Source organism: Lactuca saligna, chromosome 5, assembly GCF_052625555.1.
Source record: "Lactuca saligna cultivar CGN05327 chromosome 5, ASM5262555v1, whole genome shotgun sequence".
NCBI classification, from domain to species: Eukaryota; Viridiplantae; Streptophyta; class Magnoliopsida; order Asterales; family Asteraceae; genus Lactuca; species Lactuca saligna.
This window is the reverse complement of record NC_136421.1, coordinates 222,099,277-222,171,365: the sequence shown is the minus strand read 5'-3', so window position 1 is coordinate 222,171,365 and position 72,089 is coordinate 222,099,277. Positions and strand designations below refer to the sequence as shown.

The following is a 72,089-nucleotide window of genomic DNA, read 5'->3' as shown; positions in this document are numbered from 1 at the left end:
AACCTTTGAAAAGTTCAAAGAGTTTAAACATGAGGTCGAGAACCAATTAGGAAGAAAGATAAAGGTACTTAGATTCGATAGAGGCAGAGAGTATCTTAGTATCGAGTTCAATGACTATCTAAAGGAATGTGTAATAGTTTCACAATTAACTCCTCCTAGGACACCACAGTTAAATGGTGTGGCTGAGAGGCATAATCGAACCTTGTTAGATATAGTTCATTCTATGATGAGTCGTGCTTCGCTTCCTATTCTTTTTTAGGGGTATGCCTTAGAGACAGTCGTACATATCCTCAATCTTGTCCCTACAAAGAAGGTTGCCAAAACACCTCATGAAATGTGGATAGGAAAAGTTCCCTCGTTAGCACATATTAAAGTCTAGGGTTGTGAGGCGTTCGTAGACGCGAGACTCACGACAAGCTAGTAGCTAGATGTGACAAATGTGTTTTCATTGGTTACCCGAAACAGTCTTTTGGATATTTATTCTACAGACCTAGTGAAAACGTGGTCTTTGTAGCACGAAGAGGAGTCTTTCTAGAAAGAGAGCTCATATTCAAATAGGACAGTGGGAGTACCATTGACCTTTAAGAAATTCAAGAGTTAGAAAATGAAGGAACCTTAGATGACACTAACACTCAACCAAAGGAAACAGTTCCTGTTGAACCAATTGATAACTCATTACCTCTTTGAAGATCCACTAGGGTGAGTGTGCCACCTAAGTTATATGGTTTTCATATTACTTCAGGTGGTGACACATTCATCAGTGATAGGACACTGGTAAATTTAGATGAACAAGTTACTTACAAGGAAGCAATGGCAGGCCTAGAGGCCTCCAAGTGGAAAGAGGCAATGGACAGCGAGATAAAGTCCATGTATGGCAACTAAGTTTGGAATTTGGTTGATAATGCACCAGGTCGTAAGACAGTTGGGTGAAAATGGATCTTCAAAAAGAAGACAGATATGGATGGAAATGTTCATACATTCAAGGCTAGACTGGTTACACAAGGTTTCACTCAAATCCCGGGGGTTGACTATGATGAGACCTTCTCACCAGTAGTCAAGATTAAGTCTATTATGATACTGCTTGCCATAGCTGCCTTTCATGACTATGAAATCTGGCAGATGGATGTTAAGACTGCTTTCCTTAATGGGAAGTTGGTTGAGGATGTTTATATGAATCAACTAGAGGGTTTTTTGATGCAAAGTTTCCTAAAAGAGTTTGCAAGCTTAAGAAATCCATTTATGGATTAAAACAATCATCTCGTAGCTAGAATCTTTTCTTCAATGAGAAAGTCAAAGAGTTTGGTTTCTCTAGGAGTGAAGATGAGTTATGTATGTATATCAAGGCTAGTGGGAGTATAGTAACTTTTCTATTGTTATATGTCAATGACATATTATGTATTGGTAACGACGTTCCAACCTTGAAAGATGTTAAGTCTTGGCTTGGAAAGTGTTTTGCCATGAAAGACCTTGCAGAAGCTGTGTATATTCTTGGGTTTAGAATATTGAGAGATAGAAAGAAGAGACTAATCGGACTTAGTCAGAGCACATACTTGGACAAGGTACTAAAGAGGTTTAGTATGGAAAATTCCAAGAAGGGAGAGCTACCAATCCAAAGCAATACCAAATTTAGTAAGACTCAATGCCAGAGTATAGATGAGGAAATAGCTGACATGAGTCATGTACCTTATGCTTCCACTGTAGATCGATCGTGTATGTTATGACATGTACTCGCCATGATGTGGCTTTTTCTTTGAGCATGGTCAGTCGCTATCTGGGAAATCCAGGTAGAGCTCATTGGATAGTAGTTAAGAATATACTCAAGTATTTGTGAAGGACAAAGGATTAGTTCCTTATGCTTGGTGGCAAAGATACTTTGAGAGTAAATGGTTAAAGTGATGACAGCTTTCAAATTGATAGAGATAACTTCCGTTCTCAATATGGCTGAGTATTTCTACTGAACGGAGGAGCAGTTACTTGGAAAAGCTCCAAGCAAGATACGGTGACTTATTCTACTTGTGAATCAGAGTATATAGCAGCGAGTGAAGCATCGAAAGAAGAAACTTGGTTAAGGAACTTCATCGGAGATCTAGGAGCTGTTCTAACCATCCAGAAGGATATGGAACTATTCTACGATAATGATGGAGTGGTTGTGTTGACAAAGGAGCCCAGAGATCATGGTAAAACCAGGAATATCAATAGAAAGTAACATTTCATAAGACATAGAGTAGAAGAAGGCCATCTTGTAGTAAAAAGGGTATGATCTGAGGATAACCCAGTAGACCCCCTTACAAAGGTTCTGAGTAGGGTTAAGCATATTCAGGATGCTCGGAGCATTGGACTGAGAGATAATATTAGTTTTAGTAGTTAGATTAGTTTTATTCTGAAACTTGTAACAAAGTAAATAAAACTTACTTTTTGGTGATTAAATAATAAAGTATTATTTATAAGTTTGTTTACTGCCTTTTGTCAAGTGCTTATTATTGTGTTTCATATTTTTCATGTTTTACTTCCTGCATAAAATGATTATTCAAACTCCACAGTCGTTCGTACTTTTGGAAGTGAGTAATGAATTAAGATTGCCATGAATTGGATTACAAATTGTCTGAGGATAGACATAGCAATAGAATGGCTGCAATATTCATGAGTACCCAAAAATTGAGATTTGAGTATTGGATAAACCCTCGCTTAGAGTATTACTTCATGGAATTCATCACAAGTAATATTGAGATGACAATATCTTATAATCTTGAAACGGAGATATATGAGTTGTAATTTTCAAGTCGGTTATACATTGGTGATACAAAAAAACATCAGTAACTTGGTGTTATAAAACGTATTGTCATGTATAGTTTGATGAGTAAAAGATACAAGCATATGAGTCAACGTTTATTTGTTCCTTTTTCCCTAACGAGAAAAGCAATATATGTGAGCCCCTCGGTGATTTGGTGTTGACTTATGTGTTGGGCCCAACCAGGACTAAATTGATATGTTCAATTAGAATTCCTATATCATCACAAATCAGAAATCGAGAAACATAGATTCTAGAAAAAGAGATTGATTACATATGTCTTATGTCTAGGGATATCTTGTAGAACGAAGGATTATATGATCACTTATCGTAGGACACGTAACTGACTGGGTCAGAGTTCGGTAGCAACTTTTGGAAGCTACAATATGCTGGTGAATTTAGAAGTCACACTAGCAATTATAGTTACAGACTTATCCAAGTGAGAGACTGTTGGATTAGATGTCTAAGCCTATAACTGTAATTGGTATGTACTTGAATTAATAGCAGCACAGTTGTAGCACCTGGTTCTTGGTATGTATTTCTTTTTATTTTTATCTAAGTATTTTGCATTTTTGTCCTTGGACTCGGCGAGTTGAAGGACCAACTCGCCGAGTAGAAGCAGGATGGGATGCGGGGTTTAAGCAGTGAACTCGGTGAGTCGGGTCCTGGACTCGACGAGTAGATCCTGTCTAGACAAAAACCCTAATCCAAGGGTTTTCACCCTATTTAAATAATGTTATGTCGACCACAACGTCCCTTTTGCTCCCAGAACACCTCTCATTGAAACCCTAGCCGTTATTGAAGCTATCTAAGCCTTGTTGGTGGGTTTTGGTGCTTATGATCTTACTAAGGAAGGAGAAAAGCTTGAGCAAGCAAGTAGAGACCAAGGGAACCCGGATTTGTACACCTTCTACATTTCATTGAAGGTAAAAAGCTATAACCTTGCTCTTTCATTTGTTAGATCCCTCTTTTGGGAGATTTAGGGCTTTTATAAGCCATTTTTTATGACCAACTATGATTGCAAACGTGGTTGGGGGTTGGGGCTTCTAAATCAAGTCATTAAGGGAGTCACAAGGTACTTGGGGGTTGCTTTTGCACCCATGAAGGGTCCCATACATCTTAAGAGCTTGTTTTATGTTTTTTTGAGCTCAAAGTACCATGAAAGCATGTAAAGTTTGTAACTTTACGTGCTAGATCAATTGTAGAAGCGTGGATCTATCTTTTGATCAAAGGTTATACATCAGAAATCGAGGATTTAGAGTGTGAACGTGACCGACTCGGTGAGTCTGTTCCTGGACTCGACGATTCCAAGGCTTTGAGTCCCAAATCTGTTGAAGGTCAAAGAACTCAGTTGAGTGTTAGAAGGGTTGTAGTCGGACAGAAAGAGTGACGCAATGCATTGGACATAATTTTAGACCTGGAGTTCATGGGACTCGACGAGTGCTAGAACAAACTCGGCGAGTCCAAGGCATTCTCCTTAAGATTGGAGATGAACTCGATGAGTTGTTCATACAACTCGGTGAGTCGAGGACAGGACTTGTTCATCAGATGAAGGTGGACTCGATGAGTGTTCATACAACTCGACGAGTCGGATGAGGTTCATATGATGTTCATATGACAGAGGAACTCGTCGAGTCGATGCCAAACTCGACGATTCAAGTGATGGATAAGGACGAGTAAAGCGTTGGGGAGTCGACGAGTTGACGGCCCAACTCAGCGAGTCGGGTCAACTTGAAGTTGACTTTGACTGGACTTGGACTAACCCTGTTTAGGGTTGCACGTGTTATGTGTTGACTTGAAGGTTTTTGTGTATCGATTGAGGAGCCGAAGGGAGTCGACTTGTACACCGAGGATAATTCAAATACTGCACATCATTGAGGTGAGTTACCTTCCAGTAGGGATGGGTCTAAGGCCACAATGCCAACCCACCAAAGAGGAGTATTTAGAAGATGATTGTCTTTGTGATAATTATCTTGGTATAGTTATGTGCTTTGGTCATCAGATTTATCTTAATGATATGTTATGAGTACAGTAAGGATTAGTTTCTCTGATAGTGGTCCTTAGGACCAAAGGGTAAGTTAGTACCCCGGATATGCCTGACTGTATGCTTATATCTATTGTTGTATGCTAGTAGCAGGGGGAAATAGTCCCTAGTTATCGGTTGAAAGATATCGATGACGGTTACCGGTTGAAAGATACCGATGATAGTTACCGGTTGAAAGATACTGATGAAGGATACCGGTTGAAAGATACCGATGAAGGTTACCGGTTAAAAGATACCGATGATTTTGTATGGTATGTGGTATGATGGGGGAACTCACTAAGCTTTGTGCTTATAGTTTTGGTTTTGGTTTCAGGTACCTCTTCGTCGAAGGGGAAAGATTCGATGGTGTAGCAGTGCATCACACACACACATGGTTTCCGCATTGAGTTTCTGGGATTGTACTTTGATTTTCATTACTTTTGATGTCATAGTTTAGGACACAACATTATGATTTTGAAACGTGTTTTTATTTGACCATATTTTGGTAAAATGTTTACTAAATTATTAATTCAAAAATGAAATTTTCGGGCTTGAATTTTTGGATGGTACAACAGTACTTTTGGGTTACCCTCAAACCTAGCAACTGGACAAGGAAATTATGAAAGGAGATATATTGATTTATTATAAGATTAATAAATTAATAAAATGATTTATTAATATGTTAAAAGATTAATATATTAATTAGAAATCATAATGTTTAATTAATAGTTAGCCAGAAATTAATTGAAATTGATTTTGCTGTTAATTGTATTAATTATAAAGTACATGGACTAGTTTGCAATTATCAAATAGTTGAGTGGAAGGTTCCAGAACACCCTTGGAAGGGGGTGGACGAAATCTATAGGGGAAACCCTAATGATTTCGTCCAAGGGGCTTGGATAAGGCCTTTGAATAAGCTTAGGCCCTAAGCAAAGGAGCATTAGGGTTTTCCCTAAACCCTAGATACCTCAGCTATATAAGGAGGCCTCTGGCTCCCAAAATCGGTCACTCCTTCTCTTGAGGAAACCCTAGGCTGAAAATTACATACCCTAGCCTCTCTCCTTACAAGTTTCCTACTTGCTAGCTCTTGGGTGTGATTCCATTAGAGGCATTGCATTTGTGGTGCTAAGCTTCCAAGAAGATCAAGATCAAAGGATTACCAATTATTTTCTATAACAATTGAAAGGTATGTAACTCTAAACCCTAATTTTTTATTTTCGAAAATAGCCTCTCTCTTTAGGGTTATTGTTTTTCCAATTCAAAGTTATATGTTAAATAGTTAAAACGTAGATCCAAAGTAGGTTGCATGTGAACTTAGGAATTGTTTTTCTAGTTTAATTGTTTTTCGTAAAACCTACCAGGGTTTTGCGTTGTTCAGGCCCCTGTGGCGATATTGATATGGTTTGAATGGTTCAGATACAGATGACTATGTTGATTGGAAGCCTTGAGGGTTTTGTTTGAGGTCGTGCCTCGAGCCTTGAGGCACGTGGAGGAAGCAGTTGTCGTGATCGGTTTGGAATTGCATCTGGGATTTAAGTTTCGGATTGTCAGTTTGGGTTGTCGTTATCTATGGTAAGGATCTTTCTCTTCAGATTTCCGAGTTCGAATGAGTAAACAGGTTGGTGACCACCCAAGTTAGGTTGGATTCTCAGCTTGAGGTCTGTTGGTCGTGGTGGTTGGCGACAGCATGTCAACGTTGGTGTGCGTAAGTGGTATGATGTGGCACGAGTATCATAGCGATATCAGAAAGGTTCATGGGAAGCCAGGTGCCGAATTATCGTATGGGTTGCATGTAGAGGTGTATGTTTTGATTGTAAACCGGCAGTTGCTTATGCTTTGTAAGTGGTTGTTATGGGAAGATCCAAGGTCTTCAGCTGTATTTCAAGTTCCTCGTGGGGTTTGTTTGATCCATATCTGAAGGACCATTCTGCAGATGATATTCATTTCATGGTCAAGTATGGTTGTACCTGGATGGGTTGCTCAGGTTATGTTTTGGTTTCACCACCAGTAGGAGGTGGTTCAAGATCTAAGTGGGGAGAATTAGGATTCCTAGGTTGAATGTCGGTCATTGAGGATTCTTTCAGTTCGCTGGTTGGTTGCTCCTTTTAGATTTGTTGGGTGGATGTTGGTTGGTGGACCCTTTTCAAATGCATGTATGTTCAACTTCAAGTGGGTTGTGGTTTCTCTTGTTTGTGTGTCAAGGTATTCAAGACCATTGGTCGTTGAGTTCATTATTCTATGGGAATTCTCCGAAGGATTTAAGTGGTGTCGGTTAAAGGTCAAGGAATGCGTCAGCTACCCTCCTGTTTGATATATTCTAAGTCCATTCAGTCCTCAGGTGTGCTTACCCTCAATGATAGATTGGGAGCTTGGTTCATAGTAGACTCAGGTTTTGGTAGCCTTCAGGATCATCTTGAAGGTTTTCTCGAGCCAGTAGGGTAGTGATGGAATCCGTTCAGTCCGGTATGGGGTCTTGTTTTGACCGATCGTGAAGATGTTTTTTGTTTTGATTAAGGTGGCATGTCGATTATCTCTGGTGTTTCTTTTATATTCGGATGATATTTTGGGTCTCTTAAGTATGTGTATGGGGGTGTTCTGTATGAGTTGGGCAAGATGGCTTTGGGGCTCTTGGTTCGAGTTATGTGCATGGTTCTCTTGGGTTTCAGCTTCCGATTTGGATCAAGAGTCTGAGCATTATCCTTTCTATGGATCGTGTGTCACTTTGTTTTCATAAGTATTGTTTGGATAGCAGCTATGTGGTGCTCAGTGGTGCTGTGAGAGCGTCGTCAAGGTCGGTGTGTTAACAGAAACATTCCGATCATAGGCTGTGGGCCTAGAGATCATAATGGTTTATTTCTTCTACTTGTAGTGTTTTTGGGGATGCGTTGATGGGATTCGGGCGAGTCGTAAATCTGTTGGTAGGGTAAGGGAAGTAGTAAGGATTAAGGGAAGTATCAATCAGGTATCAGAAAGTCTCCACAGATTGTATGCAATAATTCTAGTTGTTCGCAAGCGGTTGTTAGATTTGTAATTCTCAAGTTGGAATTTCCTTATGACATCGTAATTCGTGAAGTTATTGGGGATTGTATCGAGTGGGTTCCTAGGTGGGAGTACAACGGAGTCGGTAAGTGTTGGATGTATCACAAAATTTCATGGTTGGATCGTAGTTGCTCGTCAAAGCAGTGGTCGGTAATGGCATAACATAGAGTCAAAGGTGTTAATATTTTGGGTTCTTCATATGGTTTGGTTTTTTTGATAAGTTCGCAGTCAGTGTCTTTTGAGGATTATTCTTTATGGTTTTGGTAATTCTCTAGTTACGGACTGGGGGTAGATTCAAATGGATGGTTATACCATTGTGAAGGTTAGGCTAGTGAGGAGGTTTCAGGCCCCTAGCATCAGTGTTTTGAGCAGTATCAGTGTTTTAGGTTGTATTACTGAAGTTGGATTCCACCTGTGTGTGTGGAGTATCTGGGAGTTTTGGAAATGATAAGTCACTCGCAGCAGGATTAAATAATCTTAGAGTAATTGGTTTGACCCTGTTGTACAGCTCTCGTCTGAATCTAACCGATGCAGGGATGAATCTTCTACTCGAAGTATTATCTGAGCCTGTTGTCGAGTATAAGTGTTATGTCACTATATATGGTCAATTATCTAGTTTCCCTTTGAAGAAGTAATGTGATCAGGGATTGGAAGCATTTTGTTTGGTGTAAGACTTTATGAGGTTGGCTTGGAGATAGTTCAGTAGGGGAGGTCTGAAAGGGGTTAGACCATTGAGACTTTAGGTTTCATATTTTAGGGGAGGTAAGATTGGTTTTATTCAAAAGATTGAGGATTCGTGTTTCATCTCGCTTGAAGAACTATTTTAGGGATGTTTTAGGTAGATCAAGATAGACCGTTGTATGATCAGAGTTGGAAGTGTGATGGTTGGTCTATTATTCGTCAAGAGCTTGGCATGGAGTTGCTTCAGTGGGGGCGGTCTGTTGGGGAGCCAGACCATTATAGATTTCAGGTCTCAGAAGGGTAGACGTGGTTTTCATAGGCTGAGGTTTTGATTGTTGTCTTTAGGATGGAAGTTTCGGTTCGGTTTCAGGTTTCCATGGGAAGACTATCTTAGGCACAGAATTTCCATTTGTGATCATTAGGTTGGTCGTTTTGACATGAGTAATAATAAGGAGCGATTTCGAAGACGAAATCTAATTTAAGTGGGGGAGAGTTGTAACACCTAGAATCTAGAAGGTTAATTGTGGAATTATGCCAATTTCAAGTTGAACTCAACGAGTTGGAGGAGCCTATTGGATAAGGTGTCTAAGTCTATAAGTATATTTGGTATGTACTTGACCCAAGAGTAGCATGGTCCATTTGGGTTCCACTTCACCGGAACAATTTGTAAGGAAGAACTTTTGAGAAGAGGTTATTTATAATTTATTAATATATTATAAGTTCTAATATATTAATACGAAATCATATTATTTAATTAGTATTTATCAAGAATTCATTTGGAATTAATTTTGTGATCAAAAGAGACTAATTAAATATATGGGGATTGATTGTGTAAATCAATCATTCTTATAAAGTAGGCTAATGATCCATGATTACTTATGTTCAGCTAAACCGATGTGGTGACCCATGGATAATCCATGGAGGTTAAACCCATGGATCATGAGGAATGTGGAAATTCATGTACATTAGGGTTTTTATGGTGTAACCCTAATGTAGCCACACGATATAAGAAGCCCTCTATTTCATGAAATCGACTACTAGTGCATGTTCAACAGTGCTAGGCAAAATGTGTGCAAATAACCTCTCTTTAGTTCTTCAAATTGTTGGTGGTGATTTGTGGCTCCATTTGAGGCATTCACAATATTGGTTCTAGGCTCTAAAGCTTCAGGGTTTTTAATTACACTAAAAGGTATGTCATATAACTATAATTTTGTAGTATAGATACTCCATTGTATGCTAGTTAGGATGATGCTTTGGAATTTTGAAAGTTTCCATGTATATTAGAGAAAACATAGATCCAAAGCATATAGGGTTGCATGTACACCATAGGAGTGTTAGAGTGCAAATTTTCGAGTTTTAAGGTTGGAATTAGACTAGGATCATTACCCTAAACTTGTTTTTGATGTGGTAATGATCATACTAATTCAATTTAAAAGATAATTGTCAAAGCTTCATGTTTTGTATTAGTTTATATGGTTAGGCTAATTACATGAAATTTGTTTAATTTAAATTGTCTTGTTCATATGAGTTTCATTGTATCTTTTATGAATTATTTGATTATTGTATTAGTTAAATAATGTTTTAATGTTTTTATTAGACTCCATAACTTGTCCTCAAGTTATGACTGTGAAGTTTAATGAGGCAATTCAGCGAGTTGAGGAGCCTCAACTCGGCGAGTTAGCCACTCGGAAGGAAACCCTAATTTTAGGGTATTGCACTTTATTTAAACAACTTCAGTCCTAGGTGATGGCCTCATTTCCAGCCTCTATAGCCCCTAACCCTAATCTCGAAACCCTAGAGCCTCCTTGTGTGTTGTGAGCTCATTGTGGGTGTGTTTTGGTGTGTTTGAATATCATTGAAGGAATAAAAGCTTGGTGCAAAGTGGTGGTTCATGTAGGAGCTTTCAGATGTGGGTTCTTTGCTTCGTTTCCAATACTTTTTGAGTATAAAGTCCTAACATTGCTTAATATTTGATTAGATCTCCTTATTTTTGGTTTTGTGGTGTTTTAGTCTCGTTTTGGGGATGATGATTGAGTAAAGTCATTTAAGGGGTTGTTCTTTTAGATTTGGGTTGGTTTTGGTACCCTTGAGCTTAAAGGTGCAAGCTTTATGAGGATTTTGGTGTCATGCATGCATTAAGTCAATTATTAAGTCCATTCCAAGCTTAAGAGCTTCATTTAGACATGCATGAACGTAAAGTTGGCAACTTTATGCGGTTTTCCATCTCAAGGAAGTCAGATCTATGTTTTGGAGTCATGTCCTAATGGATTAAGTGCTTAATGTGTTAAGAGGTGGGTTTTTGGCGAACTCGGCGAGTTTCTTGGATAAACTCGGCAAGTTGGCTCGGTTTCCATGATATTTTCAGATTGATAGAGGAAGTCGGCGAGCTGACTTGGTTTTTCCCGATCTATGCAAATTGATGGAGAAACTCGATGAATTATAGGACAACTCGACGAGTTGGGTCAACTTGGACCGTTGAATATGACTTTTGATGTATGTCTTTGACCAAGTTTGTCCTGTGGGGTGTTTATGATAATTGGATTTGGATTTAAGGAAAATATGGTCTTAGGATAACACCCATGTTGGTTTGGGAACAATTCGGAAAAATTGGGCCATTAGCAGGCCTTATGTATCTTTTGGTTTTGGGCCTCAGTTTTGGTATATGTTAGGTCAGGGGTAAAATGGTCATTTTACCCCAAGAATGGATTATGGATTATAGCGTGGGACCCACTTGCTAATTGGGTGTGTTGTTTGTATTGATAGCTCGAGAAGCCGACAGGGCAGCACCTAGGGATTTATTTCGGGGAGCTTCTGCATTTGAGGTAAGTCTTCCTCACTGTGCTTATGGGTCAAAGGCACCACTGTCGAGCCTTTTGGATTGTTATCCTAGTTTATCGTATGCTTGTATACTGTAGCGATCTTTTAGATTGTTATCCTAGTAGATAGGATGTTGCCATGATGTAGTAATTTATTAGATCGGTATCTTGGTAGATAGGATGTGTCCATACTATGGTGATCTGTTAGATCAGTATCTTGGTAGATAGGATGTTGCTTTGTTTTTATAATCTGTTAGATCTGTATCCTGGTAGATATGATGATGTTATGCTTAGTGATCTATATGATCTTTATGTTTGTTTATTGAATGATTATATGTTAATTGTTATGTATATGTCGACATGTCTGTGTGTGGTTGGGTTGAGGTGGTCCTGCTTTGTGCTGAAGGCTAATAGACCCACGACGGTCTGGATAGATTAAAGGTCTGCGAGGCGAACCAGTCAGGTCGAAGGCCCGGAGAATGGTCCGCACAGGCTGTAGGCCCGGTGAGGCGGTACAAACATGCTAAAGGCTTTGTGAGCTGTCCAGACAGGTTGGATGCCCAAAGAGGCGATCTAGATATGTTGAAGGCTTTGTTTACATGCTGTTATTTGTATATGTTATTTGTTTAGGTGTTGGTACTTTTGGGGAACTCACTAAGTTTCGTGCTTATAGTTTTGGTTTATGGTTTCAAGTACTTCAGTGGATTGTGGCAAGGTGAAGGCGTGACCGTACACATCCTCGTGTTTTGAACTCATGATTTTTGGAAAACTTAGATAATGTGAATGTTTTGAAAACCATGTTGAAAGAGATTATGATTTTTAAATAATGTTTTGGGAACATTTTTTGTAAACACTTCTATAGAAAAAAGGATTGTTTTGAAAAATTTAAATTTTATGAAATTTTATGGATGTTACACTTGACCACGACCGTGTTCATGCCAACCATATCGGAAGGTATTATAATTTCTTAAGTTTATGAAAGTAGAGGGAAATCTCCAGGAAAATCCTAAATTTTTTTAAAAAGTTTCAAAAAGGTCATAATTTTTTTAATAAAAGAACCCAAAAAAGCAAGAAAATCCTTCAGTTTAGCTCAGTTTAACCTTTTCAGCCGATCACCATGCCACATGGCATTGCCAGCTCGACATATGTGATGATATGGGGCTGACATGCCACGTCAACATTTCTTTATCAATAAAAAATTGAGTTTTTTATATAAACGAAAGGGCAAAGATTCAAACCCAACGTCTGCTCCTTTCAAATTATGCCAACACCCTGCTAAATAAGCTAGAAGATTCATATGCATTTCATCTAGAGATTGTAAAAATCGATCCAATCTACCAACCCAACCCGAACCCAACCTAAAATTAGCGGGTTGGGTTGACATTTTCAACCCATTAAACTTAAATTGATCAACCTGTGTAACCCATTTAATTAAATAGGTTGGGTTAAGTAAAGATTGTCAATCCATTTTCAACGCGTAACTCATTTAACTTTAATATATATATATATATATATATATATATATATATATATATATATATATATATATATATATATATAATTTAATAATTATTTGAATATTATCATGTAATAATCAACGTATTAAATTATAATGTTGTATTATTATTCTCTATGTTTAATAAAATTCGATCCTAATTTCCATTTTTTTTAGCACCGATGATATTGATCACTCTCCAAAATCAGTGTGAAATTAAACATTTTTAGTATTATTTAAACAATTTATTTGTATTTATGAATTAGGATTGTGCTTTTGTCATAATTATGAAATTTTATTTACGTTTTATAATTCAAGTGGTATAATATTTAATTATATAATTTATTTAATTGATTTTAAATGGGTTAACGCAAGTTTAACCCATTTATTTAATAGGTTGGGTCGAGAACTACATAAACAGGTCAACCAGGTGACAACCCATTTATCTAAAAGGTTGGATTGGGTTGGGTTGGAAATATCAACTCATTTAAATAAACATGTTGAATTAGGTTGAAAATTTCAAACTAATTAGCAAATGGGTTAAACCCGAACCTAACCGAGGTCGACCCATTGCCACCTCTAATTTCATCCTTCCCCTTTATGTATATCTACTATGTGTTAAAGTTTAACTTTTTTTTAGAAAGGATGTTCAAAAGAATCGAATCCGCTAATTCTATAGAAATGCAAGCCTCTTACCAGATCAGTTGAACACCTAAAATGATTTTAATCCACCACATCTTTATATATTTATTATCCTCTAAATTCTTAAATACCATATTTATTATTATTATTATTATTATTATTATTATATACGAAAAATATTACATTATTTTTTAAATTCATTTTTATCAAAATTATTAAACAATTAAATATCAAAATACGATATTTATTTGTAAAAAACATATAAATGTAATAAATACATATAGAAAACGTTCTAGCATCTTACTGGTTTTTTAATAAAATATTCTATTGTTCCAAAAAAACGTATATATATGTTTTTACTTTAAAAAAACATTTTTAATGTTTTTTTATCGAATTAAATGTATTTAAACGTATTTTATTTAATAATACTAATAATAATGCATATTTTGAGAAACTAAGTAAAAATACATTTGGTTGAAAAAAAAAGTATAAAAACGTTTTTTAAATTGTAAAAACATATAAATAATGTATTTATATGTTTAGTAATATTTATAAAACTAATTAAAAAAATAACTCATTGATAATAATAATAATAATAATAATAATAATAATAATAATTAAAGTGTTATATATAGGTGGGAATGGATTAATGACAGTTAAAGTGTACAACTCAAGTGGTAGGTATTGATGTGTACAACTCAAATTAATTTATTAAACCATTGTATAATTTGCAATGGCTGAAGAACAACAAAAAATAGAAAAAAAGTCATCTTGGGCTCTCACCGTTGTGACATTGCGGGGTAGGGGTTAGGTACATTAGTCACATAAAAATCCAGGTATAAATTTAAAAAAAAAAAAAAAAAAAAAAAAAAAAAAAAAAAAACTGCATAAAAAATTGTTAGGTTAATTCAGAAAATTATGGTAAAAGCAATTAGGATTTCATATTAGTATTAAGTTTGATGATGCAATATGGACCTAAATATTTAGTTGAGCCAACATACGTTGTAGTGCATTTGTGGCCTCCTTATCCTAGTGAAATCATGGAAACAAAAAACATAACCTTGCTTAGTTTGGGGGGCACAACATGTTTAGCATCGTGTACTTGAATTTGTATCCAGGAAAGCTTAAGTAGTTATTGCACATGAGACTAATGCCTTTAATCAATAAAGGTTGAAGGTAAAACCCCTTGCGTAAGTATATGTTTTTCTAGAATTTTTAGATTTTAGTGAAAAAAGTTTGTTTGAAAAAAAGAGTGTTGCAATGATTGAAAGAATCCACAAGTTAGGAAGACATGAAGAAGAGCTACAAATTATTAATGATTCAAAGAAAAAGTTGTTTTTATTTTATTTTTAATCTTATTTTCTAGGTTATTTTTTCATATGTATGCTTGGGGTTTAACCAAATATACCTTGAGGTTAAGAAAGTTTTTTGTGGATGGATTCAGAGGGATGCATAAAATGTGCATTGTTCGAAAAAAAAAAGTGGGCAAGTGTTTATGAAGATTATGAGTATTTAGGATTAGGGGGTCCTTAGGAAAAATAAGACAAAATGAATGCGTAGCGGTCTTGGCATAATGGTTGGGTTCAATTTGGATTGTCTTATGCGTACTGTATCCTGTGTTCGATACCTTACTTACCTGCACTAAACTACTATTCGATTAGGAACACTGCATACCGTTTGTTGGTTTTTGTTTAAGTTAGTTAGGATTAAAACTAGTATATTTCACATGTATGACATATCGGTCATTGTTTATGTCAGGTACCTATAATAACTCATTTCTATGTTGAAAATGGTTTAAGGTTATGTTGAAGGGTATATTGGTCATTACTGACAACATGATTCAACTTGTCGAGTAATTACAAGATTAAACAAAGAATTAGACGAAGTCAGAACAATGTTGGAACATTTAGAAAGGCAAGGACCCTTAAGATTATAAAAATAGTTTTAAGATGTTAATATTTAGTTGACTTAGTGTGACTATGGCAGTTTCTGAGAATGATGATTTGGCTCAAGATGGTAAAATAATTCGGTTAGGGATCTCAGTTGGAATTATTGCAGAGTTAGCAGACAACAACGTTGCACTTTCACAACAAAGGGAAAAAAAACATAGGTGCTAGTACTTACTAATCTTTTTGTTGGTTTCTTTTTTCATTAAGGGAAAATTACGTAAAGGCCACTATACTTTGTCCATTTTGGTGGCTTAACCACTATATATTCATCAATGAAAGCCACCCACGGTTAACAAAAATTTCATATGTTGATCGCAACATGTTAAATATGACAAGATTCCTTATTTTAACGCATTTAACTTGTTGTAGTCAGTGAAAGCTGTCACATTAGAAAAAATTCTCAAAGTTTAGTGGCTTTAGTGAAAGTTTTGGCACTAAGTATTCCATTGAAGCCTACGTTTTGACAAATATGACCACTTTAACCTGTTATAGATAACAGGTCAAAGTGGTCGACGTAAAGAGAATTGTCAAACTTAGGTGGCTTTATAGTGGATAAACCACAAGAATGGCTGAAATAACACACTCTATGTATTTTTCACTATATTAAACAATATGTTATATCTACTACACCTTTTAGATTCCATCTTCATTGGATCATGTGGATGTTGTTGAGAGCTATACCCAACTTCTAACACCCAAAATTTTCAAATAATTTTTCACAATTTAAAAACAAACTTTTATTCATAAATATTATAAAAATGTCATTGTATCACAACTCAATTCATAGAAACACAACCCAAGATCATAATGTGTAAAAACCCCTCATGTGTGTACTGATCTTACCGGAGCCTTCCCGTGATCCTCACTGGTACCTGAAACATATAACACAACATTGTAAGCATAAATTCTTAATGAGTTCCCCAAAATACCATATACAACACATATTAGCCACTCGAGGCTATAACTCTATATGACCCTTAGGTCAATGGGTCTAAGTGGGACCCTCCAGTCCCATAACTCCGCGGACCCTTTGGATCCTAACTCTGTGAACTCTGGATCATACATAGCACAAATTAAATAGAAATCACATCATACAAAAGCATACAAGATACTTTGTCACATAACTCTAATTACCATTCTTGGTAAAGTATAGTGAGAAGACTCACCTCGGGTAACTCGGTAATCTTGAACTCGATAAAAATCTGGTCTAGCCTCCGCCTAATCACATGGAATAAACACTCTTAATCAATACAACTCTCAAGGATAGACTACTCCCTATCTTAGCACTCTCGGAAGGGTAAAAGACTATTTTACCCCTCTCATGGATCAAGGACCCTAAAGTTGACCAAACCCTAAAGTCAACAAAAGTCAACCCTCTGGGTTACGCGGCGCGTACCAAACACTACTAGAAAAACAGCCTTTTACGACGCTCATTGCGCGTCGTAAAAGGCTCAGACGACGCGCAAATGCGCGTCAAGGAAGGCCCTGTCATAAAGAGAGATGACGCGCTTTTGCACGTCGTCTATAGACGACGCACATTTACGACGCTCATTTACGACGCGTATTTACGACACGCAATGCGTATCAAGGAAGGTCCTGTCATAAAGAAAGACGACACACATTTGCATGTCGTAACCTTACGACACGCATGTTAATGACACACAATGTGTATCAAGAAAGCCCCTGTCAAGAAAGGCAATGTCATAAATGAAGATGACACACATTTTTGCGTATCATAATTTTAAATGTTTAAAAAAATTATCATTTATAGGTTTACTTATTTTCAAATTAAATTTGTATTTAATGTTTCATAATAGAAAATAAAATATCATATACAAAAAAATAGAATCAATTGCATAAATTTAATGTCATACAAATAATCGTTTTATGGAAAGATAAAACAAATCAATAGAAGTTGTAACAAAAATTTACAAACAAATTAGATACAAAAAAATACAATCCATTGCCCCTTTTCTTATTCAAGATCAACCTGCAAGTAGCTAACTAATGTGTACAAATTCACCCTTGTTTCTAATCATTATCTGAAATACTTTACAAACGTAATTCCTCCATAGTACCTGAACTATAGTTAGTTGCAGCCTTGTTTCTTCTTCTTCTGAACTCATCTCTTGCAACCATTGCTCTAAGCCTACTCTGAATAGATACAACATGTCAAATGAAGATCATAGTACCCCAAACTTTTTACACTTGGACAGGTAAATTCATGAAATAATCACAATATCACATAGATACAGTAGGAAAATTCGTATGATCACATTCCATGGCTGTTGAATTACTTTAATAATAAAAAGCAGTAATAGTTATTTCACCTCCAGGATAGCCAGATCCAAACTCCCTATGAATGTTTCCAGCAGTTTCATCAAAGACCCAATTCCCCAATGCTCGTTCCCTTGTCACCTGTATCATCAAATGGGTGATACTGTAATAACAGTGAGATCTAATTTGAAACACAACAAGTCGTCATTGAGTAATTGGAAATAAAATTCATATACCTTCGCGGCTTATGGGTACAACAACAACCAAGTTCCATAAATTTTTGCAATCTAAGTGGGAGACGTGATACCGAAATAAGGAATTGTCTCAAAGCCATGCACATGCAATCGCTTTTTCCAATACATTGCAAGCTAATCACATTATGTTTTTTTTGGTAATAATATCTTCAAGTTCCAAAATTTTTTGCCCAGGCCCCTTGTATGGTCATCACTTAGACATAATATTTTGATGTCCTTAATTAACGGCTTAAAATATTTTTAATTGATTTTGTGAAAACTAGAAAAACTCTGTATTGTAAAGATCATAATTAAACACCCTGCTCCATAGATGTTAGTATTGCAAAGCTCACAGTATCAGCAGCTACAAGATTCAGCCCATCACCCCCTGCTCTGCTGGAAATCATGAAGACAAATGCAGAGTCGGAATCAGCTTCGGAATTGGAATTTCCAATTCCGGACTTTCGGCTAAAACTCCGTATTGCAGCAAACCGCTCTTCAGCTCTGATGGATCCATCAAGCCGCTCATAAGGGTATTTTCTCAACTCCATATAGTCCTGTATTTCAAAATTTTCCAAAAAGGTTTAAGTTTAAATAATAACAGATGGATATACATAAGCACAGCTGACAGCTGGCAGTTTTTTTATGAAAAGATAAGGAAGTAAACCTGTAAGACATCAAGTGTATGTGTCATCTGTGCAAACAGAAGAACACGGTATCCAGACGTATGTAGCTTCTGAAGTAGCTCGTCTAAGACTACCAGTTTGCCACTTGCCTGAAAGAAATCATAAAGATTTCAAATTTATTACTAGCATTTTGTATGATTTTATAAATAAATAGAGATGATATATTTTTTATACCTGAACCAAGTGTTCACCCTCTTCATATGGTTCTGGCTCTATACCAGTAAAGAGGTGAGGATGACTACCTGCTTTACGTAGTTGTATTACCTGCATTAACACAAGCAATCAAATACTACTTCTCAAGTAATTTATATTTTTGTCCCTGTACTATATTGTGTTCTTTGAATACGGTCCAAAAGGAATCTTTTTTTTCATTTTAAGTCCCTAATGCAATGATTTATAACACTTTTTGTCCAATCATCAAATTTATGAAAAATGACTAATTTACCCTTGTCTAATTTTGGTAAAAAAAACTAACAAACCATGACAAAATGTTTACCTGCTAAATGGTCATGATAGTAAGCATAGAAGGAGAGATGTTGGCTTACAATATTCTCCAAGGATTGATGACTACAAGTTCCAGAAGATAATGCTAGAAGCTTAGGAAGCTCTCTTCTTAGTATTGACATATACACCTTCTTCTGCAAGGTCACCAATGGAGCCATCCTGATAAACAAAATGGAATTTGTTAACAAATTTTTTTATCTAAAGTAATAATAAGGGTATTTCGGTCTTTCAATAAAAAGGAGGAATGGAATTGACAACAAAACAAACACGCACCATAACCGAATTAAAAGGTATATGAGAAAAGGTCGAACAATCCCCTATTGATGGTGGGCTAAACCTTTTTGCAGGTGCACCAAGTTTCCGATCAAATTCAGGCATGCCAGGGACAACAGTGTTCGGAAAATTTAGATCAGGGGTGTTATGGTCATTTACCGGTTTTCCATGTTCAACAACTAAGTCAGCTTCTTCATGGAGATTGCTATCCACCCCTGCAGCAGTACCAACAAAGTAGACCACAATGTCCACAAACATTTGAACCTAAGACCTCATTTAGGTGGTGTCTCGTATATGATGGAATCTGGAAAGTAATGTAATGGTTCGTTAATTTTAATTAAAATTATGTACATAATTAAGTAATTGTATTTACATAAAATATATAAAACTCATTTTATTTCATTCCTTCCTTTTTCCATTCCATGATTCCATTGGTTATTGGTGTTTAGCTGGTGTTCTTGATGGTTGGAATGAAATCCTTTATGCTCAAGTTTTGGCCAAACAATAGCAAAAGCTGTAAAGTACATGTAAATTAAATATGAATTACACTTTTTTTTCATTTTTTACAGAATATAGAAGATAGAAGATAAATAATATTGATATAATTCTTTTTCTTATAATTTTCATTTTTTTTTCATTTTTAGATGATGATTAATCTGTAAAGAAAAAACTTTCCAGTTATACAAAATACGTTTTACCTAGATTTGGGTCCACATCTATATTCCAAGAACTCCACATGTCATAGCTAAAGTAATCTTTCTGAAAAAAAAAATTAACAAAAAGAAAGTGCCACTACCATCATCGCTACCACCACTGGTGTTTTCAAAAAATTTAAACTACAAAAACACAACAATCAAAATTTAACCTGATCCGGAAGAAGATAATGCTTAATAGAACGCAGCTTGCCAATGAGTTCATACTGTCGACATTCAAAAATAATAATTGGTCACAAAATATTGTTAAAATAACTAAAAAGAACAACCATATTTGAAAAGGAAGGAGTCAAAATTGGTTTGTTGGTAATGTAAAGCCATATTGAAGTAAGAAGCACCGTGTTGTTTGGGCCCCATGACTTGCGACTCCCCCCAATACTGATCCAAATCTGTTTTTGAAGTAAGAAGCACTGTGCATAAAGAACATAACCATGCCCATTCCTCATTTCATACTCTTCCAAAAATCAGATATGACAAGGAAAACATAGGCAACTTGATACATCAAAGGTGCATCAAGTATAAAAAAGAACAGGGAAACTGATATTAACATTGTCATATAGTAGTTTGGTGCACTGAACACTGTCACCACATTCTTGTCCTAATATCAATCAGAACATTATTAATAAGCCTAATAATTATCATTAAAGAGGGATAGAGGGATGGAGGGCTAATTAAGTAAATATACATGACACCAGTTGAAACCCTCCATGAAAAGTTGGTGAGCTCTGGAGATGAGAGTAAGCCCATTTGTATAGTTGAAGTGAGACGCGATGTCTTCTCTGAATGTGTACCCAGCCCCATGTGGAGAGAACCCCTACCCGCATCTATTATCTGGATCCGACCTTAACAGATCACACACTGTTCCTTCATGTGGGACCTACAAATTCTTAAACACACCAATTTAAGTATTACAATTTAAGTATCACTGTCATCTAAGATTGTAGAATCCAGTGTTTATGATATGTGTATACTAACTGGATCGTGCTTTTTTATAGCAAACATGGAGTCCCAATGACCTGTTGTATTAGTTCTAAGTGGAAAATCAAAAAGCGAGAAGGAATTTGCAAGGTCTTTAAAAGAAAGTTCATCCCTTAAAATCACAGATGATGTAAACTTCCAGACCTATTTGCATTCTGAGATGGAAAAGCAATCGGAAAAAAATGAATTCAACATTGATACTTACATGGATCCTGAAATCACTAAAGAAGGGCATTGGTCCTTCAGAAAAAGATGAAAAAGCTGACTACTGAAGAAGGGCTTCGTGGAGAAAATTGCAATCAAGCCCTAAATTGAATAGTTCTCCATTTAAAGAAAACACAGTATAGGGCTAGAGTTGATAATTTGGAAGAAAAAAGACGAAGAACAGAAGAATATGAGGTCAAAGTAACATAATGGAATAAATAAAGGAAAATTCTTACCTTTTTCGTCGAACGGAGGGTCAATTGACTTTCAATTTTCGGTGTTAGGGCTTAGCGATTGTAAGAGGAAGAAGACAGATGTACTCTCATAGATGATGGTTGTATGCGCTTGATTTTGCGAAGACGAGTTAAAGGAAAGAACTAGGGTTTTCTTGTTGTAAGTCAGGGGAGAAGCCGAGAAAGTAATTAGAGGAGAAGGGGGGAATCGCTCAAGAAGAAAAATAGGATGTCTTCGTAAGATGGAAGGGAAAATTGGTTTAGAAGCTGGTCAAACGTAATGAAATGTTGAAACGTTTGGAAACAACTTCTCCGAAATGGTTGGAGAAGATGGTCGGAGACAGTTAGCGATGCGAGATCGGAGGTTGGGTGGTGGTGCGATGCTGCTATGAAGACCAACGCCCTAGCGTTTTTTCTTGCTAATCGGAAGAGGCGGGGGGTTTAATTTTTGGGATCCAATATAGGCGGGTGAAATCCCGCTTAAAACGCATGTTTCATTAAAAAATTATAAAGCGACACTCTTAGATGACACACGTTTTATGAAAGGTGCCCTCCGCATTTTTTTTTCTTTTCTGACACTAATTTTAGGGCACGCACAAATGCGGTGCCCTCTATCCTTCATATTTTGCAAAACTGACATTATTTTTTAGGGCACGCACAAATGTGTATCGTCTATCAGCGCGTGTCATTGTTTGCGCGTCATTAAAGGGATTTTTTCTAGTAGTGAAACCTGTACGATGGGCGTACCCGGCGACCTCACAGAAACGGGGAACACGACCCCCTACACCACGCGTACTGGGATTACGCCCCACGTAACTCCCAGTTTCAAACTCCTTAGCTCTTGCGGTCTTAAACAGTTAAGACATACGTCCAACTTCTAGATTTGACCATTTCTAAACCTCTTAATCCATAAATTTTGTGACTTTAAGCGTTTACATGGCTAGAAAACTGACTCACCCCCATAACATTCCATTTCCAACCCTAGAAAAGCTCATAACTCAAGCATGACCCCATAACAACGACCAAGTTGGGATTTTTATGGGTCTATAACACAAATATCACTCAAATGGGACAAATCTAGGTCCATGGAGTCGTTTTCACTCATAAAGTCTCCACCTTTGGGACTTTTAACCCTAGAAATGGTCCATGCAACACCATACCTAATAAAGAGGAAATTTTTGAGCTTTATACCTCTAGATGAAGCTCCTTCCTCTGAAGATCTCAGATCCAAACTTGCACTTCAAGCCCTAGCCTCCACAAGCTCCTCTCCTTCTTCTTCACTAACACACCAAGGCACTTTTATCTCAAAACACTCACACATAAGCTTAAGGATGAAGGGAAGGCTCTCTTAGGGTTTCACTCTCTGATATGGTGGCTGAGGATAAAGCCTTAGCATTCTTATATAGTGCACAAGCCAAATTTTATGGTTTGCATCTGAACCCTCTATGCCCAGGGTACCTAGGCGATTCTGCATCCAAATTAAGCGCATAAGTACGCGCAGCGTACTCTCTAATACGACCAGCGTACTCATTTGCTATAAATTCCACTCAAGGACTAATCTTGATGTAGCACCTGGTTCCTGGTACGTATAATCTATCTAAGTGATTTAAATTTTAGCTTTGGACTCGGCGAGTTGTAGGCCCAAATCGACGAGTAGTGATGCGGCATTGATCACGTTTAAGTTGGCGAATCAGCGAGTCCACATTCTGGACTCAGCGAGTCCCCGCTGTTTGGATGAAACCCTAATCTCAAGGGTGTGCAGCCTATTTAAACCAACCTTATGCGCCCCAAGCCCGACTCCTTCACCCTCAGAGCTCCCTATATCGTCCTAACCCTTTTTCTTGTGAGATTGAAGTGTTTTGGTGTGATTTCTTGAAGATTTTGAGAGAAGAAGAAGACTAGATCAAGAGGAGAAGAAGGAGGTCGAATATCTTGGTGATATTTCAGTGATTCATTGAGGTATAACTCAGTTCCTTCTATTTTTATGCTTAAAGTCCCTTAGAGCACCATTAAAGTCTTTCTTGAACCATTTCCATGCTTGAGTATGGATTAGGGTTTGTAATGAGTTGTGTAACCTCTAGATCTAGGCATGTTTGAGCTCCAGAAGCTCGGATTCAGGGCCTTTATGGAAGCATATTGCTTGAATGTTCTAGATCTACCATTTTAGCCCTTATTTGGCCTTAAATCCCCATTCTATGCCTGTTTACACGTAAAGTTGGAAATTTTACGTGTAAAACCTACCCTAAGAACTCAGATCTATGTATGACATGAGCTGGATTCAAGCAAAATCGAGTATATAGTAATTGCATGTGAATGACTCAGCGAGTCATTCATCGGACTCGGCGAGTCGAGTCGCGAGTCCCCGAGTTTTCCTCATTTTCATGTTTGTTGAGTGGAGTTGTGAGTCATGGGTGGACTCAGTGAGTCGGAAGCCAGAATCATCTATGGAAGGAATCGGTGAGTCAATGCCCTGACTCGGTGAATCCAAGGCAATCATCTTACCTCAAGAACATACTCGACGAGTTGTTCATACAACTCGGCGAGTCACAGGCTAGAGTGTTCTTCGGATGAAGACGAACTCGATGAGTTGTTCATACAACTCGGCGAGTTAGATGAAGGATCATTGGTCATCGGTTAGAAGGATAACTCGTCGAGTCATCGCCTAACTTGACGAGTGGAGTTGTGTATGAGGACAAATAGGAAGGATAGGGACTCGGCTGTAACATCCCGGAATATCAAGAGTAGAGTTGAAGGGCTAAAAGTGTAAATCTGAAGGGCAACTCGGCGAGTCCATGGATGGACTTGGCGAGTAGGGTCGCGACTTTGGTCGCATGTCAAGTGGCCTACTCGGCGAGTCCAAAGATGGACTCGGCGAGTAGGTACTGAGTGGAGAAAACCCAAAATATGGGGGATGAGCCCTATTTAAAGAACATTATATCCTCTCCCTAGCCTCTTTGATCTCCCTTGAAGTCCATAAACCCTAGAAAGCGTGATTGTGGAAGACTGGAGTGCATTTGGAGCTTGGGGAAGTGTTTGTTGAAGAAATCTTGAAGGAGAAGAGGCTTGGATCAAAGGGCTTTGTTTAGATTTGGATCTCTTGCTGTTGGAGGCTTCATTTTGAGGTAATATCTCGTTCTTGGGCTGTGTTCTTCTAGATTCATCATTTTGGGGTTGTGTGGGAAGCTTAGATTTGTGGCATCTTGAGTTTGAAGGATAGATCTGAGGTTGCTACCTCAGATCTGGAGTGGAGAAGGTCTTAAGTGCATTAAAGTCCCTGTTCTTGTGTAATTGATGGAGCTATCTTGTCCCAAACCCCAAACCCTAGAGTAAAATGCCTAGATCTTCATGGATTCACGTAAAGATTGCCACTTTACATGATGGATGGCCTTAGGAGAAGTAGATCTATGGTTTGGATCATTTGCATGGCTTGGAAAGCTTCTGTATGGATTCAGACCCGGTGGTACTCGGCGACTCACATGGGTGAACTCGACGAGTTGCTTGAAGAAAGTCTGGAACTCGGCGAGTTGGATAAAGGTGGTCTGGAACTCGGCGGGTTGGAAGAACAACTTGGCGAGTAGGTTGAAGATAGTCGTAGACTCGGCGAGTCTGGTCGTAGGGTCCAAGTTTCTTTTGGAAGTGTTGTGACTTGGTGAGTCAAGGGATGACTCGGTGAGTTATGTGCGAGTGGGCTCAGAGTTGTTGGACTCGGCGAGTCTCGGGGTGACTCGGCGAGTTGGGTCGCGAAGTGAAGGAGGTTCTGTGTATGAGGACTCGGCGAGTCATTGGGTTGACTCGGCGAGTAGAGTCAGTCAGGGATAGACTTTGACTTTGACTTTGACCAAGGGTTGACCAGTTGATTTCCAGGGGTAATTTGGTAATTATTGGTATTTATTGGATTCAGTCTTTTGGGTATTGACAGTGTTGGAGTTCGGGTCGGAGGTTGCAGCAGCGTGATCTTATCCTTTCAGTCAGCAGTTGCTAGGTGATTTATCCTCACTATATCAACAAGGTCTAAGGCACCAAGGCCGTCCCTTTATCGGATTGAGATCCGGGTATCTGTTGTTATGTTGTTGCTTTGATATGTTGCATCCGAGTAGTTAGGATGGTATTCGTTAGATACCTGGTTAAGGTCGATGTCCTGGTAGATAGGATGATGCTATGCTAGTGACCGGTTAGGTCGGTATCTTGTAGAGTATGTGGTGTTATGTGATCTGCTAGATCGGTTTGCCTGAATATGAATTGTTATGTGATTGTATGTTTATGTGCACATGGTTGTTTGGACTGGAGTTGGGTTGAGGCGGATCCTGCTTCGTGCTGTAGGCCAAGATACCCAGGGTGGACCGGTTGTTCCGAAGGCCCAGCGAGCGGTCCGGATAGGCTGTAGGCCTCACGAGGGCAGACCAGACGTGTCGAGGCTCGGAGAGTGGACCAAGCCAACTGAAGGCCCGATGCCGGCGGACCAGTCATACTGTAGACTCAGAGAATCGACCAGGTGAGTTGAAGGCCCGGTGCGGGCGGACCAACCACACTGCAGACTTGAGGGACATGAATGGACTTGGAGGGTGGACCAGGTGGACTAAAGGCCCGACAAGGCGGACCAGTACCACAGTAGACCCGATATGCATGGTTGTTCTGTGATTCGTTATGATATAGCATGATATGTGTATGGTATATGTGGTTGGTATTTTGGGGGTATCTCACTAAGTTTTCGGGCTTACAGCTGTGGTTTAATGTTTTTCAGGTTCTTTAGGAGGCTGTGGCAAGGCAAAGGCGTGATCGTACTGCTCCTCGTGTTTATGTTTTATGAAATGGACCTGCGAATACTCTGATAATAAATGTATTGAAAACCTTTTTGTAATAACTTAATGAATTGGGTTGTTTTTGAAAAGTTTAAATTTTATTTGAAAATTTGGGTCGTTACAAGTTGGTATCAGAGCCTTGGTTTGAGTGAATTGGAGGGACACTTGTGTGACTCCAGTCTCAAATCGAGGAGGGTTTTCAAAAGAGAATTTAAAATGGTTTTCAAAATAAGTAAAGGAAGACGCGGAGGTATGATCAGCCGGAGCCAGTAAGTAACCCCAAAATACCATACATGATATTTGTTTTATTGAGCTTTGATAGAACAGCATGCTAGAGTTAGGCTAGGGATCTTCAGGATTTCATGATGTGTTGCCTGATTTATGATGCCTGCTAGCCTAGGGTTTCCTTGTGATAGATTTCTAGTGTTCCTCTAGTAGTGAGGATAGAGCGTTGTTATGTATGTTTCGCTAGGGTGTTGTGGAAGTACTTCATACAAATATGGGTAGGTGTGGAAGGTAGTATAGGCCCGTACTAATGAAAGCATAGGACCCATACGCGTATCAGGGAAACCATGACCTCTAGGGTTGGGTTGAGAGTTGGTTCCCGGGATAGTGGGAAGTGTCTGAGGTTTTGTGGTTTATTTCAGTATGGAGATTTCGAGGCATGCTGGGAGTGGATCAGGGTCAGGATCGGGAGCAGGAGAGGGGGTTCCAGGCGGGTCTGTACCGCCCGACGTTGTTGATCAGATGAGCTCGGGCGATTTGGATGCTAGGATCCGAGAGATCCTGCACGATGAGGTTGCTGCATTGTTCCGGGCCGAGCTGCCAGAACTGTTTGGGTCGATCAAGACCGCTATGCTAGAGTATTTTGATGAGCGTTATGCGGCTCTCACGGAGACAGCTGTCGCGGCGGCTACAGCGGCTGTAGCAGCGGCAGGGGGAGGAGCTAGTAGAGGTTTTCAGTATTGGGACTTCGATAATACGAAGCCTCCCACCTTTGATGGAGTTTAGGATCCAATCGTTGCTATGAGATGGTTATCAGATGTGGAGGGGTGTTTCTTCACGTGTTCATGCCCTGCTGATCAGAGGGTGAGGTGTGCTCTGAACCTGTTGAGGCTCAGGACAAAAGATTGGTGAAGATTGACCACGGGGTCATACTCGGATGCGCAGAGGGCTGCGATTTAATGGGATCAGTTCAGAGAGATGTTCAGCACTCGTTATGTTCCGCAGGTCGAGAGGGAGAGGTTGGCTCAGGAGTTCCTTGAGCTGAAGCAGGATTCGGAGTCGGTGACGGAAATCACCAGGATGTTTACTGAGAGGGCGATGTTTTGCCCTGAGTTCACTTCGGAGCAGGCTCAGATGTCCCGATATCTGAGTATGCTAAAGAGAGACATCAGACAGTTTGTGTCCGCGCAGAGGTGCGAGACCTTGTTGGAGTTGCAGGAGGCTGCCAGGCGGCGTGAGTTAGAGATTGAGTTGCAGTTGCGTGAGTTGAGGCAAGCTCCGGTTCAGTCGCAGCCGGTGACGAAACGGTCTAAGACCGTTGATTCCAGGATGGGAGATTAGGGCAGCCACGTTTATGGAAAGTGTGGGAGGGTACCGCTAGAGTTTGTCGGTCCAATGGTACATGCCGCAAGTGTGGAAAGGAGGGGCACTATACGAGGGATTGTCGACAGTCAGTGCCGGTTCGAGATTTGAGGATATGTTATCATTGTCATCAGGATGGGCACTTGAGGGTCAACTGTCCACAGCTTGTTGCAGGACTGGTGTAGGCTCCAGCACCGGCCACGGTGAGGATCACAGGTGGAGGTCAGGGTGGGGCAGAGCCCCCAAGGGCATAGGGTCGTACTTTTCAGCTTGCAGCGGAGGAGGTTAGTGCAGTGTCGGATGCTGTTGCGGGTATGTTTCTTTCTTGTTGTCTTGTTTATTATGATTATTGTGGAGTATCGTTTATCTGCTAGTCTCGTTGGGTGGTTTTCGTTTTGGTATCCGTTGTTCCTTGAGTGTTTGGCATGGTTATGGGTTAGTTTTTCGGGTTTTCGCTTGTTATCTTTTGTGAGGATTATTGGTGGATGCGGCATTGGTTTGAATGTCGGGTAGCATCTGCAGTCTGAGTAGTGGATAATTGAAGATTGGGTTCCTTTCGAGCGGGATGATCGGTGTGGAAATGTGTTTTTGCGAAGGTTGCTAGTGCTATTGGGAATCAGTCTGTGTGTAAGTGTTGGGTTTTGTGCAAGGTTATTTTGGGAGGTCGGTGATAGTGACCGGTGGTTGATAGTCAGTGCCCTAAGTGGGGGAGAATTGGAGAATTCTCCGGAGGATCAACGTGTATGAAAGGTTGTTTACCTGCATGGGATTCAGTAGTGTCTCGGTCAGCCAAGGGCATTGGTTGGTATGAGTAAATGGCAGGCGTGCGGGGCGGGATACAAACCAAGAGCTTGATTGTGCAGGGCCTGGGATCAGGCCGGGATCGAGTATGTATGATGGAGATAGAATTCGGAACCCCTTAGGGGGCTAGAACAGTATGCATGGGAGGAGTTCCCGGAGAGGTAACTCGAAATGTTGATTGCTAGTTGAGCGGTCCGGATAGACTGAAGGCCAATAGGCGTACCAGTCAGGCCGAAGGCTCGGTGAACGGTCCAGCTAGACTGAAGGCCCTGGAGGGCGGTCCAGGTCTGCTGAAGGTTATGAGAGTGGTCCAGTTTGGCTGAAGGCCTGGTAAGGTGGTCCAGTCATGATGAAGACTCTGTATGTGTAGTTAGAATGGTGCGAGGTAATGGAATGAGTATGTCGCGATATGTTAGCATTGCAAGGTCTGGCCCTGGATATTGATCACAATCAGTGGAGGTAGTGCATGGACTTAAGAGTCTTCATGGGTGGATTCAGAGTATGTATGGTGCATGGGATAGCGGTTATGCTATAAAGGGGGTGGTGTAGAGTTGGGTGAGCACCGTGGCTCTTGTCGTGGTGACAAGGTGGTAAAGTGGTTTTCCTTGGTAAGGAAAAAGGGAGGAATGTAATTCCGAAGGGGAGTGCAAATTCACAGAAGTCAAAGCAGTAGTGCAAGGTTATGATCGAAGTGGTCCAATTGTAGTCATTAAGCAGCACGTGTGCGGTGGCGGTATGGGATGACATCATGTGGGGATGTCTGCTGAGGTCGCGGGAGGAAATTCTGAGGTTGTAAAGTCAAGAGGATCGTAAGGGATGCAGGTATGGAGTTTTGGACTCCCAGCTTGTTTTCGGTGAAGGAATTGTGTAGTAGTGGTTCATCCTGAGGGATGTTTTGAGGGTCGTCAGTGTGATGGGTTTCCTGACCCGAGGGTGCTAGAGCTAGTTCAACATGTGCATGCGATTGCACGAAGAGAACTCATGGGAGTTGCTCTGAAGAGTGTGTCTTTCTGTCAGCATGGAATGGATAGAGTTGGACTCGGATCGGGAATCGGGTGGTGCATAGTTATTCATAGCTCATATGGGTCGAGTAATGGTCGTGATTTGGAGCAGTGTTGCAGCATGGGTGGTACTCAGTTGTTGTGTGTAGTTATCAGAGGGTAAAGCCGGTCGCCAGCTTGTGGCGGTGGTCAGGACACAGCGAGCAAGGAGAAAGTGAGTTTATGGTCTCCGTGATTGTGCCTTGAGGAGCCTGGTTGGGTTAATGCTAGGAGTTGTAATGCGAGAGAATTTCTAGAGTCGAGTTATCGCAGGCTTCGAGGACGAAGCCTAATTTAAGTGGGGGAGAATTGTAACATCCCGGAATATCCAGAGTAGAGTTGAAGGGAGAAAAGTGTAAATCTGAAGGGCAACTCGGCGAGTCCATGGATGGACTCGGCGAGTAGGGTCGCGACTTTGGTCGCGTGTCAAGTGGCCTACTCGGAGAGTCCAAAGATGGACTCGGAGAGTAGGTGCTGAGTGGAGAAAACCCTAAATTCGGGGGATGAGCCCTATTTAGAGAACATTATATCCTCTCCCCGGCCTCTTTGATCTCCCTTGAAGTCCATAAACCCTAGAAAGCGTGATTGTGGAAGATTGGAGTGCATTTGGAGCTTGGGGAAGTGTTTGTTGAAGAAATATTGAAGGAGAAGAGGCTTGGGTCAAAGGTCTTTGTTTAGATTCAGATCTCTTGCTATTGGAGGCTTCATTTTGAGGTAATATCTCGTTTTTGGGCTGTGTTCTTCTAGATTCATCATTTTAGGGTTGTGTGGGAAGCATAGATTTGTGGCATCTTGAGTATGAAGGATAGATCTGAGGTTGCTACCTCAGATCTGGAGTGGAGAAGGTCTTAAGTGCATTAAAGTCCCTGTTCTTGTGTAATTGATGGAGCTATCTTGTCCCAAACCCTAGAGTAAAATGCCTAGATCTTCATGGATTCACGTAAAGATTGCCACTTTACGTGATGGATGGCCTTAGGAGAAGTAGATCTATGGTTTGGATCATTTGCATGGCTTGGAAAGCTTCTGTATGGATTCAGACCCGATGGTACTCGGCGAGTCACATAGGTGGACTCGACGAATTGCTTGAAGAAAGTCTGGAACTCGGTGAGATGGAAGAACAACTCGGCGAGTTGGATAAAGGTGGCCTGGAACTCGGCGAGTTGGAAGAACAACTTGGCGAGTAGGTTGAAGATAGTCGTAGACTCGGCGAGTCTGTTCTTGCACTCGGCAAGTCTGGTCGTAGGGTCCAAGTTTCTTTTGGAAGTGTTGTGACTTGGTGAGTCAAGGGATGACTCGGTGAGTTATGTACGAGTGGGCTCAGAGTTGTTGGACTCGGCGAGTCTCGGGGTGACTCGGCGAGTTGGGTCGCGAAGTGAAGGAAGTTCTATGTATGAGGACTCGGCGAGTCATTGGGTTGACTCGGTGAGTAGAGTCAGTCAGGGGTAGACTTTGACTTTGACTTTGACCAAGGGTTGACCAATTGATTTCTAGGGGTAATTTGGTAATTATTAGTATTTATTGGATTCAGTCTTTTGGGTATTGACAGTGTTGGAGTTCGGGTCGGAGGTTGCAGCAGCGTGATCTTATCCTTTCAGTCAGCAGTTGCTAGGTGATTTATCCTCACTATATCAACAAGGTATAAGGCACCAAGGCCGGCCCTTTATCGGATTGAGATCCGGGTATCTGTTGTTATGTTGTTGCTTTGATATGTTGCATCCGAGTAGTTAGGATGGTATTCGTTAGATACCTGGTTAAGTTCGATGTCCTGGTAGATAGGATGATGCTATGCTAGTGACCGATTAGGTCGGTATCTTGTAGAGTATGTGGTGTTATGTGATCTGCTAGATCGGTTTGCTTGAATATGAATTGTTATGTGATTGTATGTTTATGTGCACATGGTTGTTTGGACTGGAGTTGGGTTGAGGCGGGTCCTGCTTCGTGTTGTAGGCCAAGATACCCAGGGCGGACCGGTTGTTCCGAAGGCCCAGCGAGTGGTCCGGATAGGCTGTAGGCCCCACGAGGGCGGACCAGATGTGTCGAGGCTCGGAGAGTGGACCAGGCGACTGAAGGCCCGATGCGGGCGGACCAGTCATACTGTAGACTCAGAGAGTGGACCATGTGAGTTGAAGGCCCTGTGCGGGCGGACCAACCACACTGCTGACTCGAGGGACATCAATGGACTCGGAGGGTGGACCAGGTGGACTGAAGGCCCGACATGAGGGACATCAATGGACTCGGAGGGTGGACCAGGTGGACTGAAGGCCCGACAAGGCGGACCAGTACCACAGTAGACCCGATATGCATGGATGTTCTGTGATTCGTTATGATATAGCATGATATGTGGTTGGTATTTTGGGGGTATCTCACTAAGTTTTCAGGCTTACAGTTGTGGTTTAATATTTTTCAGGTTCTTCATGAGGCTGTGGCAAGGCAAAGGCGTGATTGTACCGCTCCTCGTGTTTATGTTTTATGAAATGGACCTGGGAATACTCTGATAATAAATGTATTGAAAACCTTTTTGTAATAACTTAATGAATTGGGTTGTTTTTGAAAAGTTTAAATTTTATTTGAAAATTTGGGTCGTTACAACGGCGAGTTGGAGAGCCAACTCGGCGAGTCAGGTAGTTGACTTTGACTTTGACTTTGATTTGTTCAGGGGTAAAATGGTCATTTTACCCCAAGGGCGGTTAGCAGTGTTTGATTGAGTATTTTGTGGGAAATTACAGCCGGAGGATGTCCGGAGTAGCCGCAGCAGCAGACAGACAATTCCCACATAGACCAGCAGCTACTACGAGGTGAGTTACCTTCCAGTAGTGGTGGGTCTACGGCAACAATGTCGGCCCACTAGTAGGAGTTATATGTTAGATGATTGTCTCTGTGATATTCATCTAGGGTTGCTACTACCTGTGCTATGTTTATGTGTTAGTATGATATGATGCTATGTACTAGTAACAGTAGGGGAGATAGTCCCCAGATTACCGGTCGATAGGGCCGAAGGGGCGGTCATGCCCAGCCATACTAGGTAGATTATGTGATATATGCTATGCGGTGGTAGTAGGGGGTGATAGTTCTCATTATCCAGTCGAGAGGACCGAAGGGGAGGCCAGCGCCCATATATGCTAGTCAGTATCCGATCGAGAGGACCTCAGGGGAGGCCAGTAACGAGATATGCTAGTCAGTACCCGGTCGAGAGGATCGAAGGGGTAAGTCGGGCACCCAGATACGCCTAACAATATAAGTATGTTATGTGGTTATATGGTATGTGGTACAGTGGGGGAACCCACTAAGCTTCGTTCTTACGGTTTTTAGTTGTTGTTTCAGGTACCTCTTCTGTTAAGAGGAATGAGCTGGTGCAGTAGCGGCGCATCACACACACCCTTTTGTTTTCCGCATCATGAGTCATTATGGGATTTCATACTCTGACATTATTATGTTTTACGTCTTGGTTTACGGTCACGAGACATGTTTTATTAAAAGTTATTATCGTATGATGTTTTGTTACAAATGTTTTGTAGATCACTTAATTAAAAATCACATTTTTGGCCCGTATTTTTGGGATGTTACACTTGAAAACTTGACAAAATAGAAGGGTTAAATAGCTTTACCTAAATTTCGGGATGTTACAATTCTCCCCCACTAGAACCAGACTTCGCCCTCGAAGTCTCATGCCGAAAACAACTCCGTATGCTGCTCCCGCATCTCTGACTCTGGCTCCCAAGACAACTCGAACCCTCTCCGATGTTGCCACTGGACCTGATCCAGAGGCACCTCCTTGTTCCTCAGAACCTTGATCTTCCAGTCCAAGATCGTGATCGGCCTCTCTACATAATTCAGACTTAAGTCCACCTGGATATCCTCCAACGGCACCACTGCCGACTCGTCGGCTATACACTTCCTTAGCTGAGACACGTGGAAGGTGTCATGAATCTGGCTTAACTCTGCAGGTAAATCCAAACGATATGCTACCCTGCTCACCCTCGCGCGATCACTCTGAGCGGCCTAATATACCGGGGCCCTAGCTTGCCCCTCTTCCTGAATTGAATCACTCCTTTCTAATGAGACACCTTTTTGGAGTACGAGGTCTCTCACTTGGAACTCAAGCTCGGATCACTGCTTATCCGCATAACTCTTCTTGCGACTCTAGGCCGTCAGCAACCTCTGTCTAATCTGTTGTATCTGCTCTGTCGTCTGAAGCACTATCTCAGTGTTGCCCATCACTCGCTTCCCTACCTCTCCCCAACAGATGGAAGTCTGACACCTCCTCCCATACAACAACTCGAAGGGAGGCATACCAATGCTCGAATGGTGGCTGTTGTTATAGGAAAACTCAGCCAATGGCAGATACATGTCCAAACTCCCTCCGAAGTCCAACACACATGCCCGAAGCATGTCCTCGCGCGTCTGAATCGTCCGCTCACTCTGTCCGTCCGTCTGTGGGTGTTAAGCGGTACTGAAATGCAGCCTAGTACCCAACTCCTCATGAAACTTCTTCCAGAAACTGGAAGTGAAACGCACATCTCGATCTGACACAACAGAGATCGGTACACCATGTCGTGATACCACCTCCCTCACATACACCTCTCCTAGCCTCTCTGCGGAAGAGCTCTCACTGATAGCAAGAAAATGAGCGTTCTTAGTCAGCCGGTCAACGATCACCCAAATTGCATCGACAACTCTCGCAGTCCTTGGCAATTAGGTGATAAAATCCATGGAAATATGTTCCCACTTCCACTAGGGAACCTCAAGTGACTGCAACTTGCCATGTGGACACTAGTGCTCGGCCTTAACCTTGCTACAGGTCAAACAACTCTCTATAAACCACGCCACATCCCTCTTCATACAGGGCCACCAATAGTCTTTCTTCAGGTCCAAATACATCTTAGTGGCCCTGGGATGGATCGAAAACCTCGACCTGTGCGCCTCCTCCATCAAAATGGTACGTGCCCCGCCCTCAAATGGCACCCAAATCCTGCCCTGGAAGGTCATAAGCCCTCGGCTATCGGCAATGAACTCAGATACTTGCCCGATCACTCGCTCTCTCTTGCAGTACTCCGGTCTCATGGCCTCTACCTGGGCCTCCCGAATGGTTTCCAACACCGAAGTCATCACTATCAACCTCAAACAAACATCTCGTAACGGGGCACTTTCTGCCCTGCGACTCAGGGAATCAGCTACCACATTAGCCTTGCCCGGGTGGTACAGGATCTCACGCTTATAATCCTGTACCACATCTATCCATCTACTCAGGCGTATATTCAGGTTGGGATGATCCATCAGATACTTCAAGCTTTTGTGATCCGTGTAAATGATACACCGGACCCCATACAAATAGTGACGCCAGATCTTGAGGGTGAACACCACGACCCCTAACTCTAGATCGTGAGTAGGATACCTCGTCTCATGAGGCTTCATCTACCTCGATGCGTATGTTATCACCTGCCCTATCTGCATCAGCACCGCACCCAATCCCGATATCGACGCATCATAATATACCATAAAGTCCTCCATTCCCTCCGAAAGGGCTAAAACTGGGGCTTCTCACAATCTCTGGTGAAGTGTCTTGAATGAGGCCTGCTGCTCCGGGCCCCAACTGAAAGTCATGCCCTTCCGGGTCAGTCTGGTGAGAGGAATAGCGATCCTGGAGAAATCCTTGATAAATCTCTGATAATAACCGGCCAATCCTAGAAAACTCCTGATCTCTGAAGGGGATATCGGCATCTCCCAACTCATCAACGCCTCAATTTTGGCCGGATCGACCAAAATCCTATTCTGGTTGACGAGGTGTCCTAGGAACGGGACCTCTCGTAACTAGAAATCGCACTTGGAGAATTTGGCGTACAGCCTCTCCGATCTCAGAACTCCGAGGATCTCCCATAAGTGCTCCTCGTGTTGCTCTTTGGATCTCGAATACACCAATATACCATCAATGAACACGATCACCGAACGATCCAACATCGGCCTGCACACCCCGTTCATCAGATCAATGAACGCTGCTGGTGCATTGGTGAGCCCGAAAGGCATCACCACGAACTTGTAATGCCCATAATGAGTCATGAACGCTGTCTTCTGGATATCCTCATCACGCACTCTCATCTGATGATATCCAGACCTTAGATCAATCTTGGAGAACCAAGACGCTCCCTGCAGCTGATCGAACAAATCGTCGATTCTTGGTAAGGGGTAACGGTTCTTAACCGTCAGCTTGTTCAACTCCCGGTAATCAATGCACATCCGGTGTGAACCATCCTTCTTCTTGACAAAAAGGATCGGTGCTCCCCACGATGAGCCACTCGGCCGTATAAACCCCTTTCCCAGCAGCTCCTGAAGTTGCGAGGATAACTCCTGCATCTCTGGAGGCGCAAGGCGATAGGGCGCCTTGGCGATAAGCGTCGCTCCCGGGACCAAATCGATACGGAACTCTACCTGCCTCTCTGAAGGCACTCCCGGAAACTCCTCGGGAAAACGTCCGGGAACTCACACACTATTGGGACCTCATCGACCGACCTTGGTCTCCCTGCACCTACTCTCGTATCCACCACATAAGCTACAAACTCGCTACAGCCTTGTTGTAGGCTTTTCCTCGCTCTGGCGGCCGAACAAAATGCTGACCCAGAACGGGTACCCTTGCCATAAACCATAAGAACTCCCCCACTAGGGTCTCGTATGGTCACCATTTGTCGCTCGCAGTCGATAACCGCTCCAAACTTGCTCAACCATTCCATGCCCACGATGACACAGACATCTCCCCTTACAATCGGGACCAAATCAATCGGAAACTCAACGCCGAAGATCTCCAGCACGCATCCTCAAATCACATCAGTGGCATACACCACTATCTCGTCAGCAATGGAAACTCGCAAAGGTCGACTCAACGCCTCACGACAGCCACTGATGTGCTGAAAAAAGGCTAACGACACAAAAGACCAAATCGCACCCGAGTCAACTCAACGCCTCAACTAGAAGGCTCTCCCGTGAGCCTTTGGCGCCTTGGCCTTCGCTGGCCGACTCTCCATAGCTCGAACGGAAGCAGGGGCAGATCCCTGTGATGCTCCCTGTGCTGACCCCCACAACTGCGAACACTCGGCCTTCCAGTGTACAGTCTGGTTGCAGTGAAAACAAACTGCAAAACCCTTGGGACAATCCTTGGCCATGTGCTCTCCTTGCCACACTTGTAGCAAGAGCCTGCCCTACACACCCCCTCATGACTCTTGCCTCACTTGCCATAAGTGCGGCCCTTCTGGTTCCTTCCTCTCGAATCGGCGGGCTTGGCTCACTAGGCAGCCGGTTGGGACTGTGCCGATCGCCGATCCCTACCCTGAGACTCCGCCTCCTCCCTGGCCGGAGTCTCTAACTCAATCTCCCTCTTCCGGGCATTTGCCTGAAGCTCGGAAAATGTCTGGTACGTCGAGTTCGCCACAAACTCGCGGATGTCTCTCCTCAAAATGCTCAAATATCTACTCATGCGTGCCTGCGCAGAAGACACGTGCTCAGGGCAAAACATCACCCTCTCATGGAACATCATGGTGATCACTGTAACAGACTCGGTACCCTGCTTGAGGGTCAAGAACTCCTGGGCCAAATTTTCCCTTTCCAACTGGGGGAACGTACTCATCACGAAACATAGTGGTGAACCTTTCCCTGGTCACCGCGGGAAGCTCTGCAGAAGAATAGTGCGCTGTCACAAGCTTCCACCAGTCCATCGGTCCCAAGCAAAGTTGGTTCAGCGCGAACCAAATTCTCAGATGATCTGGACAAGAACACGTATAAAATCACCCCTCAATATCAGAAATCCATCTCATTACAACGATCGCATCTTGCGTCCCATCAAACTCTGGTGGCTTCGTGTTGTTGAACTCTCGGTACAACAACGAGTCACCCCCTGTGGCCTCGCAGCAGCAATGGCTGCGGTGGCCGCAGCAACATCAGCATCAGTAAGAGCAACGTAACGCTCATCAAAATTCTCGATTAGGGTGGTCTTGATAGACCTAAACATCTCTGGTATCTCAGCTCGGATGGCAGCAGCCACCTCCTCATGAATTAATCGACGGATCTCCTCATCGCTAACACCACTACTCTCAGGTGGGTGGCATGTCCTAACCATGATGCCTCTCTGAAATACAACACAAAAATATCCGAGACTCGCTTGAGTGTACACACACTCGATATCCCATTGCTACTCGCTCCCTGGTACCCTAAGGATTCTTACTTGGGCTGCGCATTGATCCGGTGCCTTCGGTAGTACGGGCCCAATACCACTATCCACACCGTATTAATATTCACCCCAAGTCCTCCTCCTAAGATCCCAAGTCCTAAGTACTCTACTCTCTTTATGCATAATCTACTCTCAAGCAGATCCCTCATAAGCTCCTCCTTGCTATATACTCACTCTCAAGCATCTCCTAGCAGCAAAACCCCTAGGCTAAGGCATCACAAATCAGGCCACTCTAGTCCTAATAAGAATTCCTAGCCTACTCTAGCATGCATCTCATATCATAACATATCTCATAACTCATAATGTAAGGGTATTCTGGGGAATCAATGTTCGGGCGTTGGCTGATCGTACACACTACTCTGCTCTGCTTGTCTCAAAACCTTTTACTCTTTTCGAAAAAAAATTATTATGAAAAATTTCTCAAATCCTTAGTTTAAGTTCAGATACGCCTGAAGGTGCACCCGAATCCCTCAAACAAAGGTTCTGATACCAACTTGTAACACCCAAAATTTTCAAATAATTTTTCACAATTTAAAAACACACTTTTATTAATAAATATCATAAAAATGTCATTGTATCACAACTCAATTCATAGAAACACAACCTAAGATCATAATGTGTAAAAACCCCTCATGTGTGTATTGATCTTGCCGGAGCCTTCCCGTCATCCTCACTGGTACCTGAAACATATAACACAACATTGTAAGCATAAATTCTTAATGAGTTCCCCAAAATACCATATACAACACATATTAGCCACTCGAGGCTATAACTCTGTATGACCCTTAGGTCAATGGGTCTAAGTGGGACCCTCCAGTCCCATAACTCCGCGGACCCTTTGGATCCTAACTCTGTGAACTCTGGATCATACATAGCACAAATCACATAGAAATCACATCATACAAAAGCATACAAGATACTTTGTCACATAACTCTAATTACCACTCTTGGTAAAGTATAGTGAGAAGACTCACCTCGGGTAACTCGGTAATCTTGAACTCGATAAAAATCTGGTCTAGCCTCCGCCTAATCACATGGAATAAACACTCTTAATCAATACAACTCTCAAGGATAGACTACTCCCTATCTTAGCACTCTCGGAAGGGTAAAAGACTATTTTACCCCTCTCATGGATCAAGGACCCTAAAGTTGACCAAACCCTAAAAGTCAACAAAAGTTAACCCTCCAGGTTATGCTGCGCGTACTAAACCTGTACGCTGGGCATACCCGGCGACCTCACAGAAACGGGGAACGCGACCCCCTACGCCGCGCGTACTGGGATTACGCCCCGCATAACTCCCAATTTCAAACTCCTTAGCTCTTTGGGTCTTAAACAATTAAGACATACGTCTAACTTCTAGATCTGACCATTTCTAAGCCTCTTAATCCATAAAGTTGGTGACTTTAAGCCTTTGCATGGCTGGACAAGTCACTAACACCCATAACATTCCATTTCCAACCCTAGAAAAGCTCATAACTCATGCATGACCCCATAACAATGACCAAGTTGGGATTTTTATGGGTTTATTACACAAATATCACTGAAATGGGACAAATCTAGGTCCATGGAGTCCTTTCCACTCATAAAGTCTCCACCTTTGGGACTTTAAACCCTAGAAATGGTCCATGCAACACCATACCAAATAAAGAGGAAAGTTTTGAGCTTTATACCGCTAGATGAAGTTCCTTCCTCTGAAGATCTCAGATCCAAACTTGCACTTCAAGCCCTAGCCTCCACAAGCTCCTCTCCTTCTTCTTCACTAACACACCAAGGCACTTTTAGCTCAAAACACTCACACACAAGCTTAAGGACGAAGGGAAGGCTCTATTAGGGTTTCACTCTCTGATATAGTGGCTGAGGATAAAGCCTTAGCATTCCTTATATAGTACACAAGCCAAATATTAGGGTTTGCATTTGGGCCTGCTATGCCCAGCGTAACCCTGGGTACACCCAGCGTACCTAGGTGAGTCCGCGTCCAAATTAAGCACATGGGTACGCGCAATGTACTCTCTAGTACGCCCAGCGTACTCATTTGCTACAAATTCCAATCAAGGACTAATCTTTACAACTTGACAAAAGAGAAGGGTTAAATAGCTTTACCTGAATTTCGGGATGTTACACAACTTAATAGTTACCCTCTTCACAAAACAAAGAAAGTTGGCATATTATCTATTGATATCATTCACTCAAAGTTACACTTATGTGGTACCATATTTTCTTTTTCTAGCATCTAATATTACTAAATATGATGTTTATATTAACTATGATGCATTTTGGTTTTGTTTCTTTATTTTTAAGTAGGTTGTTGAATTCGCTCGCAAACTTGCTAAGGAGTTTTTCTTCTAACATGATATTGAGTAAGTAGTATTAACTTTTAGCAGGTTATCCCATCTATTGTTGGTTATTAAACATCCTTAGCTACATGTCTTGGAAGCCTTAAAGAACGTATTGACACCACCATAAAAGTCTTCATTAACTCTATACAAGTATTTATGTTGATGTTGATGGTTTTACTAATCCTACTCATGTCAAACAAATTCCATTTGGATGCCACTACTGTTCCTTCGCGACAGATATTTTATATTTTATGTTGTTTAATTTTTATTTACTTGTATTATTTATAATTTTTTGTAATTCCATTACTAGTTAGATTTCTAAGTTGGGTATTCCTACTATTTTTTTTAACATTTCTTTTATTTCTTTTCTTTTTTAAGTTTGAAAGCACAATGGTTTAAAGAATGACTTTATCATTGGATCTGTCAAAATTTAATTTGTGTAAATTCTGTAAATACTATCTTCTCCATACTTAACTTTACTCTAAGTATAGCCAAATATCTTGGAGAATATAAGTGGTGTTCTATCGTGACATACATTCTCTTAGCTTGATTAAGTGTACTCTCGAAGTCACAAAGATTTCTATGTGATACTTAAATGGCAGAAATCAACATAGTTTTTCAATGATCCCATTCATCCAATCATATTTGATTTAAACTTATAAAGTAGTGTATTATTATCTTGTAGTAGATTATGTCATTATGTTTTACTTGGGCCTCATTCCAACAAGACTTACCCTTCATTCCATAATGAATTCAAAATCCAATTATAATACATAATTATTTATATATGTTTAGAAATAAACATCTTGTGTAGCTCTTTCCATAAAGATTATTTATAAACTGATTGTCTCATGTACATTCTCTTAGTTCTTCTAAAGTACCCTTAGAATGTTCTCTTAGTCATCTAGTGACTTAACCATGTATTCAATTAGTATTCTATGACATGCTTACAACATGATTAAATACCATGTTGTATGCATAATATGGCGTAAATGATGAATTCACTTGCCACGCAAATAGAATACAAATCATTTCATATAGTTCAAGCCTATGAGCTATGTATTTTTGAGGCTAGCTCAAAATGGTGCCATATGACAATGCCAAGAATTCTCCAAAAGAATCTTGTGTCTTGATCCCTTTCAAGATACTGCCAATATATGTATAAGGACATGAAATCTTTAACATTCTTTTTATTTATCCCTTATAGATTTTACAATCCAAGAATGTATACTTTCTTTCCTAAGTCTTTCATTTTAGAAACACGTTTTGAGTCAAGGTGAAAAACGACATTGCTTAGTCAGAATGTTATTTCAAATTATTAAGTATGTCTGATTCATACAAGATTACTTTTTTCTTCCTACCTTACAGCCATTACACTTATAGCAACGTACAAACTAAATGATAATGTAGACCTGGCAATTTCAGACACGAATACAAGAATCTGTGAGACACACGACACGACAACACACGAATACGTATTGAAAATTAAGATAAGCCTTATTTCTTATCGTGTAATCATATCGTGTCAAATTTATGGTTGACACGTTTTCATGACACGAATACACGAATTGCCAGGTCTATGATAATGTGGAAATTTACTTTTTCATGAAGTAATTTTCATATTTATGGAAATTTACTTTTTTTATTTATTTTTAATTTTTTTTAGAAAGTACAAACTGAAGGATAACGTGGACACAGGTACACTATCCAACATATAGAAACTTAAAGACCAATGAAAATTTAAAGTTGGTATTTATTTTATCAAACAGATATACTTTAAAATTTTATCCTATTATTTAATCAATATTTATACTATATTTTATTGTGGTTATAGCTTAATTCAATTTATGCAAAATGACACTATAGGCATTAAAAAGGTGCCAACTCCGGGATGGAAGCCTTAGCTGTAGAATATGTGCTCTCATTGGATGATGGTAATTGGAGATGTCCACCTCAGCACCCATATGTAGATTTTGATAGCAATCTGGGTCGGTCATGAAGAATTAAATATCTTGAAATGCCCATGCCAAGTCAGAAAAAATGATTCTTATCATTATTAAAAGTTTTTATTTTTAAATAAAAATATATAATAAAAAAATTAGACCCTATGCAGCTGCCTATTTTGCTCCCCCCCCCCCCCCCCCCCCCCTTCTCAATGTCCTCCATGATAACAGATCTTTTCTTTGAAAATACTATCAGGCAACCTTCTCCCCTCCTGTCCTTGCTCGTGTGCAACCTCAGAATCCAATTTTTCCAACAAGAGTTGCTGATCCAAGATCAAGACCCGCAAAATCTTTTCAACATAATACACCCACTTTTAATGGCTACGACCATTTGCATATTGTAAGCTTTTTTTAAGATTAATTTTATTTTTTTGTTTTAAAAAGTGATAATTCCTGCTAGTTTGGATGAAAGAATGGTTAATAGATCTTTATTTAAATATATATTTTTAAATAACAATAGTTATAACTTATAAATGAAATATTTTAACAATAATGTAACAGCACGTCATTTTTCTTTTCTTTTTTTATTTTTTCTTGGGCCAAAAGGCCCACTTACAAAAGAATCGGTAAACATACCCAATTTTTAAGAAATAAACTGGTGTATTCATTATAAAAATGCTACTTGTGTAATACCAATTAAGTTGAATAACTCATCGTTCTAGATTCAGATCGGACTTTGATCAGCTTCAGATAACAGCTATGAAGAAGTTGGAGCTTGTTTTCATACCTATACCTGGTTATGGTCACCTAAAATCAGCCATAGAACTTGCAAAGTGTTTGGTCGATCGAGATGAAAGATTATCCATCACAGTTCTTGTTATCAGTAATCCCGCTCAAACTGATATTGATTGGTACACAAAATCGCTTGCTGCTTCTAATGCCCGAATAAAATACACCACAATTCATCCCACCGACCCTCTTCCTCAAGGACCTCAACCCTCTTCCTCTTCGCCTATATCCTTAGAAAAGCTTGCTACCCTCTTCATCGAGAGCCATAAATCTCAAGTTGAACAAGCGGTCAAGGAGTTGGTATCAGATGAGTCCACACATCTACTTGGATTTGTCCTTGATATGTTCTGCAGTTGTATGATCGATGTAGCCAACAAATTCAACGTCCCTTCATACATCTTCTTTACATCAAACACAGCTTTTCTTGGATTCCTCCTCCACCTCCCGATCCGCCACAACCAAGTCGGTTTCGGTTTTAACCCATCGGATCCTGACTCACTTATCCCAAGTTACCAGAATCATGTTCCAGTAAATGTGCTTCCTGGTGCTGTATTTGACAAAACTGGTGGTGGGTATGAAACTTCCCTTTATCTTGGTACAAAGTTCCAGGAATGCAAAGGATTTATAGTAAATTCATACGTTGAGCTCGAACCATACGCTGTTAATTCAATGGTAGCCCAACCGTCTGTATACCCGGTTGGACCTTTGCTTGACCATAATATCTCAACTGGATCGATTGAGATCAAAAACTGGCTCGACAAACAACCTTCGAAGTCGGTTCTCTTCCTGTGCTTCGGGAGTATGGGGAGCTTTAAGCAGCCGCAGATAGAGCAGATCGCTATTGCTCTCGAGAGGAGTGGCCACCGGTTCTTGTGGTCGATTCGCCAGCCATCACCAGCCATGCATGGAGCTCCAAGTGACTACACGAGCTATGAAAAGGTTATGCCGGATGGGTTTTTCGGTAGAGTGAAAGATAGAGGAATGGTTTGTGGTTGGGCCCCACAAATCCAAGTGCTTGCACATGGAGCTGTTAGAGGCTTTGTCTCTCACTGTGGATGGAACTCCATCTTGGAGAGCCTGTGGTATGGGGTCCCTATTGCAACTTGGCCATTGAATTCAGAACAACAACTGAATGCTTTTTTGGTTGCGAGGGAGTTGGGATTGGCTGTGGAGTTGAGTTTGACATACAGAAGCAGTGGGACCGAGTTGGTGATGGCAGATCAGATAGAGCGAGCCATAAATTGCTTGATGGACGACACGAACCCGGTGAGAGAGAGAGAGTGGAGACGATAAGTCTGAAAAGCAGGAAGGCTTTGATAAATGGTGGATCTTCGTTTGTTACACTCGGTAAATTGGTTGATGACATGTTACAAAACATAGGGGCAGAGTAACAAGGCTGTTGAGAAGTAGACCACCAACTTCTTGTCTTTGTAATAAATGATACTTATACAAACTATTGGTGAGTATCAACATCCATTTACCCACAGTTATTGCACCTATGACTTTTGAATTTGAAAGTTTTTTTTTTTTTAAAGAAAAAAAAAAGTCTATGGCAATGTGATAATGTTTAACGGTTGTGATAAAGATGTATATGTGGATTTCCACATATATAACTGTGTCGTCAACCAGGGCTGTGTAAAACCAGATATATCCGGAGTTTCGAATATTCTAAATTTCGAGTACTGGATTTAGGTATCAGAAAATCAATCCTTATATATATATTTTTTATGGTTTAATAAGTTTCTTGTGTTTACAACCAACTAACATTAAAACAATATAAATTGAAAAGATATTATCATAAATTATATATACATAAAAAATAATAAAAAATAATAAAAAAAAACATTACCGCATGCTAAAATGAAACAAACTCACCAGGCTGAACACAACTATTGATACTAAGAGCAACTTCAACTTTAACATTATATTCTATATTATTTTATGTAAATTTTACACCAAAACATTTTTCAATTCCAACCAAACACTAAACACTTACACCAAAAATATATTTTAATATTATAATAACATTATCATTATATTATTTCTTATAACTATATTTATTATCTAAATTAATAATAGAAAATTTAATTAAATAGTTTTACAAAATTATATATTATATATTATATATCATATTAAAACCTATTGTGCTTATAAACAGTATACTTTACCCGTTTCAAATTATAACCACATTAATTTGTATCCACTCTTTCGTCCTTCTAAATTTTCAACATCCGTCTTCCCGAAATCGTTTATTCACAAAGCCAATTTCATATGTCTCTCCAAAATCTTTGAACTTCATCCTTCTTCCTTTCTGATTGCCTGCGTTTGACGCTTACGGCTTCTTTTCTTCCAAGAATGTAGGGCTTCAATTCCATCTCTTCTGATTCCTAAGGTATTTCAAATGCAATCGGTATATCTCTCTCATACGCACACACTAAGCATACTTCTGAAATAATCTGTCGAAATTTCTTTTTCTGATCGGGGGCTCTTTTCTTTCTCTCTGAATTTTACAAAAGTAACGACAAAGATGGTTTCTTCATATGTAATTTTTGGCAACCATATGGACTTACTCTTTCGCTTTCACCATTCGTGTAAGAAACTTGATAAATAGACATTTCTCAGAGTTAATTTCTGTTTCTCAAATTTAAAGCAATTTATGCATATTTTTCATAATTTTTTAGGGATATCTTTAGTAAATCGATTTTACTTTTTTGTTATTGGGTGTAAAGGAGCTTTTTACACGTATGGATGTAGACTTCTCGCTTAATGATTAAAACTGCAAGTTGTGGGATTCCTGTCTTGTAAGCAACATGCTTACTTGAATTGACTCGAATTTGATTCTTTATTATGTCCTGTTTGTTTTCAAGCTTAGAATAGCGCGGGAGAGCAAGAAATCTGGTATGCTGAACCTCCACATAGTTTCATAATTCCTTCTCTTGATAAGAATTGATCTTCACTTTCCGTCAATGTTGCCAAACCTAATTACCTTTTTATTTTTGCATAGGCTTCTTGTGCTTTGCTAGGCAAAAGAGAGTGATATTTTGCATTTTCAAATATGATGGCGAATTTCTGTTTGATTGCCAATTGAGAGTAAGCGCAAATGTGAATTTCTGACTATATGTTTACCCAAAATAGTGTTTTTTTTTTTTTTTTTTTAGGAGTGAGGGGATTCATGGAGGCGAAAGAGTTTGGTGTTCTGGATACAGTCAAATTAATGTGTTGGTGTCGGAAAAACACATGCTTGGGAGTTAGAAGAGAATACACAATGTTGAATGCTATTAAAGGATCATATGAATATCATATGAATATGAAGTAATGATCTGATATTTTTGTCACATAACCTTGGTGTGCTTGTAGACAGAAACAGTTTCAAGAAGGCAGAATCTGTTGGTATGAGCTTCGCTCAACAGCTGTCATTCAGAAACCGTATGCTATTTCACTTTTACCAAAATATATTGATGTTCTCAACTATCTACGCCACCAAATTGAATACTATTTTCTTAATTACTTTCTATGCATTCTATTCCACCTGAATCTTTCAGACATGGTCTTTAAGTGCCCTTACCTACTAATACAAACTATTGATATATAAGTTGTTGAGTCATGTATTGTCTTGGCTGTTTCATCCAACATGAGTTGCACCAGACTTGAATTTTTGATGTGAGTAAAGAGTGCATGGCATGTATTTGAGAGGATGGTCATAAAAGTCTTTCTTTCTTTATTTTATTTTTCTTAGAAAAAACATATAAAAAATTAATGAAAATAAAAACTTATAATTGGGGGAACCTCTGTTAGGTTACAGTTTTAACTCATGGAAGATTTTGATATTGTTTTGGATTTGGTTTATGTTTAGTTTTTCAAATTTTAGTTGAAAACATATGATTTAAGTGTTTGTTGAGAGGAATTTGGAAAAGATATAAGAGATGTGAAAACCATGAAAAAATCAAACTCACTTATCACTCTTTTCCCTGACAACTTGCAGATTTTTGTTGATAAAAATCCAGATATTATGACCCCTACATGTTTTCACATTTGATATGCATATGCATGATGTATCATATTCTATTCAGGTACATACATGAAACCGTTAATATGTTTGTCTTCATTACATTCAAAATATATCAAAACAAATTGTAAAAAACCAATAGAAAAATTGACCCACATGCTGAATAATTTTAAAACTAAAATAGCATGTTACTGACTATATGTTTAAGTTTATTACAAAATAAGTTTTTATTATCTTGAATTCTTTTTATTTCCATAATATCCTTACAATTATAAAATATAATATATGTATAATTATAATGAATCGGTTTAGTGTAATGAAACATCGCAACATTTGGATCCAAATAAAAGAATTTATTGAATAAAATAATAAGATATGTTACAAAAGTTTTTGTGCAGGATTAAAGCAGGGCCGTATATGCTGGCCAAATTTTATGTCCTCAAAAACAATTTATGACAGGAGTCGTTATAATGGCGCGAACCCAAAATATTTTTAAGCAATGTCATAATAAATTATATATAATAAATAAAAGTTCGATTAAAAAATATAACGATTTTTACAACTTAAAGAAAATAACAAGATGAAAAATTAACATTAACAAATTAGGAGCAAGGAAGGTGTGGGAATCAAAAATCTACCTCAGTTGGCATCATTTGAAGGTATCAAGTCGCCACATTTACTTCATTTTCCTCCTAGACCTCATTTGGTTGAGATTTAGGGATTTTATGGCATATTTGAGAGGATAATGTGGGGTATGAGCTAGGTCTGAAGTTGTAACTTCAGATCTGGACCTTTCTTAGGTTCTAGAGTCAAAAAGTTATGGACTTGGCCATGTATGAAACCTTCCTTGAGTATAAAACCCCATTGTAGGCTTGGATTTGTCACTTAGAGCCTTTGTAGCCATGCATGCACGTAGAGTTTGTAGCTTTACGTGAAATGCATGCCTTAGAAGCTTGGATCTGTAATTTGGAGCCATTGCATGGCTTAAAAAGAGTCTGTATGGCTTATGGACTGAAGGAACTCGGCGAGTCGCAAGGTCGACTTGGCAAGTCATATGAAGATATGCTTGGACTCAAAGAGTTGGATGAACAAATCGGTGAGTCCAATGAAGATTTCCATAGAACTCAACGAGTGGTATGAACCACTCGGCGAGTCGGATGAGTTTTCCCCAATTGATGTATGCGGGTGTAACAGTCGAGTTGCAAGAAGGAAAACTCAATGAGTGGCCATAGTGTTCGATCGTAAACTAAAGGAACTCGACGAGTCACCTCGTGACTCGGTGAGTGGACAAGTATTTCATGGAACTCGGCGATTAGTCGAGGGTACTCGGCGAGTTAAGGTCAACATGGACTGTTGACCTTGACTGATGACTTTGATTTTTGACCAGGGTTTTGTTACTTGACTTTTGGGGTACCTTGAAAGGTTGGTAACTTATGAGTATGATCATGCTATGGTATCAGGTGGTGGAGTTTAGGGCGGTGATCCGAGGGTTGAAGTTAATCTACCAAGTCGACATCTGCAAGGTGATTTATCCTTACTATATCAATAGGGTCTAAGGCACCAAGTCCGGCCCTTTAGTTGTTATTGTTATGGTATGCTACCTATGGTTATGATCTGTTATATCAGAATTAGGATAGACAGTATGTTATGCTCTTATGATCCGTAAGGATTGGTATGATAGTGACCTGCTAGGTCGATGCTCTAGTTATGAGAGGTTGCTATGATTGATGATCAGTGAGATAGATATGTTTGTGTTTATATATGTCAGTACATGCTAGTTATGCGCACATGGTTATTTGCTTGTTGTTTGAGTTGAGGCGGTCCTGCTTTGTGCTGAAGGCCAACACACCCTATGAGAGGTCCGGGGAGACTGTAGGCCCACGTGGCGGTCCAGTTATGCCGAAGGCTCGGGGCATATTCAGTTAGACTGTAGGCTCTGCAGGGCGGTCTAGTCAGGCCGATGGCCCAGTATGCATGTTGTTGATTGTATGTTATTGATATGGTATTATCGGTGTGGTGTTGGTATTTTGGGGGTAGCTCACTAAGCCATTGGGCTTACAGTTTCAGTTTATTGTTTCAGGTACTTCATGAGATCATGGCAAGTCGAAGGCATGACCGTATCGCTCCTCATCCTTTTGATCTAGTTATTGGGACACTCTGATGAATAATGATTTGAAAACATTTTGTAAACAAATACTATTTGCTTTTATCTATGATTGAAAAAGTTTAAATTTGGCGTAAAATTTTTGGATGTTACAGATTCAAAGGCTTAGATGTCACAATCAAGCTTGTCAACCTTCAATAAGGCCTAAACATTACTCTCTCAAAGCCCCAAAGTCTTCATATAATCGATTTACGACCCACAAGTCCTGAATTACAAAATGATTCAAATAGGGTGCTATAAAAGAATTAGAAACTTCAATCGTAATTCAATGATTCAACGATTCCACATTGCCTAATCGCCAGCCTCGAGCCCTCACTAGTATGAATATGTTTCATGATATAAGATATCATAGGGTCCAGTTGTAAGAACTTTATTATAACTATTGGAATGATGTTTTAATATTTTAAGGCCTACAACCCGACCCACCACCAATAATAGTTTTTTTACTTTTTCATTTTTTTCAGTTTCATTTATGTAAGGAACCATATGGTTTTTGATTCTAAATTTGCCACTGTCGTCATCTACCAACTTTTTGAAGGAAGAAGAAGAAGAAGTTGTGATGAGTTTAGAAAGCAACTTCTTTAAGGATGAGAGAGTTTTGGTGGATTTGGTTGCAGTTTAGGATGGTTCATTTTTGTTCCTTGATGATATTACCATCATTGTTTGACAAACTAATAACTTTACAGCTTCCGTGGCCACATGGAGATATTTATAAAGATTAAGAGATTTAGTGAGATAGATAAATCTAAATTTAAACATATAGTATTATCCACTTCATTTTGGTTTACATAAATATAGTCAAACTCATCAAACTGTTACCTACAAAACTAGGTGAACACAGAAAAAACATCACTTGGTTGTGTTCTTTAACTTGAACATAGAAAAGGCGTGCAAATGTAAACACTTGAAATGTAAGAGCATAAAAACTATCAGAAACACATTGGGCTAATTTAAGCAATTAGGGTACGTTTTTTTAAGCAACTCCTAGTCAATTTCACTAAGTAAAACTTTCAAAAAGATAAATGGTAGACCAATGGAACACCAATCACAACCAGTGCCAAGTTTTCTCCTTAAGATATAATTAAGTGCCAAGTTTTAACAAGTATATTCAACTATGTTTGGATCTTTAGGAGAAAACAATTTACATAATGGTAATATGTATACATAGAACATTATTAACAGGACACCATTCAGAAAGCTAAAATTGAAGTTTAGAATAAAGATCTTCTAAAGCAACATACAATGGTTCAACAGCCTTTGGCTTCTCCACAGCCCCAAGAAGTATATCCATCCTTGTTGCAAATACGGATCCCCATCAAACTGTAGATTAGTATCCATCCTCGTTGCAACAACATTCCCTTCCAATGACACTCCAACAAACACACCTAAATAATCACAAATATCACTCCGCGTTTATTTAAAATAACACAATGAAATAATAAACTATATACCTTTACTAGAACTATAAGTATATCACATTCCAAATCCTCTATCACCAGTTCTCGCATCAGCTTCTAAAACCCTCCCAACAGGTCCCACAGCAACACTACAACCAACTCAAATAGATAAATGCATAAATTATAAAGTCCTTAAGTTCACCCAAACCTACAAAAAGAAAAATAATAATTAAGTGGTCATATTTTGGAAGTTTGTATGACAATAAGATCCCATTGAAACTAAAGGGGAAAAAATTATATGGTGGCTATAAGACTTGTTTTATTGTATGGATTTGAATGTTGGTTGATTAAAAAAGAACATGAAAAGAAGATACAAGTTGTAGAAATGAGGATGTTGTGATTGACATATGGTATAACACTGTTAGAAAGAATATTGAACACGACAATTAGGCCAAAGGGAGTGATGTCGACTGCACCAAGCTCCACCTCAACTCCGACTAAGGAAAGAAGGAAAGAAGAAGATAGGAAGGAGTTGGTGCCAAGTGGAGAAGAAAATATGGAGAATAAAGGGGGAAGAAGGAAAACAAGATAGGGCTCGACATGTGGTCACCGAGTATGGCCACCAAACTCGACATGTCGAGTTGGTGGCACAGTGAATAGCGATGACACATCAGATGTGTCAAGCTTTAGTGAGCTCCACTCCGTTAAGCCTTAGTGAGTTATTGGGGGTGACACCAATCATAGGTAAGCTTCTCTCTCTCTTATCTTCCCTCTCACATATGTCTCTTTGTATCTCCCTCGCTGCATTATATTGATGGTAAACATCATGATATGACTTTTTGATGATTATTTCCTTATTTGTTAGGATAATTATTTTTTTTCTTTTATAATTTAGAGTCCTGACTAATCTTCATCTAAGATGATTATCCTTAGACCTCTGACTACCATCTAGCGATTTTCAAAGCCTTGGATGTTGATATCAATAATACTTTTTTGAAGGAGAGACTTATTTCATACTAAAAATATATTAGTAATAAATTCTAACCTATGAAAAATCAAATGAAAAATAAAATGTCAACAAATAGGTTATTGCGAATAATCGTGATGTTCTACAGATTTCGGTTGAATCAATGTAAACCGTTATTCAATGTACTTTATTCATAATTTTTCTTTGCTAAAAACACTAGAAATAGTATTGATAAAATCATTTTGGGTTGTTATCTCACAAAAACTTAAATCTAACATTTCTCGATACGACACGACACGACACGAAATAAACGGGTTTGGATTGAATTTTTCAACCCGTCAACTCGCTAACCCCCCAACTTTTTTATTAAACATGTCATAAATGGGCTTTTCAAAAAACATATAGGTTGACCCGCACCCCGTTTAGAATTTTAATAAAAAAAATTATATATTTTTTAAATGTATTAAGTATTCAAGGTTCTAAAAAGCTCGACATGGCTCTATCATGACTCCAAGGCTTGTACCTACCGCCAAACTTTACCAAAATGCCGTCTTAACTCATATATATGTATAAAAATGAATAATAGTTAAAACTATATATATAAAAATATTAATTATATACAAAATATTTGTCTTATGTCACGCCTTACAAACGGTATGGCTCGCCAATGCTTAGAAAAACTTGAGGTTTGACATTGTCGTCAAGTCACGTCTTACGTTATTTAAAACATTGAGTATTATTCGTAGGAATGTAGGATTAATGTTTGTATTTATGTTTGTATTAAAATGGCTATTACATTAACAATTGAAATTATTTGTGTTTATATTAATATTTTGGTTTGAACATGTTTTCATAAATGTTTTTAATTTTTATTTGCATCTAGAATTTATTCATGTTTAATTATCTATTTTATTCATAGACTCTGACCCACAAATCCAAATCTGATCTATGAACTCTCCAACTTGTGAATCCGTATACATAAGTGGATTGACGGGTCATATATGAGTTTATGTTCAAAACACATCAACTCGTGACCCGCCAATTTGTGACCTGTATAGTTAAATTGGTCATGCTCAAGTTGGTGTATTTTAACCTACTAATCCATGACTCACCAACCCGAACATGACACAATTGTCAGACCTACAAAAACTCTAGATTTTGATGAAAAATAAATGAGATTCACCTTTGAAAAGTCCAGATTTTAGAACTTTTTATCTTTATAAAAAACGGTTGTGAAAATTTAAAAAAGCCTTTTTTAAACCTAATCTTTTTCAATGAGCTTGTTAATTACAAACTCTTGCCATGAAAATTTTGAACATGGGTTTTCAATCAACTATAAAAAGACCAACTTGTACAAAAGTCCTTAAAAAACAAATGGACAACTTATTTGAATGTTGCCTACATCACTAGGTGAAGCCATTAAAAATAGATTGATAACAAGTCGAACATTCTCTCAGTCTTGAGAAACCAAACTTGAACAAAGAAATAACTTGCAGGGATAATGACTTAGAAGGGTAACTACTTCTTATCCATGTTCACATATTGGCAATTTCTTCTTTTTTATACATAATAAAGCAACTGACTTGTTTTAACTGTTTAAATTATACCAATATTACCGGCTAATACATGTTTTAACCGGTAACTCAAAGGGAAAATGACTACGGAGGGTAACTACCTCTTATCCGTGTTCACGTATTGGCAACTTCTTATTTTTTGTACATAAGAAAGAAACTAACTTGTTTTAACTGTGTAACATCCCAAAAATCATGACCAAAAATTTCGTTTTTAATTTAATACTAAAACCATAATTGTCAAACCATTATTTTAATACTCCAGCATCGGGCTTCGCCCGACATCAGGCCATGTCTAGCATCGAGCCCTGCTCGGTATACAGATTTGTCTCTCTTAGGCTCCGCCTATCTCCGGGCCCGCCCACTAAACACATACAATCATCTAACATGCTAACACATAAAGAAGCATACTCTATTGTATCCCTATCTTAAGAAACATACTCTGCTAATAATGAGATACAGAACTTCGTCCGTACTCAGCTAGTTCCAGCCAGGGCTTCAGCAGTGCAAGGTGAGTCTCCTCACTGTGTGAATGGGTCTAAGGCCATAATGCTAGCCCATGTAGTCTATGAGTAGGAAGACTCGGGGGTTAGCTATAGGCATTGTTTGCTAGTATGTTATTCCAGACCAAGGTCTGATGTCGGGCGGGTGCCTGAGGAATGTTTTCATGTTAGATTATACTTGTTGTATATATCTGATACTTGTATGTGTCTGGTAAAGAGGTGAGTGTGGGCGAGCTCCCGTATCTCATCACTAGATGAGTACGAACGATGTTCTGTATCTCATTATTACCAGAGTATGTTTCTTAGGACAGGGATACAGTAGAGTATGTTTTTTTATGTGTTAGCATGTTATAGGATTGTATGTGTTTAGCGGGCGGGCCCTGGAGACAGGCGGGGCCTAAGAGAGACATCTGTATACCGAGCGGGGCTCGATGTCACGTGGGGCCTGATGTCGGACGGGGCCCGATGTCGGAGTATTAAATTAATGGTTTGACAATTATGGTTTTAGTATTAAATTAAAAAGAAATTTTTTGGTCATGATTTTTGGGATGTTACACAGTTAAAACAAGTTAGTTGCTTTCTTATGTACAAAAAATAAGAAGTTGTCAATATGTGAACACGGATAAGAGGTAGTTACCCTCCTAAGTCATTTTCCCTTTGAGTTATTGGTATAATTTAAATAGTTAAAACAAGTTAATTGCTTTATTATGTACAAAAAAGAAGAAGTTGCTAATATGTAAACACGCATAAGAGGTAGTTACCTCTTAAGTCATTTTCCCTAACTTGCAATATAAACACTTAGAGAATTCCAAGTACACAATGCAAGAAACACATTAGGGTAACGTAAGCAATAATAATTTCCATAAGATGGAGTTTTTAACCAATCACAACCATCTCAAAACGACATGTTTTAAACCCACAAGTAACTAATCAAAACCAATGCTTCCACCACAAACCACATTTAAAATTAGCACTCTGTAAATCTCCAGTTTCACAAATAAACATGACATAATTGCAATTTGCAAGCATGTATTTCCTTAAATCATAAAATGTCAAGTTGTAACAAGTAGTTTCAAGTTTCAACTAAGTTTGGATCTTTGGGATGAAGAGATTTTATACACCAGAAATATGAAATATGTACATATAGATCATTAACAAGGTCCAACATCAACACTGAAGTTTAGAGTAAAGAACTTCAAGCGCATCATACAATGGTTCAGCAGCCTTGGGCCTCTCCACAGTTCCAAGAAGTATATCACTCGTTGTCAAATACGGATCCCCATAAAACTGTAGATTAGCATCCATCCTTGTTGCAACAACATTCCCTTCCAATGACACTCCAACAAATGCACCTAAAATCATCACATCACTTCTCAATCAAACTCCACATTTACATAAAATAACACAATGAAACAATAAACTAAATACCTTTGCTACAACTATAAGTATAACACATTCCAGATCCTCTATCACCCGCTCTCACATCAGCTTCCAAAACCCTCCCAACGGGTCCCGCTGCAGCACTACAACCAGCTCCAAGAGAAAAATGCATTCGCGAACAGAACGTTTTCACAGCTTTAAAATCATGAAGCACAATTATAAAGTCCATAAGTTCCCCCCCAACCTACATAAACAAAAATAAATAAACAAATCGCACGTTGGACGTTTGGATCAAATCATAGTTAGTTAAATTTATATAATTATACCTGTGGGCCCCACCCTAGGCCACCTGAAACAATAGCAGAAGGTGCAGACCATGAACCATCTGACCTTCGAGCCAAAACCAAACCAGTACCAATCTTGTAAGTAACCAAAACTCCAACTTTAGCAACAGTTAAAATAGCAAGACCTTTAGCACCCTTCATAACTGCAGCAGGAATAGATCTTTCCGGATTTACCCTCGCAGCATTACAGTAACCCCTCAAAGTACTTGAGGACTTATATATCTCATGCTCCATGGAAACCCCAACCGGAAGATTCAACCATCCACGCGTACAAGTCCAGTCCACGACATCATGTTTCGCCACCTGGACCGCATTGCTGATTGTATTAATCAACACGCCTTGTAAAGGATCCAGCATGTCATAACACGTGTCACATACTCTTTGGGGATTTCTCTCTCTGAATTTAACAGGTAACAAGCATCTTCCCTTTGAACATGCTCTACAGAATATGCCACCACAGAATCGACAATGGTGTCTGCCACGTGTGAGGGCTGTGAAAGGGGCATTGCATTGCATGCAGACGGAAGCTGAGCTGTCACGAAGCCATTCCGGTGGTTCGGATTCCAAGACTTCTTTGTAAGCGGAATAGTTGATTCCGGTTGGTTCTAAGAGAGGTGGGGCGCTCGGAATGTAAACGGATGGATGAATGTAAGTGTCTCCGTTTGTTTCGGAACCCATGAATGAAACATCGGAATTGGGAGTGTTTTCGGTTGTGTCTTTGTTTCGACCAGTGACAATTGCTACTATTCCAGTTAATACGTTTTTTAAGTTTACTTCAGGGGTAGTTTGGTCAATGGATTTTTGATATTCATCACCGGATTCGTAGTAATCTTCATCGATGAAATCTTCAGAGTCGTGGGAGAGGTCGTATGGGTGGTCTTGTTTTGTGGACCTTGTGGGCTGATGGAGGGTAGTTTGGTCTTTTGGAACAGCCCACATGGAATCAGCATAGTTGTCGATGAAGGGATTTTTGTTGTCCATGTCAGCGGTTGGATATGAAGAACGTGGAAATTTTTGTTCAATTGTTGCCATGATATTGCTACATGTACCTAACTCTTGATAGATCAAACTGCATTATGAATAAGAAATCAGATACAAGTATATCAAGAAAATACTAATATGGAAGTAAGAATGCTAACAGCTATGTAAAAATGTAAAAGATATTGGTATTAAAACATATATGCACGAAAGATGAAGGGTTTCTTTCCAGTCTGATCTTTATTGAACAATTTGTAAAAAAAAACATGTAACCGATGATATTGAAGTAATCATTAAGTTTTAGAACTATAAAATTCTCAACATCATTGGGAACTTGAGTCATTGATTAGAAATTTAGGATTTAGGGTTCAGAAAGGACACTGGGGCATCCACCCTAACATAAGCATATCCATGACAAACAAAGGCAGGAACGACAAACAAGGGGAGGATATTAAGAACATTCAACGCAAAGAAGACGGGAACACATTAATCCAAGTAAGGCACATGCCTAATATATTCATATGTTATGTCTTTCTCGACTGAAAACAAAGAGGCATCCGCCAACACTGATACACGTCCGACTGGTGTAATTGGAGCTTGATTTCATTCACAGAGTTAATTACTTGTTTTCAATCAAAAGTTTTCTTTCTCGATTGGAAAAAACACGAATCAAAACTCTAAAGGTGTAGTAGACATCAAATTTTGCAATAATTCAAAAACCAGGCATAGATAAGATGAAAAGCATAATTCGCATAGTTAGGGAAACAATAGAAGAAATCCAAATATTGGTGATACCGTTCGTCGAGAAATTCGGCGAGGAATTCTAACCTATCAAGGGTTTTATTAACCCCGAAAGAAACCCAAATATTAGCTTCAAAGACCTGATCTTTTACAGAGGAATCGATATTCAGAGATGATCGGAAATTACCTCAAATCTGTTTGCGGCAAACAATGGATTTTGCTTGTTGGTTTGTGGAAAGGCCGTGAGCGGATGATGACTTCTATCTTAGGTGTTCGTGATACGTTTGTTTGCAGTCGCTCTAACGTTTCCTCTTCTGCCACAATTTTATCATCAAAACAGATTGTACGCCGATTGTCGCAATATTTATTAGATGCAAGTTTACATAAATGGCCCCTCGACTGTGTTATAACTGACAACTATAAGCTACTTTTTTGTTTTGCTTAATTCCATTTTTTTTTTTTGTATAGCACACTTCACCATGTCATATCAACCAAAAAAAACCAGCAAACGCGTACAGAATAAAAAAAAAAAAAAACAATGAATTAACAAATTGCATAAATATTGGATATGAGCACAACCAAAACCAAAACCGAAACCGAAATAGAAATCCTAAAAATCAATAAAACTAAAACCGAATCCAAACCGTTGGGTTTGTATTTAAATTTTAAAAACTGAATTTTTCGGTTTGGATCAGGTTTGCCGATCTAAACCGACCCATTGAAACCGACCCAACCCAACGGTTTATAAACTGATGTAAACCCAACCCGACCCGACCCAACTATTTGTATGTTACTTTGATTTTCATATTTTGGTTATAAGCTTCAAAACTGGGTAGTTTTAATATTTCTTTGAATAATGTAATTGATTTTGGTGTTTTTTGGTTGTTTTAGATGACTTGAAAATATTTTGAATTAATTTTTTATTTATTTACATTTACTGAAAAATGGGTTTAAACCCAAAACCCGGGTTGAACCCATAAACCGAGAAACCGACCCTAGAAACCGAAAAACTGAATCCATTGGTTCTAAAGCAGAAATATACAGGTTGGGTTCGAGTTTACACCAAAACTGACCTAATCGGGGTCATGTTCACCCCTAATAAAAATTATGCAATAAATTTGAATTTCTCTCTCTCTCTATATATATATATATATATATATATATATATATATATATATATATATATATATATATATATATATATATATATATATATATATATATATATATATATAACAAACTTTAAAATAAAGGTTGAAAAAATGATCCTACAATCCTAAAAAAGTTAGTGATCATAATAGATTGAACCTCTCTCTCTTTCTTTCTCTTTCTCTTTTCTCTCTCTCTCTCTCTCTCTCTCTCTATATATATATATATATATATATATATATATATATATATATATATATATACATACTAGCCGTCTATCCGCGCAAAGTGGCGGGCGGCGAATAATTTGATCTCGTTAAAGTTAAAACCATTTTGCGTTCACTTCGAGAAATGAATATTAAATGACATCTATTTTTCAAAAGTATTATCATACCATATTAAGGGGGTGTTTGGCTAAGCTTTTTTAAAACAATTTATTAGGTTTCACATCACTATAAGTTAAAAAAAGTGTTTAACTTATTCCGGTGGGAAACCTCTAATACGTCATTTTTTTCATAAGTTACCATACACTTACTTATTAACTTATAAGATAATAAACTAATAAGCAATAAGCTTTTTTGCCAAACACCCCCTAAATTGTTATTACTTCCATTTATACATACCCAAACCACTTGTACTGTTTATCGTCCTCTTTTTTTTTCGTTTTCCTTACTTCCTTTATTAATTTAATGTCCTACTAAGTAAAATGCTAAAATATATAAATAATAGTTTATAAAAATAAACCTTTAGAATATCAGGTGTTGTAATTCAAAAGTCGATAAATAGACCTTTTAGAAGGCCAAAATACTCAGGTGTCAACTTGTTTATTGTGATTTTAAACCAAGTTTGGTCACAAATTAAAACATTTTCAATGATGGTATGTAATTCAAGGATTCATATTGATTTAGGTTCTTGAAACCTTAAAATATTGAACAAAATCTATATAGAACCTTATAATAAGGACAATAATCACCGTAATCAGGAAGTATTATAAGGACCAATGATGAAAAATGTTTTATTTTTAAACTAAACAAGATGAAAAATATACAAACTACCTTAATCATGTCAAATCTTGTGTTTAACCATTCTTTATTGCAAAAGTAAGATGTCAAAATATACAAACTAATGATAATACAATGCTCTAACTGGTCCTCTTGGTTGAGTTCTTTGAACCTGGAAAGCCAACACATTAAAGAAATATAGTAAAAACCTTTTTAGGAACAAACCTGATATAATAAAGTCTTCACCCAATATATTTATAAGATAAAAATACAAAAAGTTAAAAATGGTGACATCAATTACAAGTAAGGATTAAAATAAAAACTTGTTAAGAAAGAGCCATCTGCAGGAGGGATATTTGAATCAACATGTATTTTCTGATGGTTTCAAATTTTGAATTATCCGAAATTCAGGGAAGGAGATAAAATGTGTTGATAAATATAAGGATTCAAAACACAGGTTAAAATTTAATATTATTTTATTGGTGACTACTTGTACTATTAACTTAATGATTAGAACGTCTTAAAAAAATAATATTATTATATTCAATCTATTTTTAGAAATAGTAAGATTTCTTTTATAAGATACTATATATATATATATATATATATATATATATATATATATATATATATATATATATATATATATATATATATATATATAAATTCATCATTTTTTTAAACCCCTTTCTATATTAACCGTTCGACCTGTAACATGTGCATCACATGCAAATTATTTGCAAAAACATTTTTTTAGAGTTTATTTTTTACCGTAAAAATAATTAAAAATATTTAAATTCATCATTTTTTAACATCTACCCATACTTATATTTGTTTTTTTATATATAACGTAAAATGTGCACCATATGCACATATGTGCACAAAAGCAGGAAAAACATTTGTTTTGATTTTTTTTTTCAAAAAATTACTTACTATAGCAGTGTCCTAACTTATTAAGATTTTTTCATCTGTAAACTTGGTAATTGGTAAATCCGTAAATGATTTTTTTTTAATTTCATTTATAGCAACATGAAACCTAGATAATAACTAAAAAGAATAGAAAGTTGAATAAAAATTACCGGATACAAAAATTAAAATAAAAACCGTTAAAAATTTTCAAACTTTACTCATAAATAATACTCATTTATTTAATCATCAAATGTCAATTACAATTTATCTATTACATGTTTCGAAACTATCTAATCTAAACTAATATCATCATTCAACATAATGCTCCTAACGTGCTGTAAGTGCTTAACCCTACTCAATCCCTTCGTGAGGGGATCTGTTGGGTTATCCTCTGACGATACCCTCTTTACTATGAGGAGTCCCTCTTCTACCCGATGTCTAATAAAGTGATATTTCCTGTAGATATGTCGAGATCTGCCATGATCCTTCGGTTCCTTGATCAAGTCAACCGCTCCTTCATTATCGGAGAAAATCTCCATAGGCTCCTTTATGGCTGGCACAACTCCAAGATCTCCCATGAAGTTCTTCAACCATATCGCCTCCTTTGATGCTTCGCTCGCCGCTATGTACTCTTATCCGCACATTGAATCAGCTACGGTCTCTAGCTTGGAACTCTTCCAAGTCATTGCTCCTCTATTCAAGGTAAAGACCTAGACTGACTGAGATCGATAATTATCTCGGTCGGTCTGAAAACCGGTGTCACTATACCCTCGCACCCTTAAGTCATCACTCCCACCGAGGACTAGAAACCATTCCTTGGTCCTCCGAAGGTACTTAAGAATATTCTTGACTGCGATCTAATGTGCTCTATCAGGGTTCCCTTGTTATCTGTTGACCATGCTCAAAGCGAAGGTCACATCAGGGCGAGTACAAGTCGTAACATACATGATTGAGCCAATTGTGAAAGCATAAATTACTCGATTGATCTCCGCTATCTCGACTTTGGTACTCGAGCTTTGAGTCTTACTCAACTTGGCATTGCTTTGGATCGGTAACTCCCCTTTATTGGAATTCTCCATACTAAAATGTTGTAGTACCTTTTCCAAGCAAGTATTATGACTAAGTCCTATTAGTCTCTTACTCCTGTTTCTCACTATCCGTATTCCCAGAATATAGGTAGCCTCTCCGAGGTCCTTCATAGCGAAACACTTCCCAAGCTAGGACTTAACTTCCTGCAGGGTCGGGATATCGTTTCCTATGAGTAGTATATTATCGATATACAATACGAGGAAGCTAATTATACTCCCACTAGCTTTGACATACACACATGACTCATCCTCACTTCGCAGGAAGCCAAACTCTTTGACTTTCTCGTCGAAACAAAGATCCCACATGTGAGATGATTGTTTCAATCCATAAATGGATTTCTCAAGCTTACACAATCTATTAGGATGCTTCGCATCGACAAAACCCTTTCGCTGACTCATGTAAACATCCTCAACCAACTTCCCACTAAGGAAAGCGGTTTTGACATCCATTTTCCATATTTCATAATCATGAAACGCAGCTATGACTAGCATCACCCTAATAGACTTTATCTTCACAACTAGTGAGAAGGTCTCGTCATAGTCCACTCCAGGAGTTCGAGTAAAGCCCTTCGCAACCAATCGCGCCTTATAAGTGTGCACTTTCCCATCCATGTCGGTCTTCTTCTTGAAGATCCACTTGCACCCGACCGTCTTACGACCTGGTACATTCTCAACCAAATTACAAACTTGGTTGTCATACATGGACTGAATCTTGTTGTCCATAGCCTCTTTCCATTTTGCAGACTTCGGGATTACCATTGCTTCCTTGTAGTTGTTAGGATCATCCAAATTTATTAGTGTACTATCACTAATAAAATGTATCACCTTCACTTGTTATATGAAAAGCATATAACACAGGTGGAACACTAACTCTACTGGAACGTCTAAGAGGTCAGGACTCGTCAACAGGTTCAACAGGAGTTTCCTCCTCAGGTTGAACGCCAATGTTAGACGTTCCTTCATCGTTCGATTCTTGAAGCTCTTCAAGATCGATTTGCCTCCCACTGTCCCCTTGGCTTATGAGTTCTTGCTCTCGGAAAACCCCTCTCCTTGCAACGAAGACAACATTATCACTCGGTCTATAGAAGAGATTTCCAAAGGACTTTTGTGGGTAGCCGATGAAAATACACCGCTCGCTACGAGGTTCGAGCTTGTCGTGAGTCTCTCGTCTTATGAAAGCCTCGCAACCCCAAACCTTAATATGTGCCAACGAGGTAGCTTTCCATGTCCACATCTCATGATGTGTTTTGGAAACCTTCTTCGTAGGGACTAAGTTAAGGATATGGGTGGCAGTTTCTAAGGCATAATCCCAGAATGAGATAGGTAGCGAAGCACGAGTCATCATGGAACGAACCATGTCTATCAAGGTTTGATTACGCCTCTCAGCGACACCATTCAACTACGGTGTCCTAAGTGGCGTCAATTGCAAAACGATTCCGCATTCCTTGAGGTAGTCGTGGAATTCAAGACTAAGGTACTCTCCACCTTGATCGGATCGAAACATCTTGATTTTCCTGCCCAGCTGATTCTCCACTTCCTGCTTAAACTATTTGAACTTTTCAAAGGTTTATGACTTGTTCTTGATTAAGTAGATATACCCATATCTGCTATAATCATTGGTGAAAGTCATATAGAAACGAATTGCATCCCTTGTGGTGGATCTAAAGGGCCCACACACATCGGTGTGTATGAGATCACAAGAACCAGTGAAGGGTGACTTGGTCATCTTTCCAAATAAACAAGACTCGCACACGTCATTGTCCCTAAGGCGAATGACTCCAGTACTCCATCCTTTTGGAGTTGGGCTATGCGTTTCTTGTTGACATGTCCAAGACGACAATGCCACAAGCATGCTTTGTCCAAACTATTGAAAGAATCAATATGCAACACATCATTTTCTAAGTTGTCTACAACCATCACAGTTTCATATATTCCATTACAAGGCAATGCTTCAAAATAGAAAACACCATTAAGATAAGAATTAATAGAACCCTTTTCATTATCTTGTCTATACAAACCATGAAAAGAAATAATGTTTCTTGCCATTTTTGGCAAATAGCAACAATTATTCAAATCTAGTCCTAATACATTACTAATCACTAGAGAGTAAACTCCAATCTTGGTGATAGGCGACACTCTTTTGTTCCCCATGATCAAGTTTATCTTCCCATGCTCCACATCCATATTTCTTCTTAGGCCCTGCAAATCAAAACAAATGTGAAAACCACACTCTGTATCGAGAACCCAAGAAATAGCATGCGATGAATCATTAGATTGGATAGTATAAATACCTACGTAGGATGGCTTGATCTTTCCATCCTTGATATCTTGCAGATATTTCGGGTAGCTTCGTTTCCAATGCCCTTTGTCGTGGCAGTGATAGCACTCTGCATCCTTTGGGTTCAAAAAGGGTGCAGCAGGACTAGCCTTGGTTCCACTAGAAGAGGTGTCATCATGGGACTTTCCCTTACGGTGGCTCTTAGAAGGAGCCTTCCTCTTCTTACCCTTCCATTTCCTAATAGCCAATATTGGAGCAGTAGTAGGAGTAAGAGTTGGTGCAATAGATTTGTCTTTGAGATTTCTCTCAGCAGTCCTCAACAGGCCTTGAAGCTTGCTCAACGTGACCTCCTCTTTATTCATGCGATAGGTCATGCAAAACTGGTTGTAGCATGGAGTCAAGGAGTGAAGAATAATATCAATCGTCAAATCCTCATCAAAGTTAGCATTTAACTTTTGTAGGCGGTCAATATATCTATGCATTTTCTGCAGATGAGCAGTGACAGACTCTCCGTCCCTCATCTTGGTCATGATCATCGAAGTGATGATCTCATACCTCTCATGCCTGACACGCTGGTGGTACTTATCTACCAAATCCCGGTGCATTTCGTAGGGATAGAAGTCCTCATAGGACTTCTAGAGTTCAACGGTCATGGTTGCGAGCATGATGCAATGGACTTTCGTGGCATCACGCTCATGTGCCTCAAATGCAGCGATCTCCTCTGGAGTAGCAGTGTTGACATCTATTTCTTTCATCTCCTTGTCGAGTACATAATATTTGTCCTCATAGCGGGTGACCATCCGTATGTTGCGGATCCAATCATTAAAATTGTTTTCGTCGAAGATCACCCTCCCACACAAATTCACGAGTAAGAATGAGCCAGAAGAGTTTATGTCGGAAGCGTTGTTGTTCGGGTTAGACATCTGAAAAGAAAAGAGACAAAGTTTGATTAGATGAGAATCCTTAATTAAACACTCAAATGAGAAATTAGGGCTAGGATCCAACAACATCATTCACAATTGTCACACCCCAAAACCAGAACGGCAGAAACGTTTTAGGGTGGATGACGTCATGTCAAGTATCACAACATATGCAGTATAGTAATCAAAGTACAACAACCATTTCATTAATAGTAATAGTTTTCCATAAGTTACATTACATAGCGATATCAAGTGAATACAAAACATAGTATAAATGCCGTTTGGTTCTAAGTTGGCTTCACACAAGCTCCCTGGATGTACCTGTCTATTGATGACCTGAGAATACAAGTTCTTTTGAAAGCGAGTATCAGCATTTTATAATGCTAGTGAGTTCATAAGTATTTAGTGTCATTTGTGTAAGTAAGCACTTTTATTCAAAATAACTTTATGAAAAGTAGTAGTTTAGAATCTATGGTGTATTAGCGTTCTTTCCAGAAAATCCTATATTTTCTAAATAAAAACAGTCTTCTACCAAGACCCGACAGAGTTATGTTTTTAAAGAGTAACTTTCCCCGAAATACTATCATTATCAGAAAACAGTATTTACTTTAAAGGAATAATGATAAAATCACAAGTAAAAATACCATGGGAAAAATATCACATGCCTCAGCAGTAACACTGCTAACTAAGGCAAAAGAAATCATAGACTCTAAGAGAATATCTAATGAATGATACGCCTGGCTCAGTCTAACAAAAGGAAACACAGACTCCAGACAGTATCGAATGAATGATAGAGCTAAAAAAGTCTAAAACAAGGAAATACAGAACCCCTAATTAGGGTTTGGAAAACCCTAATTTCGAAAATGTGAGTTTTGGATTTGTCGGGACCCACGTTTGGACTGTTGGATATGGAATTTTAAATTACACCCGATTACTTTGTGTGTTTGGTCTAGTGTAGTAATGGACTTAATGGATCAAGTCCTTAATGATTTAAGTAAGAACACTTAACCCTAATCATCATTTCATGTGAAAAACCCTAATTAGGTTTGGGTTCTTGTTGGGCCATTTCTTGGACTGGGTTGCTGTGGGCCAGATTAGAACATGTTTATGGACTAAGGAAATTATTAGGCTTTAGGATAAGGCCCATTGGGAAGGGGTGGGCCCAATTTGGAAAATTGGGCCTTGATGATTATGAGATATTAGACCGTCGGAATGCCAAATGTTGGACTAGAATAAATGATTGGGCCTTAATATAAGTCCATGTAGAGTTTTGGGCCCAATTTGGAGAATTGGGCCATATGTTGGGCCTTGGTTGATTATTGGGCTTTTAGGCTTTCAGAGTGTGTGTTTGGACTTTGGTTTTGGACCAAGTTAGGTTAAGGGTAAAATAGTCTTTTTACCCCAAGTATTGACTTATGGTTACGTATTGGAACCCAATTATTAATTGGGTGTTGTTTTGATGTTAACAGTTTGGGAATTTGTCAACCGACAGCTGGAGTTTTATCCGCGGGACTTTGGCAGTGTGAGGTGAGTCTCCTTACCATACCAATGGGTCGAAGGCACCAAGGCCGACCCATTTTGTGACATGTTGTACACTCGTTGATGTAGTGATATGTGATATGCTAGTTGGTTATATGTTATGTGCTATGTTATTTGTTTATGTGATATTTGCATGAAAGACCATGGTGGGAGCCCATGACACTTGGATGTAAGACCATGTGGGGGAGCCCATGGCTTTTCAAGTAAAGATCATGCGAGGATCCCATGGCACTTGGATGTAAAACCATGTGGGGAGCCCATGGCTTTCCTATTAAAAACCATGGAGGAGCCCATGACACTTGGATGTAAGACCATGGGGGAGTCCATGGCACTTAGGTGTAAAACAATGTGGGGAGCCCATGACAACTCGGAGGAGCCCACGACATCCCTATATGTTGTATGCATGACTAATGTGGTTTGTGTAGCTTTTATAACTAATATGGTATATGCGATTATCGTGATTGATATGGCTTATGTGATTGATACAAATTATATGGTTATGTGGATTATGTGGGGTATGCTCTGGGGAACTCACTAAGCTTCGTGCTTATAGTTTTGTTTATGGTTTTAGGTATCGTTGGTTTGGAAAGGAAGGGTTCGGCTTGATTGCAGCGCACACACTCGTATTTTCCGCATCATGTGATTTTGGGACGTAACTCTGATAACTGTTTTAATTAAGCAATATTTTTGGAATGCTTGGATTTAAAAGATAATCGTGCTTTTACTATAATAAAAATGAAAATTTTACCCCTGATTTTTGGGTCGTTACAAACTTAAAGGTTTTTTTAATATGGTTGTTTTAACAAAAAAAAAAAAAAAAAAAACACATAATAGTCCTTGCTATTTGAGATAATTTGCACATTTGGTTTGTAATTTTTCTTTTACTCGGATGGTTACTCAAAGTTTATTTTGTAGCACATTTTGTCCCTAACATATGTGTACCATTTTGCCTTATCTTTTTTCTATATTTATTTATTTTCAAATACTTTTTATCATTATTTAACGAGTCTGAACCCTCTAACTACATGCCATAACCACCCATCATTCCTTGTTTAAAGATATGAAAACCACCATAGTAACCATCATCACTCATGTTCACCTCTAGCAACCACTATCGGCAACCTCGTTCATCTCTAACAACAAACCATTACAAATCTTATATATCATATATGAAATAAAACCTCAAAATCTCAAACTTGAAATAAAAATATTTGAAACCATACTTGGAATCAAACACCATTCCCTAAAATCATGCATTGATAAACCTCAAAAGTCAAAGCCAAAATCAAAGCCGAAGATCAAATCTAGTAGAAACCTTTATATCATATATTAAATCATACAGTGATACACCTCAAATTTAAAACCCCACATCAAAACCAAAACCAAAATCTAGTAAAGGAAATAAATTCATAACCTCGATAAACCAGATTGTAGCATCCGAGATTTTCCAGGTATTATTATTATTCATCCTAATTAAAGTGTGGTTTGGTTTAGTTTGGACTTTGACCTTTGGGCCTTGCTAGTGGGTTGAGGAAGCTGCATACGTGGGGCGTACATTGCCATGTACGTCCAACATACTCGTGGAAAGGAAGCACGGAGGCCAAGCACGTACACCCAACGTACCAGGATTACGCCCAACGTATGTTTGCAACTATTTAAACCCTAAAAATTTAGGTTTTACTCCCTATATAAAGAACATTACCCCTGTTGTTCAGCTTCCCTTCACCCTCATACAACCTCCACGAAAACCTTAGCCTCCTTTTGTGTGTTCTTGTGATTTGGGAGCTATTTAAGAGTTTTTGGTGTAGTTTTGGTGCTTTGGAAGAGGAAGGAACTTGAAGAAGGATCAAGGATCCACCAAGCTTGTAGATCCAGAAGATTAACACCATTTCTGACTTATTTGAGGTATCAAGTTCCAACCTTGGCCATTATATTCTTTGATTTGTTTATGGGGGTGTTTAAAGTTACTTTTGGACTCCATTGTTGAGGCTTCTTACATATTAATGATTTCAGACCATAATAGCTATCCTTTTGGGCTCTTAGAGGCACTAAGAGTCATAAAAAATTGAACCTTGGTGGTTAAGCCACAACCATGCAAGTGTTTGTGGGTCTTAAAGTTTGTTAAAAGGACCAAAATCATATTTTGACCCCAACCTTGCATGCAAGCACATAAAGTTTGTGACTTTATGGTTTAGGAGGTCTAAAAGGACCCGAATCTGCATTTTGGACGTAAAGACTTAACGGATTAAGTCATGAATGAAGTCCCAAAGAAGCTGACAAGTATGTTGGGTGTACTCCCTGGTACGCCGTGCGTACAGGATCAAACTCCCCGTCTTGGTCAAGGTCAGCGTACGTTGGGCGTATGTGCCAAGTACACCACGCGTACGCATGTAGATTGTGAAATTGGGCTTTTGTGCCCTAAGAGGATGGGCCTGGACTTTTGGGCCCTGTGGCCCACTGTAAAGTATCATTTTGGACTTAAGAATAAGGAACTTGAGTATTAGGCCTTTATGGGCCAAGATTGGGCCCTTGAGAATTATTAAATTGGGGTTGGGAATTTTTGGGCCCGTTTGGGGAAAATAAGGTCTAATTTAGAAATTAGACAATGAGTGGGCCCTTAGGGAATCCTTAATGGGCTGTAAGAGAGCTGGGCTTGATAAGCTAGAATCGGGACTTAAGTATGTCCCAATTGGACCGAAGGGTAAAACGGTCATTTTACCCTGAGTAGTGTTATAGACTTTGATTGAGTGTTATGTGTCTTTGATAGCCGGGAGTCATCGGAGCAGCTGTTAGAGTTTTCCTCGCGAGGTTCGACACGTAGTTTACGAGGTAAGTTACATTCCAGTAGAAGTGGGTCTAAGGCACCAAGGTCGACCCACTAGTAGTTGATTAAAGTTGAGATGACTGTCTTTGTGATAATTGTCTGGTTTGCTATTATTTGATATGTTCTATGTGCCAATATGTTATGTTCTATGTGATAGTGGTAGTAGGAGGGGATTAGTCCCCCGATCGGTTGTTAGGATCGAAGGGTAGGTCGGACACCTCAGATATGTATGACAACATGTTTATGCTATGTTATTATGTTATAGTGATAGGGGGTGAAATAGTACATGTGACCGGGTGAGATAGACCGGAGGGTAGGCAGGCACCCCAGAATGGTCTGACACGGGTAATCAACACCCCAAAATGGGTTGACACGGGTAGTCAGCACCCCAAAATGGCTTGACATGGGTAGGTCGGGCACCCCGTAATTGCCCGACAACATGTATGATTGTATAGTATGTGGTACGATGGGGGAACTCACTAAGCTTTGTGCTTACAGTTTCAGTTTTGGTTTCAGGTACCTCTTCATCCAAGGGGAAGGAGCCGGCGGCATAGTAGCACATAATTGTTCGATGTGGGATTGTACTCTGATTTATATCATTGTTCGATGTTTTGATTTTGAGACATGTTCATGATGGTTTATGGATTGATATGATATGGACAATGTTTTCAGTAAACACTTTTATAAATTACTTAATTAAAAACGAAATTTTTGGACTCAAAATTCGGGATGTTACACAAATCTTTTGAACCCCGGATACCAAACCTTAATAATAGGTTCTTAAAACGGGGTTTTCGTCAGTAAGGTGATGTAGATGGTTTAGAAGCAGGATGGACAATGAGAAAAAAAGGGAAGGAAGCATGATAACGGTTTCTTAGGTGAGAGAGAAAGGGTGATTGATGTGTAGGTGAGGGCGAGTGGGAAAGAGAAGAGAGCAATTGAGGTCGGTGGTCGCAATGACTGAAGTGAGAAAACGATTGATGAAGGTAGTCTAATAGCCATCAGAGTACCCGTGTGTCGATTTTTGAATGAAGAATGAAAAATAGGGTAATAGTTTAGTAGTGACCGGCTAGGGTGTATCAACCTCCATCTAGTGTAGATCGACTACAACCGATATCGTTCGTGAGAAAACGATGGAGGTTGATGGTCCAATAATGACCAACAAGAGAAAAAAATAATAAAAGGGTTAAGAGTGTTTTTAGAGTTGTCATGATAGGAAGTAGAAGGTAGACAAATAGTAGGGTTTATTATTTTTTTCCTTTGATATAATAATAATAAGTTAAAAAATAAGTAAAAATAAATTAGTTATTTTAGGTATGATAAACCATAAAGATCTTTGATTTATAAAAGCAAACTTAAGACCCATGAGTGAAAGACTACCCCAACCAACGGGTCAATTCATGTAATTTGCTCAAAGAAAATATTGAAAGGGTGTTTGTTTTAGCTTACTTTTCAAGCTTTTTAGTTTTTTAGCTTATTTTTTAGGCTTATCAAAAATTAATGTTTTGGTTAACTTATTAGCTTAAGCTTATGAGCTTATTTTATTTAAAAATAAACCGATTTTTATGAACCAAGCGAAATCAAGTTTTTTCCAAATGATTAGCTTATTTGTTTATATTTACCTATTTACTCTCAACCCTAAATAATTTTTCTTTACCCAACACTACATTATTCTCCATTTTAGTCATTTTATTAAATAAGCTAATTTAAACATTATTTTTTAAAAGGGAAATAGACTTATTAAGGTAATTATCTGTCACACCCCCAAACCAAGGATGGCGGAAACGTCCGGGGGTGGAGGACTTCATGTATAGTATCATAACCACAATTTCAATAGTAATTTAAGCAAACACAACCAACATATATATAATTGAAGAAGTTACATCACTTGTATGAATTACATGTTTCAAAATCAATTACAATATGTTGTCAAAATATGAAAAGTTTGACGTCTTAACGTCCCATCCTCAAAAGCACTTGATTACCTGTTTAGTGTTTTCCTGAGAATACGAGTTGTTTGAAAAGTGTCAACACAAAGGTTGGTGAGTTCATAAGTTTTTATTAATAAACTTAGTAGAAGTCTATCACATGTAAATGTCGCGTTTGTGTCAGAAAAATCCGATATTTTCCTTGAAATCCGAAAAATGTAGCCTTATAACCAAAGACTAAAAATGTATAAGAGATCATCATTTCTTAGTAGAAACGTCGTGAGTTTAAAATGATGTGGAAAGTAAATTTCTTTATCAATCAAAAACCTACTTCGGTTTTATGAAACCCCGTAAACTTTATGAATTGTTATCTCCCTAGGTGAGTCGCTATAATCATACTGTGACTATGTGAACCTGCCACAACGTTTCTCAGGCGTCGCGAAAATGAAATGACATTTGTCACCCGTAGACCTGCAGGTCCCACTGTAGCTAGCAGCAAGGTGTGGGGTGTCAAACCCAATATAGATCTATATACAAGTATCACGTTCTCCCTCAAGGAGATTTTGATTATAACTACCAGGAATTATATCCCGCACTCAGACGTACGGGGAGAGAGAGTCTCACAACATAGGTTAACAAGTTCACGTGAAATGTGTGTGGATATAAATCTTTCTTGTATGAATGTACCCTTTTTGTACGAGTGTGTTGAGTGATGTATCATAAACTATACCTATTATAGTTTATCTAAAATGTATATAATATGTATGAATTCTTTTTATGGAAATGTATTAGTGTTGTGAATTTATCCAACTATACTTTTTATAGTTACATAATACGTGTTCTAAATGAATGAACAATATTTAATATGAATAACTTAGTTTCAGTTCACAATGATAAACTAACAAGGAAACACATTCAAATATTAGAACTTATGATTATACACTTTGCTCAACATATTACAAAGTGTTATGATATTTACATGCTGTTGGCTAACTTTAGCAATTCTGCCCAGTTTTGTAAAAATCACAGAAAAATCATACGAAGTCAAAAACTAGATCCGTAAATTTTGAGAGTTCAAAAAATGTGTCTAGTTTACTCATAATTTTTATCACGATTTTTAATGACCTCCAACTTGGGTGAAAATGTCCATAATCACAGACTGGTCCGGATTGTTGTTTGAAATGATAGGCAGTTTTGTAAAAATCACCATAAATTGTAGAAAAATCGTATGGAGATGTGCAAGTAGTCATTTTAAAGCTACAAACTTGAACTATTTGCACCTTGTACAGTTTTGAAAACAAAAATGTTTAAAATGCCCAAAACAGTCCGTGAATGGAGTTGAACTTTTCTGATGAAGGCT

The 72,089-nt window shown here is 38.8% G+C and overlaps 1 protein-coding gene and 1 pseudogene across 2 annotated transcripts; one reads left to right on the top strand and one right to left on the bottom strand.

Annotated features, from left to right (window-relative positions):
* The first annotated feature begins 42,920 nt into the window (after positions 1-42,920).
* LOC145045117 (UDP-glycosyltransferase 71K1-like) lies at positions 42,921-46,570 on the top strand (annotated as a pseudogene). Its single transcript, XR_013681771.1, has 2 exons — positions 42,921-44,501; positions 46,201-46,570. The product of XR_013681771.1 is annotated as a UDP-glycosyltransferase 71K1-like (transcript).
* Positions 46,571-54,659: 8,089 nt separating this feature from the next.
* Positions 54,660-57,439, bottom strand: LOC145045115 (RING/FYVE/PHD-type zinc finger family protein). Its single transcript, XM_078993457.1, has 4 exons — positions 57,281-57,439; positions 55,357-56,443; positions 55,079-55,274; positions 54,660-55,002 (listed from the first exon to the last, which is right to left on the bottom strand). Exons 2-4 carry the CDS (start codon positions 56,404-56,406, stop codon positions 54,818-54,820), a joined length of 1,431 nt encoding a protein of 476 aa, XP_078849583.1. The 5' UTR covers positions 56,407-56,443; positions 57,281-57,439; the 3' UTR covers positions 54,660-54,817.
* Between the last annotated feature and the right edge of the window lie 14,650 nt (positions 57,440-72,089).

Coding starts and splice junctions, on each gene's coding strand:
- LOC145045115 (XM_078993457.1), bottom strand. CDS start 56,406: ATGGCAACAATTGAACAAAAATTTCCACGTTCTTCATATCCAACCGCT. Junction 55,275..55,356: donor GCCTAGGGTGGGGCCCACAG/GTATAATTATAT, acceptor TTGTTTATGTAG/GTTGGGGGGGAACTTATGGA. Junction 55,003..55,078: donor TACTTATAGTTGTAGCAAAG/GTATTTAGTTTA, acceptor TGATGATTTTAG/GTGCATTTGTTGGAGTGTCA.